General features: G+C 38.2%; 3 protein-coding genes and 1 non-coding gene across 4 annotated transcripts; 3 read left to right on the forward strand and 1 right to left on the reverse strand.

The window, feature by feature from the left end:
- The first annotated feature begins 4,605 nt into the window (after positions 1-4,605).
- LOC118488701 lies at positions 4,606-4,712 on the forward strand. The gene has a single exon (XR_004885245.1). It is a non-coding gene; the product is annotated as a small nucleolar RNA R71 (small nucleolar RNA).
- Positions 4,713-19,148: 14,436 nt separating this feature from the next.
- Positions 19,149-20,423, forward strand: LOC110896309. Its single transcript, XM_022143737.2, has 2 exons — positions 19,149-19,705; positions 19,806-20,423. The coding sequence occupies exons 1-2, from the start codon at positions 19,238-19,240 to the stop codon at positions 20,367-20,369; spliced, it is 1,032 nt and encodes a 343-aa protein (XP_021999429.1). The 5' UTR covers positions 19,149-19,237; the 3' UTR covers positions 20,370-20,423.
- A 2,937-nt stretch (positions 20,424-23,360) lies between these two features.
- LOC110893869 (VQ motif-containing protein 4) lies at positions 23,361-24,486 on the forward strand. The gene has a single exon (XM_022141017.2). It carries the CDS (start codon positions 23,510-23,512, stop codon positions 24,188-24,190), a length of 681 nt encoding a protein of 226 aa, XP_021996709.1. The 5' UTR covers positions 23,361-23,509; the 3' UTR covers positions 24,191-24,486.
- A 33,739-nt stretch (positions 24,487-58,225) lies between these two features.
- On the reverse strand, positions 58,226-59,515 carry LOC110939255 (importin subunit beta-3). Its single transcript, XM_022180991.2, has 5 exons — positions 59,415-59,515; positions 59,110-59,313; positions 58,850-58,954; positions 58,389-58,702; positions 58,226-58,290 (listed from the first exon to the last, which is right to left on the reverse strand). Exons 2-4 carry the CDS (start codon positions 59,308-59,310, stop codon positions 58,610-58,612), a joined length of 399 nt encoding a protein of 132 aa, XP_022036683.1. The 5' UTR covers positions 59,311-59,313; positions 59,415-59,515; the 3' UTR covers positions 58,226-58,290; positions 58,389-58,609.
- Positions 59,516-72,089: the final 12,574 nt, after the last annotated feature.

Genomic DNA, 72,089 nt, shown 5'->3' on the forward strand with positions numbered 1-72,089 from the left:
ATTATTGAAAGGTAATTAATTAAGTTATTAATGCAAATTATGGTAGGCCCCTCTTTTGGAGGTGACGTTACCCTCGACTAAGTAGTCTGAGTCAGCAGGGATACAGTCCTAAATAGCCGGGTTATAGTATTAATAGTAGTTTAACTTATGAGGGGGTCAAAGAGTTTGGATCCCCGCCATCCAATACCTTTGGGTATTGAAGGAGATCCTACTAAATTTGACCCAGGTCCCTTGCAGGACCTCTAAACGCTGAACAAGGGCAAGACTCTTACCAAACCGTTCCCTTAACCCCCGACCAGGTAGCCAACATACCTCCATATAGACCGTGAGAGATATGAATGGTGAAAATCTTTTATTTTATATAGACAGTAAAATAATGTCAAGACACCACGGATAAACGATAAGGAAGAATCACCTTCAACATAAGAAACTAGTTATTAAAGTCATTAATACAAAACTAAATAAAAAGTGCAAAAGATTAAAAATAAAAAGTATTACACTAGACACTTGTCTTCACCAAGTGATGTAAGAGACTTAGGCAAACATGGCCTTTGATTGTCAAGAACTCTTACGATCAATCTTGGATCCCGAGACGACTCATACACTCTATGATGGACAATGGATGATGGTGGTGGATGATGGTGTTATGGTGGTGGTGGGTGGTGGGTGAAGTGTGAAAGAGGTGGTGTGCCAAGGGATGAGTTGAAATGGCTCCAAGCACTCCTATTTATAGGCTGAACAGAAGCCTGGGCACAGCCCCGTGCCCGCTGGGCACGGCCCCGTGGCCGTTTGACACTCTCTTTCTTCATTAATTGTAATTCGCAATTACAATAAATGCAGCTACAGTACTCTGACCACGCCCCCATGTCCGCTGGGCACGGCCCCGTGGTGGGCAATAGAAGCTTCTATTAGTTTGTCTTTTCTGCTGCTTCTTTCAGTCTTCTGCCTTCTCTGTTTTGCTTGGGAGGATGCTGTCGAGGGGTCGGGCAATCCACTTTTGTCCCTTTTCTTGTATTTATGTTAGATTTTGCTGTTTTTTTGCTTCTTTTGTTAATTTGAGCTCATTTAATCCTGAAAATACAAAAGGAAGACAAAAGCATACTTTTTCCAACATTAGTACTAAAAAAGGGTTAGTTTTATGCCACAATTGATATAATTTATATGTTGCATTTTGCGCGTATCAAATACCCCCACACTTATATCTTTTCTTGTCCTCAAGCAAAACTCTTTATAATGTGGCTTTATTCACTCCCAAATGGAATGGGTAGAAGAGAAGGTTTTTGGGCTTGTTATAGAGTGTCGGGATTTTCCAAGATCGTTTAGGTTTTATTTTTATTTATTTACAATCCTATTCGTCATGATTTATTAAAAACATTTCATAAGATAAATTATTTATCAAGGCATAACATACCTTTTTAAAATACCATTTATATACAAGTTCACGTACCTCACGGGAGAAATCACTCACACTCGGCCGAAGGTGTATTTTTAGTGAATCACTCGAGAGCGGCGTGGAACTTATTTCTACCATAAGCTTGCCAAACAATCAATCATCCTCCTTTTTAACTTTATACCTTTGTAAATATCAAGAGGACTTTTTGGGTGAAGGGTTAGGCTTGGGCTAAAGGTGGGTGGTTGGGTTAGTGGTTAGTTGAAAAGGGCGAAAAGGCGTAAAAAGCGTTGGTTTTCGTAAAACATTTTGTTTTTGTGACTTTTTATTTTCAATGAAGTATTTATTCAAACAAGCTTTTGTTTGAGGAGCTTTGTCTGTTTATCTCCAACTTCATCATCATTTTTTTTTCAAGAGTCACACGAAAACCAAGCTTTGTTACTAAAATAAGGGGAAAAAAATGAAAAAGGGGTTTTGGTAGGTAAAAGGGTTTTGGGTTAAGAAATGAAAAGGTTTAGGCTCAAAGGGGTTAACTAGGAGGAAATTTTGGGTAGGTGAAAAGAAAAGTGAAAATAATGGTGTTGAAAGAAAAAGGGTTAGTCCTAATGCCTCCATCATTTACTTACTTGGGTTTAAGTTGGTAAGGACCGGGAATGAATTATCGTGGCAAGTTCTAGAATCGTAAAAACCAAGCGGCTATTCACACAAGAAACGAAAAATGAGCATTTAGTGTAAAGATATGTATTTGTATGCTCTTTAAAGGCTCAAAACTCACTTTTGTGGGAATGGGTTTTTACGTGATCAAGTATATATAATCAAATTTTAATTAAGCTTGTCATGCCGTTTCATAATTTTCTTATGTTGGTTCTTTTTATCACGACGCTGTCGGTTGTAAATTTGTAAAAATATAACCTTGTTAGAATTAGAATTCCCAACTTAAACTTAGACAAGTAAAAAAAAATTGAAAATTTTTGAAAAAATTTGGGGTGATTAGCGGTTCCAATAGAGTTTTGTGTAAGGCTTGTTATTAGGACTTGCAAAATTCAAGGTTTTAGCACCCCCCCCCCCACTTAAATTACACATTGTCCTCGATGTGTCCCAAAAAATAAGTTTTTAGGTTAATTGAATGTGTAAAATGGTGCTTAAAGCAAAATTTTATGTTACTGGAAGTCTGGACACGGCCCCGTGGTGACCGGCCACGGCCCCGTGTTCAGGTGCCAGTAACAAAAGTTAAAGAAAAGAAACAGAAGCCTGGACACGGGGGCGTGTTCAGTGAACACGGCCCGTGTCCAGTTACCTGAACTGGGCAATTTTCTGCAGGATGTTCAGCACGGGGCCGTGTTGGCTGGGCACGGCCCGTGCAGAGCTTACTGTAATGAAGAAATTGTTGTCGGATGGCCCTGTTTTCGTGCATGGGGCCATGTTTCTCGTTTCCCTTGTTATCCTTGACCATCCAGAGTGTGTTTTATTCCTGCAAATTAAAACTAAAAGATTAAACTAAACTAAGGATAGTTCCGCGGAATGCCTCTGTGGTGCGCCACGTTTATAAGTGTCCTTGGCTCGACCCAAGGCGAGGTTATATGTTTTCCGAGCGGGATGTTTTGCATCCCATGTTGCACCGTCAGAGAGCATCATCCAAACTCGAATCAATAACCTTCATGTAATTGACCGGGTCATCGTCCTCTATTCTCTTCCCAACCCCGAACTTTACTTCATTATCCCCAAATTTTAAAGTGAGTGTTCCGTCATTCATGTCCACCACTGCTTGTGCGGTGGCGAGAAATGGTCTCCCTAGTATGAGGGGGACTTTGGTGTCTTCTTCCATATCAAGTATGACAAAGTCAGCCGGGTAGACGAAATTGTCGACCTTGACTAGGAGATTTTCAATGACACCTTGCGAGAATTTGACGAATCGATCAGCAGGTTGTATGCTCATTTTTGTAGGACTCGTTTTTCCTAGGCCGAGTATTTTGAACATTGATGAGGGCATGAAGTTAATGCTAGCCCCAAGGTCGGCTAGTGCATTACGAACGGGGGAGTCCCCGATCGAGCAAGGAATTGTGAAGCTTTCGGGATCAATTTTCTTTTGGGGGAGTTTGTTGAGTACGAGGGCAGAGCATTCTTCGCCTAAGTTAACTAATTGCAATGTTTCAATTTTCCTTTTATGAGTGAGGAAGTCCCTCATGAACTTAGAGTATTTAGGCATTTGGGTTAGGACGTCAATGAAAGGAATGTTGACATGCAATTGTTTTGGTAGACTTTCGAATTTTGCGAATTGCTCATTGGTATTTTGACGGATTCACCTACCGGGGTACGGAACCGGAGGAGCCTTGGTAGGCTCTGGTGAGGAGGAGAACCCTTCTCTTGTTGGGGCGGTGTTGCGGTCTCCTCGGTAGGCGGTGGGCCTTCCGCAGAACCTATGGTACGGTTCCGTAGTGTTATGAGATGAACTTGTGCCTTTGGGTTTGTTTCGGTATTGCTTGGTAACGCGCCTTGTGGTCTCTCGGAGAAATTTTGGGCTAGTTGACTTATTTGTTTTTCGATGTTTTGAATACTAGCTTGTTGATTTCTAAAATTCGATTCTAATTGTAGAAACCTATCCGAGTTTTTCTTTTCAGTGTCGGAGATGAGGCGAGATATAGTATCTTCAAGCCTCTCTCGTCCACCTTGTTGTTGAGAAAAATTTTGTGACTCATTCCTTGGTTGTTGAAAGTTTGTTCGTTGATTTAGGTTTTGTTGGTTACAACTATTGCCGGGTTCTCTCCAACCAAGGTTAGGGTGGTTACGCCATCCTAGGTTGTAGGTGCCCGTTGGGGGACCCGACGGCCTAGGTCTATTATCAATGTAGTTTACCGACTCTGTTTGATCATTTGTTTCTTTCATACAACTCCAATTTTTATGTGGCCCACCACACCCTTCACAAGCCATAACCGAGACTGTTTTTTGTCATTTCTAGCTTTTTAATTTTTGAAGAAAGGGCCTCGATTTGGGCTTGTAAAGAAGTGCTTTCATCAACCTTATGGGCGCCCGGGGCAATAGATTTATTGCCTCGGAGAGTGTGCCATTGAAAATTGGTTTGAGCAATTTCCTCAATCTGATTATATATTTCTTGCGGGCGGCGATTACCTAAAAGTCCCCCGGAGCTAGAGTCAAGTGTTTGTCTAGTATGTGGAAACAATCCATTATAGAAGGTGGATACTTGTTGCCACACTGCAAGACCGTGATGAGGACACTTTCGTAATAGCTCCTTGAATCTTTCCCAAGTTTCATATAAGGATTCCCCCTCGTCTTGCGAGTATGTATTAATTTCAGTCATTAATTTAGCCGTTTTAGCGGGAGGGAAATACTTATATAGAAATTTTTGGGCTAGTTCATCCCAGGTGTTTACCGAACCAACTGGGAGGGTGTTAAGCCAAGCCTTTGTTAGGTCTTTTAGTGAAAAAGGAAACATTCGGAGGCGGATGGCGTCATTTGATGCTCCATTGATCCGAAAGGTATCACATATTTCTAAGAAATTAGTAATATGTAGATGGGGATCCTCGTCCGCAAGCCCATGGAAGGTTGCAGAGTTTTGAAGCATCTGTATCAAATGCGGCCGAAGTTTGAAGTTATTGGCTTCAACATTCGGTGCATTGATAGCGGCGCCGAGATTACCTATGGTGGGTCGTAGATAATCCATGAGGGTACGTTGGTCCGCCATTGGAAGTGGGTTCCCCGAAACCTTCTCTTGGTTTTTAGCCTTGAGTCTTTTTCTGAGAAAGCGTTCGGGTTCTTCTAGAGGTTCTTTTATGTCTTTATTAGAACTGGAGCTCATACACTACGTAGAGGTGGCGTCTGGTTCCAAGTCCTGCAACAAAAACAGAAAAGAATGTTGGTCAGAAGGTTCACCACGACCCCGTGCTCAGTGAACACGCCCCGTGGTCGGAGTTACAGTGATTGTTTTCCGGATCCCTGTTAGTGGAGAGTTGGACACGGCCCCGTGTTGCACCGACACTGCCCCGTTGTCAGCCTTCTGTAACTCGGAAAACTAAAAACTGCCAGTAACACTGCTGGGCACGGCCCGTGTCCGACCAGGCACGGCCCGTGCTGAGCTCTGCAGAAGCTGAAAAACTAAAAAAAAATTCTAAAAATAAAAATAAAATTAAAAAAATGATTAGGCCGTTGATTCCTAACTTTCTTAAAATCCTTGTATCCCCGGCAGCGGCGCCAAAAACTTGATGCATGCTAGTGTGTATATGTTTTAGGTATATATTTTAAGCCCTTTTTTTTACACTTTTTAGCCAAGTTTTAAATTTATAAAACACGATATTTACTAACATTACACACACATATGGGCAAGTGCACCCATCGTGGACGTAGTATAGTGTTGGTAAGATACCGAGGTCGTCCAAGGACACAAGAGCTTTTAGTACCGGTTTATCCTCAACGTCTAATCAAATCAAAATGTTAGAAAAGATTTTTAAAACTAAGAAAATAAAACTAACTAAATGCTGAAAAACAAAAATAAAAATAAAAAAAGATAGACAAGATGAATCACTTGGATCCGACTCGTGTATAGTGTAATCTTTGATTATTTTCGCACTTTTGCACTTGTTTAAGAGATTATCTTAATTATTGTAGTAGGCCCCTCTTTTGAAGGTGACGTTACCCTCAACCCAGTAGTTTGAGTCAGCAAGGATACAATCCTAAAGGGTCAGATTATTGAAAGATAATTAATTAAGTTATTAATGCAAATTATGGTAGGCCCCTCTTTTGGAGGTGACGTTACCCTCGACTAAGTAGTCTGAGTCAGCAGGAATACAGTACTAAATAGCCGGGTTATAGTATTAATAGTAGTTTAACTTATGAGGGGGTCAAAGAGTTTGGATCCCCGCCATCCAATACCTTTGAGTATTGAAGGAGATCCTACTAAATTTGACCCAGGTCCCTTGCAGGACCTCTAAACGCTGAACAAGGGCAAGACTCTTACCAAACCGTTCCCTTAACCCCTGACCAGGTAGCCAACATACCTCCATATAAACCGTGGAGATATGAATGGTGAAAATCTTTTATTTTATATAGACAGTAAAATAATGTCAACACACCACGGACAAACGATAAGGAAGAATCACCTTCAACATAAGAAACTAGTTATTAAAGTCATTAATACAAAACCAAATAAAAAGTGCAAAAGATTAAAAATAAAAAGTATTACACTAGACACTTGTCTTCACTAAGTGATGTAAGTGACTTAGGCAAACATGGCCTTTGATTGTCAAGAACTCTTACGATCAATCTTGGATCCCGAGACGACTCACACACTCTATGATGGACAATGGATGATGGTGGTGGATGATGGTGTTATGGTGGTGGTGGGTGGTGGGTGAAGTGTGAGAGAGGTGGTGTGCCAAGGGATGAGTTGAAATGGCTCCAAGCACTCCTATTTATAGGCTGAACAGAAGCCTGGGCACGGCCCCGTGCCCGCTGGGCACGGCCCCGTGGCCGTCTGACACTCTCTTTCTTCATTAATTGTAATTCTCAATTACAATAAATGCGCCTGCAGTACTCTGACCACGCCCCCGTGTCCGCTAGGCACGGCCCCGTGGTGGGCAATAGAAGCTTCTATTAGTTTGTCTTTTCTGCTGCTTCTTGGGCACGGCCCCGTGCTCGCTGAGCACGGGGCGTGTTCAGTCTTCTGCCTTCTCTGTTTTGCTTGGGAGGATGCTGTCGAGGTGTCGGCAATCCACTTTTGTCCCTTTTCTTGTATTTATGTTAGATTTTGCTGTCTTTTTGCTTCTTTTGTTAATTTGAGCTCATTTAATCCTGAAAATACAAAAGGAAGACAAAAGCATACTTTTTCCAACATTAGTACTAAAAAAGGGTTAGTTTTATGCCACAATTGATATATTTTATATGTTGCATTTTGAGCGTATCAAAATGCAACGGCTCTACCCTATATTATTTGGTACGTAATTCGGTTTCGGGGACGAAACCCTTTTTAAGGGGGGTGGACTTGTAACACCCCGAAAATATAAAACTTTATATTAAAATTATAAAGTTTAATTAAACAAGAATTAATTAACTAGGAATTTATAACCTAGTTAACTACAAGTCTAAAAATGACTTAAACAGGGTTAAAACAACCAAACTTTATGTTAAACGAAAGTGAGGGGCTAATGTTGTCCAAACTTAAACTTATATTATTAGTTTTAGTAAAAACAAAACCAAACACCCCATATTGAGGTGTCTGGTCGATCAAAGCAGGAAGGGGCGATTCCCCACTTTCAAAACCCTAAACATCACTGAACTCTCAAATTGAAGGCTCAATCCAAGCTGAAATCGAAATTAGAGCATAGATTAGTGATCCTCATTGCAAGGGGATTATCAGGTATGTAAAATTTGGTGGAAATTCCCCAACTCGAAATTCTCATAAATTCGGGAAATCTGAAATTTATGGTTGCATGTTTGTTTTATGATGGATTAAGAACAATATAGTGTCTAGGGACAAACCCTAGACAAATATAAGTTGAAATCATGTGAAATTTCAGTAAAATCCATGAACACCATTGTAGGTGATTAGTGGGTTATGTATAACTTGATAAACACTAGGAAATTGGGTATTGTTCTAGTGTAATTTGACAATTGTGAAGTGACTTCAGAATTATAGAAGCTAACAATTATGTAAAATGGTTGATTGATGTGAAATTAGGGCTAAGTGATAAGCTAGAGACTTGATATTTGATTCATGTAAAAATCTGCCCTTAAAGTGTTTGTGAAAATGCCTCAAAGAAGGCTTAAGACTGAAATTCAAAGTTGAAACTCATAATTATGATGCTTCGGTGTATTATGCGAATTATGATTTAAAGAGAGTTCTAAATATGTCATAAATGAACTCTATAGGAAAGGACGCAGGAGCGTCAAGCGGACAAGCGGGTGGCGAATCACGTTTGAAAGGCTTACTTTGAAGGTATGTAACTTGACCCATTACATTAAGCGAAATGTTGTTAAATTATGCGTAGTTGATTAAAAGTTGTGTTGATTTTAAAGTGATCATGATTATTATTTGAAAGAATAGACTTAGAGTTGTCAACGAACCGTTTGGTAGTCATCATAGTGGAGGATTCCGCAAGATGAGCCAATGGGTCGTTTAGTTGCGTAAATTGTAACTTTAGTGTTCTAGTAGTTGATAATGGCGATAATAACCACAAGAGCATTAAACCAAAAGATTGGTAAAGAAAATGCGGGTGGTAATGAGCCCCGGATATTGGGATTAAGGCGCCATAAACATACTAGTTAAATGGTAGCAAAATGGCTAAGTTGGAATAGGTCGAATAAATGCGTAAGGACATATAGTCTTTTGGTCCGTAATCAAATTTTTCGGAATGATAATTGTAATAGGCACGTTGGTAACGAATTTACAGACGTATAGGAAAAAGAATCGTATGAAACGGACTTACGAGTCAAAAGATATGCTCATTTGAAGTTAAAATCTGAGTTTTCCGGAGCTGGCAGAAAATGCAGCTCACAAAACACAACATGCTGGAAAACATGTTCCCCCGCGCCACGCGAAGGGGAACTTAAATCTGTCGCGACACGCGAGGCGTTCTCGCGGCCCGCGTAACCTAACACGATGTCTCTCGCGGGGCGCGAGAGACTCTGATTTGAATATTTTATTTGTTTTTCATGAATTTGTTATTTAAATTCTTTCATACGTGATTTAATGTTGTCAAAATTAACATTTGATATGGTTTTGACATTAGGTGACTAAGGTGAACTTACGGCTGGCGATCAAGCAAATGTCGAAGAACCGAACACGACCTTTGAAGCTTCCGCAATATTTTAACCATTAATAGACTATGTTTATGGGATGTAAACAAATTGTTAAACAACTTTTGAATGTTTAAACTTAGACGTTAATTGGCTAAGGTTTTGCTACTTTTCGGCTTTATTATGGAATCTATGTTATAACTAGACATCTTTTATCTAACATGGTATGAATTATTATTAAATTTAAGTAAAATTAGACGGGTGTTACAATTTTTTTTTTAATTTTGCTACAGTCCATGTGGATTCTTTAATGGATACATGTAGTTTTGAAAAATGAATTTGAAAACTTTGTTTTTACTAAAGTTATCACTCGCCAAAGGCATTAGTAAACATAAAATTTGTCTTAGTTTACGGATCATTATGTGGATGTTAAATATCCATGTGATTTCTAAATGGAATTGAAAACTTAGTTTTACTTTGGTCTCATATTTTATATATATAAACAGTTTTTGGTTATTGGAGTTTTCGATGGGAAAAAGAACGGGAGGATGGTTTAAAATATATGTGTTAATAATAATAATTATTTAATGTTTTGATCCAACTGTCCTCCATTACATATCAATAATAATTATTTAATATTAGTTTTGATCGAATATTTTTTAATTAGAATGGCACTTTTTAGTAAGAATATATAGAGGGATACTATTTGAATTCCAAATTTAACCCAATATAATGTTACCAGACAACCACATTACAGGATACAAAATTCATAAATGACTTTATTTTCCTTTTCTATTTTATAAACATACTTAAAGTTTAGAACCTGCAGTTCTAGCAAAAGAGAACCCGAAGTTCTCATACAATTTACATTTCATTGGAAGGCTTGTTTTTAAAATGACTTATTCTTTCCTTTGTAGATAATATGTCGAACTTGTCAAAACTTGAATTTACCGAACTTGAATCAACTTTTATTTTTTTTATTTATTTCTTAAAGAAATATGCATGCTAGCTCTAGTAGAGCTATTATTGGTGATAAATGTCTGGTAGATAGCGGTAGTACTAACACTAGATATGAAAATTTTCCTCTGAGTTGTCTCCGGCAGAGACACCGATTGGTACTATATCTAGTGTCAGTAACCTTATCGAAGGCTCCGGCAGAGCACACGTAACATTATCTTCGGGTACCAAATTAACTATTGATAATGCATTATTTTCTAGTAAATCCAGAAGAAATTTACTTAGCTTTAAAGATATTCGAAAAAACGGTTACCACCTAAAAACAATATCTGAAAATAATATTGAATATCTTCAAATTACTTCAAACAAAAATGGCAAAGAAACAGTTGTTGAACAATTAGAAGCCTTATCCTCTAGATTATATTGTACTAATATCAATCCTATCAAAGCATACATGGTGAGTAACCAAAAGTTGTTAGATAAAAACACCTTCAATATATGGCATGACCGTCTAGGTCACCCTGGTAGCATAATGATGAGACGAATAATCAAAAGTGCAACTGGGCACCCTCTCAAAAACTTAAAAGTTTTGCTACCACAAGACTTATTATGTGCAGCATGCTCTCTGGGCAAACTTATAACTCGGCCCTCACAAACTAAATTGATACATGAAACCCCATCATTTTTAGAAAGAATCCAAGGGGATATTTGTGGGCCTATTCATCCTCCGTGTGGACCATTCCGCTATTTCTTGGTCTTAATAGACGCATCCTCAAGGTGGTCACATGTGAGTATTTTAGCTACTCGAAATGTAGCATTTGCCCGACTTTTAGCTCAAATCATACAATTGAGAGCCAATTTCCCCGACAATCAAATTAGAAACATCCGGATGGATAATGTAGGAGAGTTCACATCTCAAGCTTTTAATGACTATTGTATGTCAATTGGGATCAATGTTGAACTTCAAACCTCATGTTCACACACAAAACGGTTTAGCTGAATCTCTGATTAAACGATTACAAATAATCGCTAGACCACTCTTAATGAGATGTAAATTACCATCTTCTGCATGGGGTCATGCTTGTTGGTGCATTCATCTGTCGACTTCGTCTTGTATCGAGTCTTAGATTACATTGTATAGATTAGGGCATGTTTTACGAGAAAATAGGAGAATGTATGAGTATTAGATCCTGATTTCGCTCATAGGGTCATTTTAGGTGATTTCGCCCGAAACCCTTAGTTGCTGATTTCGCTCCTGTGGTCCCTGTGTTGTTTGGAGCGAAATCTGGACACTATATATATGTGTTCTTGAGCGAAATCAGGAGATCTGTTGCCTTGTATTCCATGCCGAGGTGCTGCCGGTGTGAAGACTACTTGTAATTGTGTTCAAATCAATACAATCAGTAGTTAAAGTGAAGAATCAGTTGTTTCTAGCTTTGTTTCTTATTATTCCACACCTGAAACAGAGTAGAACACCTCTGAACGACTCATTCGGGTCAGATCGCGATCCTACAATGCTATTTTGCATGTCGTTGCACTGATTAGATTGAGACCAACTGCTGATCACGAATACTCCCCATTGCAACTGGTCTCCGGACGAGAACCAAGTCTGTCCCACCTTAGAATTTTTGGTTGTGCGGTGTATGTACCAATACCGCCACCACAACGTACTACAATGGGACCCCAAAGAAAACTAGGTATCTATATTGGTTTTAACTCCCCGTCCATAATTAAATATTTAGAACCAATGACGGGAGACATGTTTTCAGCACGATATGCTGACTGTCATTTTGATGAAACAATGTTCCCAGTCTTAGGGGGAGATAAGGACAAAGAAAGACTGGTAACACAAGAAATAACGTGAAATGCATCATCGCTATCAAATCTCGACCCCCGAAGTGGTCAATGTGAATATGAAGTCCAAAAGATCATACATTTGCAAAGAATAGCGAATGAATTACCAGATGCATTCACAGACACGAATAGAGTGACAGAGTCACATGTACCAGCATTAAATGCACCTGCTCGAATTGAAGTAATCCCAGAAGCGATTACTATACAACGAAAGCGGGGGAGACCAATCGGTTCCAAAGACAAAAACCCACGAAAACGAAAAGAGCAAAGTAACGCAGTTGGTGAAAACTCACAAAAGATTATAAGTGAAACCCCGGTAGAGGTAAATGTCCCAGAAGAGACAACTATGAATCCAGAGGAAAATGAAGTTTTAGAAGAAACATTGGTACCGAACGAAAATTAGATCTCTATTAATTATGTACAAGATAGTACAATGTGGAGCCGGAATAAAACACGTGTTGATGATATATTCGCATATGCTATAGCAATGGATGTAATCAATGAAAATGATTACGTATCTAAAACTTTAGAAAAGTGCATGCACAGAAATGATTGGCCAAGATGGCAAGAAGCCATAAATGCCGAATTAAATTCGCTCGAAAAGCGACATGTTTTCGGACATGTAGTCCGAACGCCCATAGACGTCAAACCAGTAGGTTATAAATGGGTGTTTGCAATAAAGAGAAATGAAAAGAATGAGATTATACGATATAAGGCTTGACTTGTAGCACAAGGGTTTTCCCAAATCCCAGGAGTTGATTATGTGGAAACGTATTCCCCTGTAGTGGATACGATAACCCTTAGGTTCCTAATCGGCCTCACAATCACTGAAGGACTTCATATGAGACTAATGGATGTCGTCAACGCATACTTATACGGGACACTTGAAAACGACATCTGCATGAAAATCCCTAAAGGATTAAAATTGCCTGAAGCATTAAAATCAACACCTCGAGATATGTGTTCTATAAAGCTCCAGAGATCTTTATATGGTCTCAAACAATCTGGTCGTATGTGGTACAATCGACTTAGTGAATATCTCGAAAAGGAAGGATACAAGTCTGACGTAATCAGTCCATGTGTCTTTATAAAACGATCACTCTTAGAATTCACTATAATAGCAGTCTATGTTGATGATATCAACATCATTGGATCTCCTGAAGAGATAGAGAAAGTTGCTCAGTTGTTAAAGAAAGAATTTGAAATGAAAGATCTTGGTATGACAAAGTTATGCATTGGACTACAATTTGAGTATCTGTGCAATGGCACATTTGTCCATCAATCAAACTACATCCAGAAGATGTTAGTATTTTTCAATATGGATAAAGCACATCCGTTTAGTGTACCTATGGTTGTCCGACTGCTAGATCCACTCAAGGATCCTTATCGCCCACAAGAAGAAGGCGAAAATGTACTTGGTCCAGAAGTACCGTACTTAAGCGCGATCGGTGACTTTATGTATCTCGCAAATAACACAAGACCTGACATTGCATTTGTAGTACATGTACTAGCGAGATACAGTTCGAATCCAACACGTAGACACTGGAATGGTGTAAAACATACATTTCGGTATATTTGCGGGACACAAGACTTAGGTCTTTTCTATCAGAAAGATCAAAAGTCCCAGCTTGTTGGGTATGCTGATGTCGGATATCTATCAGATCCTCACAAAGCAAAATCTCAGACAGGTTACGTATTCACATACGGTGGCACAACAATTTCTTGGAAGTCAACTAAGCAAACACTTACAGCAACATCATCAAATCATGCTAAATTAATAGCACTATATGATGCTGGTCGAGATTGTGTGTGGTTGAGATCAATGATTAAACACATACAAGAAGCATGCGGATTAGAACAGATCAATAAGGAGCCGACAATTATTTATGAAGACAATGTTGCTTGCATAGCTCAGATTAGAGAAGGTTACATCTAGGGTGATTGAACAAATCACATCTCACCAAAGTTCTTCTCAACATGCGACTTGCAGTAAGAAGGGGAAATTGATGTTCGCCAGATCAAGTCAAGTGAAAATTTAGCTGACCTGTTCACAAAATCTTTACCAAGAAGCAATTTCGAGCAACTATCACACAAGATCGGTCTCCGCAGATTGAAAGGTGTTTGTTGAATTCAGGGGGAGAATTATACACACTGTACTCTTTTTCCCTTAACTAAGTTTTGTCCCAATGGGTTTTCTTAGTAAGGTTTTTAATGAGGCAGTACAACTAATCCTGTAGTATCAGTTTATTTATTCAGGTCCTGAAGTACCTATTTAACATCATCCTGAAGTATGTTGTTAAACTGTGTATAATTCTAAATGTCTGAGGGGGAGTGTTATAAACCAGACATTTTAGGCCCAACCCATTACTTATGGGCTTTAGGGTTTATAGTTATGTTTATCTCTATATATTGTAATGTTGAATAGAATGAAGTATAAAATTCAGTTTATCTCTATTTCTTTTTGGTTTTTATCACAAATAAATTAAACGAGAAAGAAAAGGAAACCAATTCCTTTTTGTTGTTATTGCTAAACGTCATAAAATGTCAGCAAATAAACACCAAGTATTATAAAAGTTAAGGTATGTGTACTTTTTATATTAAATATTGATGATTTAATTTTTAATACTAACTAATTTTCTGTTTATCCATTATGTTTAACTGTTTTAAGTATTTTCTGTAGGGTTATCATTTATGTTTTATGTTTTGTTGACGATAAGAGAGATTCATGAACTAGTTCATGTTTTGTTGCGATGAAACGACAAGGGAGATTCGTGAACTAGTTCATGCTAGTATAATACACCAACTTTTTTTGATAGATTATTCAATTTGTTACAACGAAGAAAACTTGTATACTATACGATATTTAATGAAGAAAACTTGTATACTATACAATATGATGTGATAGTATGATACATGAATAACAGAAGAAACTAATTATGTATATATATAGTGTACACGATAAACATCATTCACTTGCGTGAATTAGAAGAACAAGTGGTTTAGTATTTTTAGAAACGATAAAGGATAGATATGATTATACCCCCCTTTAAAAGAATATCAAATATCAAATTCATAATGTATAAAAAACATATGAAATTCATAATGTATAGAGAGTAGAAATTCAATTCAAACTAGCAATAACATCCGCGCGCGTTGCAGCGCGGTACATCGCAAACATCAAATGGATTAGTCCGAACTTTATGTGATGCGTTAACCATATGAAAACACGCGTTTCGACGTATCCGATTGAACGCAACGTAACCTATATAAGCATTGTAATTGGATCAAACATAAAGTAAATCAAATATGTACCGTACAATCATAAGGTATTAAATGTGACCTGATTCATATATAGAAAATATAGCGGGTATAACAGAAAAGATGACACGTATAACCAAAAGAGATGAATTAGAGCTTTAGTAAAAATGGAAAAAAAGAAAACCACAATTTAACTCCATTCGGTTAGAAACAAAATTTACAAAACACCACCTAACTCGATTCCCAAAATAAATTACGTCGAAACATACACCAACTCAAATTAAACCGAAACGTACATAAAAATATGCACATAAAAATGTTTTTTTGAATGAAAAATCTATGACTTGTTTCCAGAAAAAGTTTATGTTGACACGTAGAGCAAATCGAATTTTATACCGGCACGTATATAATAATATGCACGTGAAAAAATAGTTTTTCTTAAGTAAAGGAGGTATAACGGTAAACTCGAAAGAAATTATTAGTACAAAACTTAATATGTTAATAACGTTCTTAAAATTGTGCCAAGTAGCACTAATGCCAAACCACTGTCAGCGAACACCAACATCAGAAGAGCTTGTAAAAATAAAATAAATAAAAAGGTAAAAAATAACACCGAACAAAAACATACGTAAAATCATTGAACCACGCACGCCCGTTGCGGCGTATTTATGCGATGAAATTAGAGAGAAACGTAAAACGTAGAAAAGAATAACTAAGTTGATCTACGATATGTGAGTTGCGACAAACTTATCAAACGGAGAAAAAGAATTGCGTTGCAACTGGCCTATCAAATGTGAAGAAATAGACAAAAAAACGTTGAACCCCACACGCACGTTGCTGCGTGTTGACTCGCAAAATTTAGAATGAAGCGTGAACTGAAAAACTTGCAAAAAAATGAAAAGTATGAGAGACTAAAATTGAAAATTAAAAAGTGTTGAGGTTAAATTGAAAAGTTAAAAAGCTTAGGGTTAAAACTAAAAAACTCAAAGATGTTAAAAATGAAAAATGCAAATTTTTTTTTGAAAAACTCCCCATCCACAAATTACAACCACATAAAGCAACTAAATGTTGCTAATTTATAAGTTGGAAATACTAATAGAACGGAAAATCATCGAAATTAGGCAACGACACTGAAAAAGCTCGGTACAATACGATATGGTATTTGAAGGTAAAAATCAATAAATACAGGTATGGTGCTAGACCGGTGTCAAACCGAAAGTAACGATTCTGAAAACGCCAAAAGGTGGGTACCAAATTGGTACCGAAAATGATTTGGTATAGTAAATTTGGTACCGATATGATACCAGTTTGATTACAGGACTTGATACGATTTGCTCATCAATAATATATATATCCAAGTTAATTTTACATGCTACAATTCATTCATTACAGAAAAAGACAAAAAAAAAAGCAAAATAAGTTGTGTATATAAAAACTCGTTCAAATGAAATACTGTTTACTTACTGTGTGTATGAAAAGTAATCTAAACGGTTCAATTACCTGCGTTTCTACGTCGCTACACGATTTAATGAGCTCAGTACCAACCAGTACCGAAAATACTGTTACCGAAATCCCCAAAAGTGGGTACCGGCACCGAATATACCTGGTACGGTACGGTTTGGTACCGGTCGAAACTGGTACGACACCGGTATTTGAGGATAAAAACCGGTGCCGAAAATACACCGAGTTTGGTAAATTTAATATCGATACCGGTACCCAATACCATTTGCTCATCCCTTAGTGTTGTTACTATTCATTCAATTGTGTTTTTAATATATATACCGGTACCCAATACCATTTGCTCATCCCTTAGTGTTGTTACTATTCATTCAATTGTGTTTTTAATATATAGGTAATTTAATTTAATAGTTAGTTATTAGTTACATCTCTTCATGGTGGCTCACATGCTAACATTATTTTATCATTTAAATTCATCAATATACCTTGAGTCGCCAAAGTACACTTATTGCCGTATTGGTACTTCCCATGGCCCATACTAAAATATTTTCTTGTTTTTGACTCAAAAATATTTCTTATATAGAATTATAACTAGACATATTCTAGTCATGACGAAGATAAAATATAAATTATTATTGATTTAGAATGCTAACTCATGTGTCACTAGATTAAAAAATATTCAAATTTAATTCATCGTTGAAGTTAATGTAGCGAATATATGTGTTTATAACGAGTTGAAACCGACTAAACCATTTATATCAAAACAAATGAGTCGGTGAGGATGTTTTAAGATCTGTATAATTCGTTCAAGGTTTATAGTTTAAGAAACAACATTGACGATTTGATTAACAGTTTGAAACTTGAAAATAAACATTGACGTTTATGATATTTTAGAATATAAGGTTATTCATATATGATATTTGTGAACAATCTTTCTCATTTTTAGAGATTCAATAAAACATAGTTATTTTATTTAAAATATGGTTTAAACGTCTAACTGATCCGTTTCAATCGATCTAACCAATCTAATCAACCCATCATTTCACTTGTTGTTTTCTGTCATTTTCATCAAAATCAGGACATAGAAAATTGGACACCCAAAATATTTCAAGGTTTGGTTAGTATGATATATCTATATAAAAAACTCTTTGAATTATTCATTTCTTTTATTTTATATATAGCAATGCAAATTGCTTATACCTATAATAATCATGACCGAATCATAAATCCCTAATTTGAGCAAAACCTTTCAAAAGGGGTTTGCCTATTCAGACACTCACACATTCTAATTAACACCCGATCATCACAGATATGTTTCGTATAGACATATACAAGACGTATAACCTAACCTTAAATCAGAAACTGCAAGTGTCAGTCCTTATTTAGCGGATGATCCTAAGCCCATACGTAATGGGGCGGCATGTGAGGGCGGTATGACCCATAGCGCCGCCATAACCCCCCCCCCTCCACACCAAAACTAGGGGCGCCATGTTTCAGAAATTTGGGGGAGGCGGTATAATTATCGCGCGGTTATGGGGGAATCTTTCAAAATTTGGACCAATCAAATTTAAGTAAGGTTTTTTATAATTAATTAATAAAATTGAAAATTAATAATTAGGTAATGATGGATAGGAGCGTTATGAGTACGGACTCAAGTGATATAACACTCCATAAAGCCTCTGTGTGACGTGGCACGACACGTGTCGCATAACGCCCCACAAGGGGCTTTATGACTACGGATGACCTAACACGTCATATAAACCTATACGAGTGGTTGGTATTTTAAAGATATAGATGTGGTCGGTTATAAAAGGGTTGTAAAATGAGAAGAATTGAACCTAGTTTGACTTTTCGTCTAACTGCCCCCGGACCCTAGTGCCTATCACTAATATTTAAGTTATGTGAACTTTCTATTTTATTTATTTCTTTTATATTGTTATCAAGTTAGGGTGTACGGGGCGCAATCGGGGAGTGGCTCGGTGAATGATTTCCCCGATCGGGAACACCGCCGCCATCCCCGCGGGGTCCCGAATCGGGGTTCAATTTGGGTGTGGGATTACCGCTTGAATTTGCACATTGATCGAGGAATATGACCGTTGAACGGTCGACTTTTTTATAAAAAAAAAAAATCACTTTTTTTAAACTATATAAATACCCAACTCATTTTCACCCTTTTTTTTATACACAACCCATCTCATTCTCACCCTTTTTTTATACACAACCCATCTCATTCTCACCCTTTTTTTATACACAACCCATCTCATTCTCTATATTTTTTTAAACTCTCCAACCACAACCATTTCACTTTTTATTTTTTATACTCTCCAACCAAACCTCCTCCACTTTTTATTTTTTATACACCGAGCAATGGAGAACCGATCCCGCGAGGCCAAGAAAAAAACTAAGGGACGGGTCTCGAAACCGTCTCGAGATGGTTCGAGCGGTGCAAATGCTCAACCACAACCCCCTTTCGGATACACTTCACAACCCCCGTTTTTTTTCCAACAACCTCCACACCCCTCGTTTTACAACACCCAACAACCCAATTTCGGCTATTTTCAAAATTTGCTATCAATGGACGCTCCTCCTCAATCCCCCGCCTTCGACCCATATGCTTATCGTTCTCCACAAGTTCCTTCTACACGAGGAAATGTCGAACGTCCTCTACCTATTGACGAGGACGACGAGGACGATGAGGTAGTGCCCGAAACTCAAAATTTGGGCGACGACGACGAGGAATATGAATATAATGTGGACGAAGACGCGGGCAACGAAGAAGACGAGGCTCGAGAAAAAAAAGGGAAAACGGTGAGCGAAAAATGGACAAAAGAACAAGAAGAGGCGTTGGCGAAGGCGTGGGTACATTGTTCTACCAACAAAAAAAAGGGCAATCAACAAAGTCGCGAAAGTTTTTGGGGTAAAATTTTAGAGCACTTTAACAAAACTATCGGTGGAAGTAACCGGACCGTTCATCAAGTACGGTCTAAATGGAACCCGATGCATGCGAAAATAAACTTTTTCAACGGCCTATACCAACAAGCGGTAAAAATTATATTTTTTTTAACATTGCATATTTTTTATTTTTTTTCTAAGTTCATACTTTTTTAACACTTTCTAATTTTTTTTATTTTATAACATGTAGGATCGCACACGAGCAAGTGGATGTCAAGATCTCGACGTGATGAAAGTCGCGTTAAAAGAATTTAAAGAAAGATTTCCAAGCGGTTTTCAACACATCGAGGCGTGGGAGGTCGTTCGAAAACACGAGAAATGGGCCCAAGTCCCATTGATGGGCGAGGAAGGTGAAGGTTCGGCACATAAAAGAAAGCCGGTTGACGTAGACTTTTCAATACCGGATATTAACGAAGATCCCTCGCCACAAAGAGCACAACGGCGAGACAAGCGTCAAGCTACATCGTCCGAGGGAAGCTCGGCCGAGTTGGCGGCACAATTCAAAGTGTACACCGCCATGAAAGAAGCGAAGCAAGCGGTAGAATTGGAGGCGATCGAATTGAGGAAAAAAAGAGAGTCGGAGGCTCGCGAGCTCATATCGGTACAAATCGAGACGATGAAAAACTACAATTACGATCGAGATATGAAAACCTTCCTTAAGCCGCACGACGATGTTCCGCCAAGTATGTTGCCGATCATCCTAGCCCGAAAGCGAGAAATCGCTAACAAGTACGGGTGGCCATGCGATTTCTAGTTTGAATGTATTTTTTTTTCTAGTTTGAATGTATTTTTTTTTCTAGTTTGAATGTGTTTTTTTTTTTTCTAGTTTGAATGTGTTTTTTTTTCTAGTTTGAATGTATTTTTTTTTAAATTTAATGAAATGTCTTTTATATAAATTTTTAAACATCCATAATTTTAACAAAAAAAAAAAAAATAATTTTGAACTCACCTAATAGGTGAGTGCCGCCATCAAAAAGGGGAATTAGGGGAGTGTATTAGGGGAGTTGACGTGGCACCATGTGATTGGTTAGGTGTAAGATGGGGGACTCACCTATTAGGTGAGCACCCCTTACACCCTTATGTGAACTTTCTATTTTATTTTTTATTTTTATCATTTGGTTAAATAGAAAAAACCCCTTGAGCCAATGCCTATCATTCCTATCGTCACTTATTCGATGATGTTGAAATCTAAAATAGATGTTTGAAAGTGTCTCTTCGAGCATACCCGTTCTCGTCTTTGACCAACTATTTTCATTTGCCATTACATGTTTTCACCTTTCGGGTATCACATACGTGTTGGGATCAAACACCTCAACATGAAGGCGACATAACAATAGTCAAACAAACATATGTATAAAACAAACCAATAGCCAACGTTTTGTGTTTTGGTCTCGTAAGTCAAATTCACAAACAAGAAACTTATTGAAACGTCTGGAAATAACAATGTAAAGATACCCAAACTCTTACCATTCTTGTTATTATCACAACGTTTTCTCTTTAGTGTTTTCCAAGCTCATTAATTTTGAAAACCCAACGTAATATCTTATATTTATATACGAGAAACATCACTACTATTATATTATAATATGATCACAAATCAACATTTAGGTATGTTTTATTTAAGAGTAAAATGCCTAGTCCTTAAGTTTAGATTATTTTTGTTCAAAAATAAAACTTTTTGTATCTGGGTCCATGAGGTTTTATTTTTGTTGTCATTTCATTCAATTGGCAAACTAGGTTAGAATTTTATGTTAACTTCTCCCTTTTTGTCATTTTCCTCGTTTAAATAAAGGGTATAATCGTCATTTTATGCCATAATATGTTTTAATTAAATGAGAAAAACGACAAAAAAAGAGAAGTTAACATAAAATTCTAACTCAGTTTATCAATTGGATGAAAATGGTAACAAAAATGAAACAATAGGGACCCAGATACAAAAAGTTTTATTTTTAGACAAAACTGACAAAAGTAGTCTAAACTCAGGGACCATTTTAACATTTTACTCATTATACGTATGATTTCAAACTTGTCATAAACAGTAGTAAACTTATACTTTAATAATATTTGATTCTTTTAATAATAATTTATTTAATTCATTTTAATCCTAATAATACTTAATTCTTTTACATCAGTATATTAATTAGTTCAATTCAAACTTAGAACAATAGTTTGATTTTCTTTTCTCAATATTGTTTTCGAAGTTTTTATTACTTTATTGTTTTGTTATTAAACTCACGTTTTCCTCGTATAACTTTTTACACACGATTAAAGTATATGTTATCAAACAGAAAAACATAAAAATAAATGCGAACCAATACCGAGGTTGTTTGGTTATATTTTTAAATTGTTTGTTTACTTTAAAAATATAATTTAAAAATATAACCATCATATTACTAATGTACGGTATCGAACAACAACGGTATCGTTACATGTATTTATTTTTTACTTTCGATAAACTCACATCGTATCGCTAATATAGGAATATCCGTATCAATACTATGACGATTTGCACCTTTAATTACCGCTCGAACAACAACGTTGCCGCTGCCGATACCGGTGTTCGTTTTTATTGTTTCGATCGATATAAAACACGAGTTGATCTCTATACCGAGTGCGTATATCGTACCGGTACTGTAACGAATCTAACCAATACCGATCAAATTCCCGCAATAGCATACCGCGGCAACGTGCGAAAAAATAACCTAGTTTAAAATTAAAAGGTTGTTGAATTCCGTCTAAATTATATCGGAGCAAATTTTACTTAATTGTTGAAGAAGTAAAAATAAAAAGTTAAAAAAAGGTTGAATATATAGATAATTGACTTTGTAAGAAGAAGAAATATGTAAGGTTCAAATAAGTGAACTATACACGGTTCTGTTTTCGTCAAGTGATTAGAAATTTAGAAGCAAGAAGAGATCATTTGATGAGCACTCTTATGACCTTTCATGATGATATTGCACTTTGTGAGTTGATTTTAAACCCAATAAGTGGTTCCTTGAATTAGAATTACATTTGACATCCATAATGAAAATTAGTTGTATTTCTGAGATTTTCAAAATGGAATGAAGTGAAGAGAAATAGAAAAATCATCGTTAAGAAGTAACAATTTAAATTGAAATAGACGTCAAACACGAGTTTGAATCACGCCCGTCATTTTTCAAGATAAAAAAATTCTTTTGGTTGCCTTGGAAGTAGATGATCTTAAACTCAACATGGAAAGCGAGTTAACCTTAACCATAATGTGCGACTAGAAATAAACGTGGGTCTATTTGCACTAGACCAAAAATTCGAGGATGTTTTCCCCTGCTACGAAAAATCCTCACAGTTGAGCTTTAGAGCTACGGTGGTGTGGGTAGGGAAAGTTTTCTAGCTTAGAGGTACTTTGATGGTTGATATGCTCACACGGTCACACTTCGTATTCTATGTCTTGTTATGAATTTCTAATGATCATGAAAAACCTTTTAAAAGGGTGACGTTGAAGAACCTTGTCAAAGTAGTGATCAACTTCTTTTTACTGTTCAGCAAAAACTCTCATAAACTATTCTTATACTTGGTCCAATTTCGAAAACCCGACTTAATCATCAACCCAAATATTTTATTTCTTTTAACATTTAATAATAAAAGCTCACCCAACCATCTAGTTGACATCAACACAACCCGGTCAACCCTTAGTGTAGTTAACTTAACCCTCCACATAATCAAAACAACTATCGAAAGTCCCACCAAGACATGTCCTACCAAACAAAACTATGTAACAAATTGAAATGCAAAATGCCAAACCATCACCTCCTTCATCTTCTACTTCTTCACACCACTTTCTCCAATTCTTATTCTCCCCCCTCTCTCTCTCTATCTAAACCCCTCACAACTCTCTTTCTCTAGACTCATTCCTCAATGGAAAACTCTCATTCACCTAGACCCCTAGATTCCAAACACCCTTCTCCAACCACCCATAGCAATAGCACCAATTCCACCACCACCACTAACCACCACCCCTCACCACCCCCCACCCCTACCCCAAGATCCGACCCGAACAACCCATACCCAACAACCTTTGTCCAAGCCGATACATCTTCCTTCAAGAAAGTAGTCCAAATGCTAACCGGATCCTCCGAAACCGCCAAGCACGCCGCCGCAACCCGACCCGACTTCCCAACCCGAAGCTCAATTCCACCAACAAAAACCGGCCTAAACAAGAAACCCTCCAAACTATACGAAAGAAGAAACACTATGAAGAATTTCAAGATCAGCCCATTGGTACCCGGGTTTGTAAACGGGTCGGTTTTCTCCGGATCGCCCCGGCGACCCGGTACGCCGGAGATTCTCTCTCCGGGAATTCTTAACTTCCCGTCGTTGGTTCTCAGCCCGGTTACACCGCTTGTTCCGGATCTTTTCAACCGGTCTCCGGCGACCGGAGATAGTCCGATCTTGAACGTTGAAGCTGAAGATCAGGCGATTGCGCAAAAGGGTTTTTATTTTCATCCGTCGCCGGCGAGTACTCCGGCGAGTTCATCGGAGCCAAGACTTTTGCCTCTGTTTCCGGTGACGTCACCTAGGGTTTCAGGTTCTTCTTGAGTTTTTTGTTTAATTTTCAATGTAACGGTTATGTTAAAGTGGAAATTTGGATAAGGAATTTGTCAAAATTTGGGGAAAATGGTGAAGAATGATGAAGAAGATGAAGAAAATGACCCACCTTGAACAAGTACAAGTTTTAATGCATAATGTACAAGTCATTATTGCAGTATTGGGCTCAAGACAGCTTACCCAGAAAATACTTTTTTTGCTGTCTTTAATCTTGGTTGTACAAGTTTGTATCTTGTTCTTGGTTTCAACTTTTAAATATTAAAATTTTTAATCTTATTTCTCATGCATTACATGCTTGTACATTGTCATTGTTATTATTGAATTAAATATATTAAATATAATGAAGTAAAAAAAGTTGATGTAATCAGCTAAAACTGGGAAGAAGTTAAAAACTTATCCTGTTGTTTGTGATTTGTTGCAACTGTTGATGTTAATGGGTACAAATCCAGTTGCAAGGTGCAAACTCCAATGCATAAGTGTACTAGTCAATGATGAGAACAATAAGACAAGGTTTTCTTTATGTGCATTAAGTGTTGTACATTTTGGTATGAGGGTTGTACATTGAGTTTGAACAGGAGGGTAAACTACAAAAGGGTTTCTGACAAAGAGAGTGAATTTTTCTTGTGGTGGTTTACTTGTTTAGAATATTTATTTTCAAATTAAAAACTAGTAAATTACGTCAAAAATGTACTAGTCAATGATGAGAAGAACAAAGACAAGATTTATTTTACATTTTTCTTTGAGGGTTGTACACTAAGTTTGAAAAGGAGGCTAAACTACACATGGGTTTTTGATAAAGAGAGTGATTTTTTCTTGTTTTGGTTTACGTGTCAAGAATATTTATTTTTCAACTTAAAAGGTAGTAAATTATGCCAAAGTTTTCAACCCAAAATTGGAGTTGCTTTTTTGAGTTGATGGGAGAAAGATATTTCAACATAAAGTGCATAAAAATGGCCATGGTTTTTCAAAATATGTGAATTAGTTGTAGATAAGCATCCAAGGCAAGAGGTAAGGTGGGTATGGAATCCAAGGGATAAGAATGCCCCAACTCAATGCCAAAGTCAAGAATGCCTTTTGAGTGGTACCTTTGAAGTTTTGCATGGAAATCATGTAGTGGGTGGTTCTTTTCTACATATCTAAACATACTCGAGTATGCTTTTTGACCTAGAACACATAAAAGAGACCAAAGCATAATGAATAAAGACATGAGAAAGTGAAATGGTAGGGGAAAGTGGGAGCTTGTGATAATGAAAGGCAAGAAAAGAAGTGGTTCAAGGCATGAGTGATTGAAATGGACCAAAAGTCTAATTTTGGTGAGATGATGGTCCTAAGGGACCTATAATTAATAAATTGTAAGTTAAAAAGCAACTTACTTTCTCAAGTTTCTTAGCATATGGGTTTAGTTTTTATAAAGAAAATTATTTGCTTGATATTTTATTTGTTTGACTGAAGATATGTTAACCACAAAGTTGTGTGGGTGTGATTTGAGGAAGATTGGACCTTTTAAGGGATTGGTGGGTCAATGGATTTGAAAACTTTCATGTGGTATGTTGGGGCCATTCTTAACTTTGCCACTCATAAGTCTCTATCTTAATTAGTGGTTGATGACTTGATGCCCATATGGTTGGAGCTCATTGTTTGACCATCAATGTCAACCTGCTAATTTATGTTGATAATGACACTATAATGTATAAATCTGTTATATCTAAGGTGTAACATATAAAAAAATAGTAATCGTTTATGTATCTTTTATCTTTATTCTTATGCGCGTGTATATAATATGTATGTTATATAGCATCTAATATTTAGAACATTATTCTTTGTGGTCGTACAAAGGAAGCGACATCTCAACTATGAGTGACCTACCTGTGAAGTAAAGTCTACATTAATGCTTTCCAGCAACTTGGGGGCATTATGCTAGTTTATGTTGATAATGCTACTATCCTGCACATCCTTTTATGCCTATAGTGTAACTTATTATCTATAAACAATCCTAGTAATTGTATTTTTTTTATCTTTATTCGTATACATGTACAGAATGTTTATGTTATATAATATTTTATTATATTAATAATAATATTGTGTGTATTTGTACAAAGTAGTGCTAGTAGGACAATTGGGGGGCTTAGCCAAATTTTTAATGGGGGCGATCGGAATTTAACATGTAGGTCTGCCACTGGTACAAAGGCGACCACATGTCAACTATTAGTCATTTATGAAGTAAAGTTTTTCATCAACTTGGAGCATTTCTACTTTACAAATCTTGTGATATGCTTTATAATCAGATTCAAGATTTTATGCCATGACTTTTTTTTTTTTTTTTTTTTTTTTTTGAAAAGCAACTTTCATTAACAAAACATCACAGGGAAAAGCTATCACCATTTCACCAAGGCGGGAATAGCTCACCCGAAAAACCAAACGTCATTACATTAAACTGAAAGATAAAATGTTAAGGCGGGCCTAATTTGAAGCCCAAGGAATCACCTCCTAATACAAAAAGAGAAAACTTTAAGGTGGGTTCAAAGAATTTTCAAATTTGTCTTTATATTATGTTAGTAATCATCTCTATCTTGATTTAACTTTATAATAACTTCAAATCTTGATAATTTCGTATTCAGAATTTTTAACCCTTCTTAATGTAAATAATTATTTATGTACTATAAACCAAATGTTATACAGATATATAAACTCCTTACATTGGCTTGTAACTTGAACATTGACCCTCAAAAGCTCTATTCTTATATCTATGCCTTGATTTGTTAGGATTATATATATGTACCAACTAAAGAAGAGTCTTAATTACATCACTTACTTTTGATGTAGACTAACCAACGTATGGCTAACTTCCGGCTAACAAGTGGTCAATTAGTAAATTCGTTTTCTATTAACTAGTCATTGACCGGTGTAAAACATTCGGACAAATTTTCTTCACAATTTAACTACTCACATGTTAAAATGTGAAAATAGTTAGCAAAATTGTTTTAGGGTGTCGGCAGCACCCTCGGGGAAATGATGCGGGGACCATGTTTGCCGTGCGGGATGGGTGCCGCCATCCATGCGGGTAGCCAAATCGGGGAGGTGGTTGGGGGACTAGTCACCGCACAAGAAGAGAGTTGATGGTGGGGCCCATAGCTTGTAACAACCAATCAATTTTTTGTTTTTTTTTGTTTTTTTTAATAAAAAAACAATTCCCCTAAGAGGGGTGCACCCCGTACGTTTTTGGACAAGAGGGAAGTTATAGAGGGGAACAGGGGCGGATGTAGCATATAGTAAGGGGTGGCGTCCGCTACGGCTTGGCGTTCCGGCGGTAGTGTAAAATCAGGGTAAATTTTGGAAAAATTTGATGTTTTTTCGATTTCGTTACCGCTTATTTCTAAAACGTTACGGCTTGGCGCGAATCCTAGATCCGCCACTGGAGGGGAAATGACATGGCAACTTATGATTGGGTTAAAAAAAGTTTCCCCTCACCTCATTAGGGGGTGCCCCTTCACCCTTAGAAATGATTGATAAATGCACTTAGCACAGTTATTTTTGAGCTAACAGATAACTAGCCACTGACCTTATAAAGGATCATGTATAGAATACTCTGACAACTTACTTTCTACATAAAATGTATTATGACACTACTTAGAATACTCTCATTCGAGTCTCTGTCTATCTATATACTTTGACTATAAAACACATTTTTATTTAAACGCTTTTATTTTTAAAAAATATTTCCGATTCTCGATCGCTATCTTACTCACAAACACTTTTTTTTATTGTTTTGTCTCAGTTTGTACACTCACAAAATTATATAAACTAGTTGATTTTCCGACCCCATGTTGCGGCGGGGATCCAATGTCTGCAAAACGCGTGCCCACAACGGCAAACGGATACTGAAGATCAAAACATTGATAAAAATGACGTAGTAACGATGGTTACTCCGTCCAAGAAAAACAATTTTAAATAATCTGATATATAATAGTAGGACCACACGTCCTACACGTTGGAAATTCGGTTGTTTTCAGTTCAGTTATGACGTTACTAACACTTTAAAATATGGATGAGCTCGGTACCGGTAATGGCACTGAAAGTACCGATCCCGAAAATAATTAAAATTAGGTACCGGCACCGAAAATGTTCGGTACTATACAGTATGGTATTTGAAGGTAAAAATAAGTAAATACATGTATGGTGCTAGACCGGTGTTGAACCTAAAGTAACGATTCTGAAAACGCCAAAAGGTGGGTACCAAATTGGTATCGAAAATGATTTGGTATAGTAAATTTGGTACCGATACTATACCAGTTTGATTACAGGATTTGATACCATTTTCTCATCAATAATTTAAATATCCAAGTTAATTTTACATGTTACAATCCATTCATTACAAAAAAAGACAAAAAAGAAAACAAAAGAAGTTGTGTATATAAATCCTCATTCAAACGAAATATAATTTACTTACCACTATTACGCCCCTAACTTTACGTTTTCAAAAGACCATAACATGTAGGAAAAATTTTTAGAAATTTTCGGCATGACCCATTCGTACATAGACCACCAACACCTGTTTTATACGGTAAAACACTTCAACATAAAAGACCCTTATCAAAGCCCAAAACGGACGTGTTTACTTTGTTTACAACAAGACTACTACTAAGAAGTTATTGTCCTAACCATCAGGACATCAAAAGACTACATAAGTTGAAGTACATAAGACCAAAAATTAAGACCACATTAAAATAACTTATGACGGAAGCGTGAAGTGGACGTAGGTCATGTGCGCTCGTTCCAAGTCGTCCAATCGCTTAAGTTGAGGATTTACCTATATTTAACAATAAACAAATAAGTTGATATTTCGTCACTAACACAATTATCTAGTAAACCGATTCATCTCTGTCATGACTTTACAACATTTAGTTGCATTTCTACCCGTTAGACGGTTCGTTACATACTCGTCTTAATGTAGAGACGAAACGTACTATTCTTAACATACCCGCTAATGACGGATACTAGTATCTTTAACATAACCTCCATTCGGTTCATTCAATACGAACGAATACATTATTTTCATTCTTACACTTACACTCCAATCCGAGAAGGACGGATCGAGATAAACTTTCATTCATTATATACTTAACTTTCCATTATCCGGTTCAACTAGAGTGAACCAGACATGATGCATTCCTCATTAAGAATCTTTCATTCCTCATAATCTGTCACAGCCCCCGATCCCAAAACCCCGGGAACGGGCGGCCGCGAGCCAGTTTCAGTGGTATCACGTTATTTATTCAGTTTGGCAGCGGAAATTTTCATCAGGATCGTAGTTAGGAAATATTTTATCAGAGTAAACCACCACATTTTATAATATTAAACACATGGGTAAAGCCCAAGTTTTCAGTACACATACTTTCATAGGGATACACCTTATTTTATTTAAGAAAAACATCTATTTCTTTTTAGGTAACTTTATTGCCACTTTTCCAAGCCTTCAGTGCTGTCCAGCTGGCTTCTATTTGGCTTTCACATTTTGTTACCTGAAACGCGTTTTAAAAACATTTTGTCAGTGGGAAATACTGGTGAGTGAATCCCAGTTTAATCAAGTTGAAATACCAGTCAGTTTACAGTAATGAGGGCACATCCGCAATTACATTTGTTTCCAAGAAATAACAATTAACATCAGTGGTACTGTCATACTCAACTTGTGGAATGTTACCACACCAGTAACAAATTTTGTATACAAAACCCCAACATACCCACTATAATTGTATTCTTTACAAATACTCAATAACTGCTTTGTAGATATTTAATTAAGTGAGGTTTTGTTAAAAACAGTAAACAAAAAGGTTTACAAAAAGTGGATCAACTCACAAAAATGAGCATATAAAAAGAAGGATCACTCACATTGCTGTTTTAGGGTTTTCAGTAAGGATTTCCTGAGAATAATAACGCCCCGCTTGCGGTATGCGCATATAATGTATATATGTGTGGGCCATAGGGGGCAAAAGTAAAAGTGCACTAATTTTAACGTTATTTTACTAATTTCGTGAAAATAACGTTAAAAGCTGAGGACGGTTAATCATGCATCATGTGGTGGCGTTGATAGCTGAAAGACAAAAGGGTGCATGCACTAATCGGTCTTTGTCCCGATTGCTGAGTGTTATGTGCCTTATGTCCAAGGCTTGATGCAAAACCGCTATCGAGTCGGGGGTCTCACTGGAAGCAGCCTCTCTATTCCTACAGGGTAGAGGTAAGGCTGTCTACATCTCACCCTCCTCAGACCCTACCTTTGCTTTGCTATTGGTGCGATTTACTGAGTATGATGATGATGATGATTTCCTGAGAATAATCTATAAATTACACAAATGCACGTGTGTTAGTATAATAACCCATTTTAACATTAGTAATACCCTCCCCGAGACGACATTCCAACGACTACGTCGGGCAGAACCACGACAGCCGTTACGGAACCCTAGATCAATCGGACAGAGTATCTAATACGTCTCCAGGGGTTATAATACTTACATCGTAGCAGAACCTCGCTATTTTAGGGGGTATAATACCCGACTATAATTGCCTCTAATTCAGAAAGTGAGATTGAGAATGAAATTGTGAACGACGGAAAGTGAAACCCGATGGCCTTCTTATATAGGGCTGAAAACTTAGCCTCTCGCGGTGTAACACCTCGAATTTTTGTGTCCAATAATGTGTTAACACGTGTCATTTGTTTACACGTGGCATTGATATTAAATAAAGGACTAATTTTGACAAACCTTGAAAGTATATAAATTCGAGGGTTATAAATGTCAACAAGGGTAAATATACTGTACAGTAACCCTAAATAATGCTTGAACCTTCAAACGAATAAAACATAGATCGTACGGAAGCGAAACGCGGAAGAAAGTGAGAGATTACGAGCTACAGGGGTAACTGTGTCAACATGTTTAATTATACCTCTGAGTGACCCTTTAACGTTCCCAAGGCTTCGTAACAGTATTATACGCTCACTAGAATATACTGTATAAATTCCGCGAAGTTCCGTCTTAAAACGAGAGAGTTATACTCAAATTCGTATGAGAAGGGTTAAAAGCGTCAACAATGAAAGTTAAGGCTTTCCAAATAATTAATAAACTAACCCGGGACTTAATAATGCGGGTAAATAACACGAGGCCCCTATCGGTAAATAACCGAGGGCCAAACCGCAAAGTTACCCCTTCAAACCCGAAAGGGCAGGTTAATAATTACGAAAGATTTCGTTATTAATTACCAGGATTTCGTAATCATTTCAAAAGATTTAAAATTTCTGAAAACCAAGCCTCTCGTGACCCGCGTGATGGTTAAGGTTAAGTTGAGGCGGGCCGCGAGCCTCCTGTTTTACGCGTCTGATATATGAATCTCAGGCGACCCGCATTAAAAATGCATGGAACTCCCATGCGGGCCGCATTAGACGCCCAGATGCAGAAAGTTGTAACATCTTGCCTTTTGGAGCCTTTGAACGACCAAACAACCAATTAATGGAGCATGGGTGCCCCCTACTCGACCCATATCACTTAGGGACACCTGCCCATGATCCATGATCAAAGGTAGACTGAGTTGTGATGATCTTGAGGTCTTGTGAACACTATAAATAAGCACATTTGGTTCATAACATTCACCACAACACAAACACTTCTATCTGATCATTCTAAGAGCTCTCTAGCATTCCCTTCTGCTCTCTAAGCAAGATATCTGTAAGTCGTTCATAACCATTTTGGTCATACATTTCCATAGTTATAGCTTATAAACACAACCGTCGTAACTAACGGTTGTCATTACAATAACTTGCAAATGGTTCAGTCTTATGACAGATCAAAAGTAGTTTTGAGTTGGTATTTATGTGGGTAATAAACCCCTAAAAGGGTTCCCCCTGATCACCACTCTAACTATGTCAAATATCGAGTCAAACGCGCACTTAAAAAGTCAACAGAAAGTCATTTTGCCGTTTTCTACATAATCTGTAATGTACACGTTATGAAACCTGTTTTGATGTTCATAAAACATGATATTAAGCATATAAACTTGTTTGCGCTCGTTTGAATCGACCATTTGCTATATTGACCCGGTTCGGAGCCGAATGTCGCAAAAGTTTGACTTTTGCTTTGACTTCAGTTCTGACCCGTTTTAGTGAGGTATAGATATACCTTAGGACTCTCTTAGGACCAGGTTACATGATGGTATAAACCTCTATGATCGGTTCATGAGTTATCCGAGTCTTTTGCGCATTTCCGTTAATCGCCTAAAAGTTGACCGTAACGCCATTTTGAAAATAAAACGAGTATTTCAGACACGTGAACGGACCAGAACCTTGCTTATTAAATTATAAGCATGTCCTTAAAGTTTCACGTCAATCCGAGGTCTAGAATGAGAGTTATGCTAAATAGCGCGATTAAAATAAACTTTTGTAATAAAAGGCGCAATTAGCATAACACCTATCTAAACCAAGATTTCGTCACCAAAACTTTTACCCACTGCTATAAAATAATATTTTGGGAATTTTAGAGATTTTTAATAATTTTTACCTTGCTCATAACCTGCGGTTATGGCTACGGTTCGGTAAATACCGAATATGCCCTTTTTGGCCAAAACATGAGTTCTACAAGGTCTTTTGACCCGATTTCAGTTGCTACTGATTTTAAATAATAAATAAAGTATTTTAAGCCTTATAAGCTGTTCGGGAAACTTAGATTTCCTGTAGAACTCGAAAAGCTCTTTAAAAGTCTTTAAAATGACCGAAAAGCCCCTACGGGGCGTAATATTAACTAAAACTCGTTACGGGCATCACGGAAGGTATCCTACTGATACCACAACCTCTTTAAGGCATATTGACTTAGGAAATAAGCGTAGGACTCTCATGGTTAACCGTTTCGCCTATTGCGCGTCCGGTTCGGCTTATGAAACTAGTTTTCATAAATTAGCCGATACGGGTCAAATTATATTATTTGAACCCCAAAATCCAGAGTGTGAACTATAAACCCATATAAAACAAGTCTCTGAACTTGTTGGGTCAGAATCACACTCCATTCTCGGTTTTCGCCTTTTCGCGCGATTAAACCATATTTATATTCCGGAACCAACCGGTCTAGGCTACGGCCACTATAAAGACCCGTTAGGATTCTAAGAGGTTAATTAAAACCTTCGTTCCAGATTAGGAGCCCCGGTAAAAGCTATCGGCGATTTAATCGAATTAAGGATATATACTTGCAAAGGTAAATACTTTAACTTATTTCCCCTATATGGGCTTGGGTTACGGTATGTTAATACCGCTTGATTGAGCATTATATTTTTCCATCGCTTAGGTGGTTAATTAAATAATATGATCGGCTCATTTAAACAGTTTTGTTTCTTAAAAGCCTTTGGGGGGTTTAATGACCGTTGTCCCGGATATCCTTGGCATCATTTTACGAAATGGCCACGACCATCGACATCCCGGTGTAGGCGTACACCCGGTATATATTGTCGACATTAAATTAAAAGACGTAGCCGTTGGTTTTTATACTACGGTTTTACGCAATGTGGTGTGTCTATAAATCTTTAACCCGGCACGATCCGGGCTACTGAACGCATAAAAGAACATGTAAAACGTTCACAAGATTTTAATAATTTTCCCAAGTTATAAAAGAGTTTGTGCCTCGTGCATTCAAATCAATTTTAATATACATTTTCAAATGTGTCAGTTGAATGTATTTACCAGTGTAAACTGACGTATTTTCCCCAAAAAGATTAAGTGCAGGTACTATACGAAATTGGCTGGTATTAGCTTCCTAAGCATCACGAATAGTCTCGCAAACTCGATGCCGTATCTGAATGAACAATATTTTATTATTTTGATCCGCTGTGGATATTCGACTTCTGTAATACATTTGATATTACAACCAGAGGTTGAATATATATTTATCTTTAAGCTTCCGCTGTGCATTTATATAATTGTGTGGTTTGACTATATTGTTGCCAACATCGTCACGGTAATCCCCCACCGGGCCCACCGGTGAGACACGTGGAAATCGGGGTGTGACAGGTTGGTATCAGAGCCAACATTGAGTGAATTAAACACTATCCTAATGTGTTTAATCTCAATGACACAATTGCACATACTTGAGTCTAGACAAGAACTTAGGACAAATTCGAATTGTTATTCCAATTTTGTCTTTTTCTTTTATTACTGGAATTTAAAGTTTTATAAAGCAGGAAAATGCCACCTGTTATATTCCGAGGAAGAGGAAGGGGAAGAAGAGGCAGAGGAGATGTCGTGACACATCACGATAACGAAGCTGGACCATCTGGTACAAGACATCCTTCAATGACAAGGAGCGAAGAACCACAACGACGAAGAGATCTTTACGAACCCGCGAGGCATTCCACCTCGCACAGCTCGACGCCATCCTACCGGCACTCCTTTGGGCCAAACTCAGAAAATGATCCCAACAACCCACAACCTTCCTTCATACCTCTACAACGTTCGGTATCGCACCGAAATTATGACGACCCTACTCCATACTACATAGGTCAGTTTAATCCGGCTGACTACATACAGGAACCTTCAGGCTTTGTTCCACTAGGGCCACAAGATCACTTCTCCGAGGATCACATGGACGAAGATACTGATCCAACAGAACCTGCTCGTGGTACGCCCACGCATCCGATAGAAGTCTCTGATGGGTCATCCTTCCATGGCACACCCTATCAGGGGCCAGACAGTTTCCAAGCGTTGTTTGACCGACATGAGTGGTACTACACGCCACCTCAACAGACATCACAACAACCGCGACATCCACAGGATCCCTCTGAGGATTCACGCTTTGAGGCAGTTACGCCACCACCTCCGCCACCGGCGCAACCAGTAATGCCTGATCCGCCGAGGCGTAGGAGGACAAATGCTCGTATGTCCACACGAGGAGGAGGGGGTATCCACTTCAGCACCCCTCGACACTCTAGTAGTAGCCACTATCCGCCACTACAAGAAGAAGGACCTTCAAGTCCTATACAGGAGGCGAACTCCGCACCAGCTGCACCAAATTCGCCACCATTTGGGTATGACCAACCCATACCTGCTTACACGGGTCCAACGGCTTACAACCCGTTCGAACCGTCACAAGCACAATACAACTACGGTTATGAGCGCGACCCATATGTGGTGTCGGCAAGATATAATGCGCGCTACCCTGACGGAGCACATGGAAACATGGGACCACCGGACTACTCAGCTCATGGGTATCCAATACCTCCCAGACCTCCAGTTCCGCATCAAGCGCCACAACCACGTTTCTCTCCTCCTGAACAGGAAGAGATACTCCATCGACTAGATCATGTGGAGAGAGAGTTCGAGGAAGAGAAGAAAAGCCACCGAGGATTTCTCAAGGGCTTGGCGAACCTACTAAAGGGCAAAAAGAAGAAACGTGACCATTAGCCCTTAATAGTGTACTAATGTAATTTCTATTTTGAAATAAGTCCCTGCGTGGACACCTATCGTATTTCAGTCCCTACGTGGACTTATCTTTTAGTCCTTACATGGACACCTATCTTGTATTAGTCCCTGCGTGGAATTATCACTTATTTTAAACCTCTATGGAGGTATGTACTATTTGAAAGACCCGTTTAGGGCAATATGTAATTGTATTTGAGATTTTGGAATGTACGTTACGAGTTTTGTTTTAATATGTAAGAAATAAATCAAAACCATTCCTTTTAAATTGATCTGCCTAGATAAAGAATCTTAAAAGGTGAAACCTAGCTTGGTGTCTTTTAAGATCCAGTCAAGATGGTACGACCTAATTGAAAAGATTCTGATTCCCTGTTAACCTCTGTACGCATGTTAACAATCATGGCAGATGTGATTCGTTAAAATCACGCACGTCATTCTTATACGATAATCCTTTAAGGATTTCAAAACCCAACTAAATGATTTATAAATCGTGGGTTAAGTCACCAATGAAGGTGATCAATCTTATTAAAAACATCCATTAGTGATGTAGTGCCTACGGGCCAATATTATTAAAAACATCCATTAGTGATGTAGTGCCTACGGGCCAGTATTATAAAAACATCCATTAGTGATGTAGTGCCTACGGGCCAACCTTATTAAAACATCCATTAAGAGATGTAGTGCCTGCGGGCCAACCATATTAAAACATCCATTAGAGATGTAGTGCCTACGGGCCAACCATATTAAAACATCCGTTTGAGATGTAGTGCCTACGGGCCAACCATATTGAAACATCCATTAGAGGTGTAGTGCCTACAGGCCATGATAATTGTCTTATAAAGACAAAAGACAGTGGTGGTCTATGACCCTCTGTCAGAAAGAGATGAAAGAACTACGGTTCAAATCTCTATGCCTTTGATTCTCTGAAATCTCGACTAATGTTATAAAACATCCTCGTAATTAGGCTTTATGCCGCCAATATTATTGTTATAGCTGAAATAGGATATATTCAAATCCTGATATTTAATAAAGTAATAAGTTAACCAAATATGGTATCGGTTACCATGGTTGACAAATTGTCATAAAAGACAATTATATAATAATCTCCTGAATAAAATTTTGTTATCTTCTGTAACAGATTCAAGTTACAATGGCGGATCCCAATGAAGAGAATAGCCATACTAACGATGATGACTACGACAATGCGCCAGTGCATCTGACAGGCGCACAGCTAAAGGCTTTGATTGACAATGCTGTTCAGGCAGCTCTTGATCGTCAATATACTGAGTCTCAAGGCAGAACTGTATCAAAACCACCCTCTAAACCAAAGACACACTCCAAACCACCCTCTCAACCCAAGAAAGATGACGACAAACACTCGTCTACTGAGAACAGCGTGCATCGCGATAGAGAATATACTGATGCATCCAATGCTAAGGGTTGCACCTACAAATACTTTGTATCTTGTAAGCCCCGGGAATTTACAGGGGAGAAAGGTGCTGTGGATTGTATCACCTGGCTAGATGAGATGGACACTATTGTGGACATCAGCGGGTGTGCAGAGAGGGATGTGGTGAAGTATGTGTCACAGTCATTTAAGGGCGAGGCCCTGGCATGGTGGAGAGCGTTGGTTCAGGCATCTGGTAAGTCTGCTTTATACAAAATGACGTGGGAGGAATTTATTGCTCTCATTAAGGAAAACTACTGCCCTCAGCATGAGGTTGAGAAGATCGAGGCTGACTTTGTGTCACTGGTAATGACGAACCTGGACTGCCAGGCATATTTGACGAGCTTCAATACGATGTCTCGCCTGGTCCCATACCTTGTGACACCAGAACCCAGAAGAATCGCCCGTTTCATTGGGGGATTAGAGCCTGCAATAAAGGCTAGTGTAAAGGCCTCCCGGCCGACGACCTTCAGGTCAGTTACTGACCTCTCCTTGTCTCTCACCTTAGACGCTGTCCGTCTGAGGACACTAAGGAACAAGGAGGCTGAGAAGAGAAAACGTGAGGATGATACCTCACGAAGATCAGGGAAGAAGCACCGTGGAAACGGTGAAGGCAAAAGAGGGTCGGAGGCGAAGAAAGATGGGCAAGCTGGTGAAAGGCCCAACTGCAAAATCTGCAAGAAACCCCACTCTGGGAAATGCAGATTTGCATCGAACTCACAGTCGCAATCAAAGACTCCTTCCTGTGGACTATGCAAGTCCAAGGATCATAAGACTGTGGAGTGCAAAAAGATCAAGGATGCAACTTGCTATGGTTGTAACGAAAAGGGGCACATCAAGAGTAACTGCCCTAAGTATGCCAAGAAGGCGGAAGAGACAAAGAAGTCAAATGCGAGAGTTTTTCGCATGGATGCAAAGGAAGCGGTCCAGAACGACAATGTGCTTACAGGTACTTTTCTCGTAAATAATATATTTGCAAGAGTACTATTCGATTCTGGCGCTGATAAATCCTTTGTAGACCAGAAATTTTGCCAACTACTAAATATGCCTATCAAGACCCTTGATGTGAAATACGAAGTAGAGTTAGCAGACTGCACGATAGAAACCGTCTCAACTGTTCTAGAAGGATGTGAAATGTCCATTAGGAACCATTCTTTTCCTTTATCTCTACTTCCCTTCAAACTAGCGGGTTTCGACATTGTCCTAGGCATGGACTGGTTATCCCGTAATCAGGCCCAAATCATTTGCGGCAAAAGGCATATAGTAGTAAGGACTCCGAGTGGTGATTCGCTTACCATTCGAGGAGATACTCAGTTCGGATTGCCCGAGGACGTGTCTATGCTCAAAGCTTCTAGGTGTTTGAACAGAGGCTGCGTAATTTATATGGCTCAGGTGATAATAGAAGAACCTAAGCCGAAGATCGAGGATCTTCCTGTCATTTCTGAATACCCCGAGGTTTTTCCTGAAGAACTACCTGGTTTGCCACCAGATAGACAAGTGGAGTTCAGAATAGACATCATTCCCGGAGCGGCTCCGATAGCAAGAGCACCTTACAGGCTAGCTCCAACGGAAATGAAAGAACTGAGGACCCAGTTGGATGAACTGCTGGCGAAAGGTTTTATCAGACCTAGTTCATCTCCCTGGGGAGCACCAGTCTTATTTGTAAAGAAGAAGGACGGATCGATGCGGTTGTGCATCGACTATCGAGAGCTAAATAAAGTTACCATAAAGAATAGATATCCTTTACCAAGGATCGATGATCTGTTCGACCAGCTGCAAGGAGCAAGCTATTTCTCAAAGATCGACTTGAGGTCGGGCTATCATCAACTAAGGGTCAGAGATGAGGATGTACATAAGACAGCATTTAGGACTCGCTATGGTCATTACGAGTTCCTAGTGATGCCTTTTGGGCTCACAAATGCACCGGTTGCGTTCATGGATCTCATGAATCGCGTCTGCAAGCCGTATTTAGACAAATTTGTCATAGTCTTCATCGATGATATCCTTATATATTCCAAGAACCAAGCTGACCACGAGAAGCACCTCCTTTGCATTCTCGAATTACTACAGCGTGAGAAACTCTACGCCAAATTCTCGAAATGTGAATTCTGGCTATGAGAGGTTCAGTTTTTAGGACACGTTGTGAGTGAGCGTGGTATCCAAGTGGATCCCGCTAAGGTAGAGGCAGTCATGAACTGGCAAGAGCCAAAGACGCCTACCGAAATCCGTAGCTTCCTAGGATTAGCAGGATACTACCGGAGGTTTATTGAAAATTTTTCAAGGATTGCTGCGCCCTTGACTTCCCTAACCAAGAAGAAAGAAAAGTTTATTTGGGGCCCAAAACAGCAAGAGTCCTTCGAAATACTGAAGCAAAAGCTAAGCAATGCACCTGTGCTGACATTACCGGAAGGTATGGATGAATTCGTAGTTTACTGCGATGCGTCACACACAGGCATGGGGTGCGTGCTTATGCAGAAGGGCAAGGTGATTGCCTATGCTTCAAGGCAATTAAAGGTGCACGAAAAGAATTACACCACCCATGATTTGGAGTTGGGTGCCGTTGTATTTGCACTGAAATTGTGGAGGCATTACCTTTATGGTATTAAATTTGTGATTTATTCTGATCACAAAAGCCTCCAGCACCTGTTCAATCAGAAAGAGTTGAACATGAGGCAGCGTCGTTGGATGGAAACCTTGAATGACTATGATTGCGAGATCAGGTACCATCCCGGCAAGTCGAATGTAGTCGCTGATGCCCTGAGCAGAAAAGAAAGGGTAAAACCTATTCGAATCAATGCCAAGAGCATTGAAGTCAAGAACAATTTGATTGAAAGGATTTTAGCTGCACAGCGAGAGGCTGTGTTGGAAGCTAATTATCCTAATGAAAAGTTAGGAGTAACTGAGGAGCAGTTGACTCTTAGCAAGGATGGAATCCTTAGACTGAACGGACGTATATGGGTTCCGATTTATGGAGGACTACGAGATGTTATCCTCCAGGAAGCCCATAGTTCCAAATACTCAGTCCATCCTGGAGCTGACAAGATGTATCAAGATTTAAAGGCAAATTATTGGTGGATAGGCTTGAAAAAGTATGTGGCCGCCCACGTAGCAAAGTGCTTGACTTGTGCTCAGGTCAAAGCCGAGCACCAAAAGCCGTCTGGCTTGCTACAACAGCCTGAGCTTCCCGAGTGGAAGTGGGAATGCGTAACTATGGACTTCATAACCAAGTTACCCAAGACCAGGAAAGGAAACGATACAATATGGGTCATAGTCGATAGGCTGACTAAATCAGCTCATTTTCTACCCATCAAGGAGACATATAGCTCCGATATGTTAGCCCAACTTTATGTGGATAAGATTGTAGCCTTACACGGCATACCTGTGTCTATTATCTCCGACAGGGATACTAGGTACACGTCTCATTTCTGGAAGAGTTTCCAGCAATCTTTGGGCACGCGTTTAAACTTTAGTACGGCTTACCATCCACAGACGGACGGTCAGAGTGAGCGTACCATTCAAACATTGGAAGACATGCTTCGTGCATGTGCGATCGATTTAGGTGGTAACTGGGATAAGAACCTACCCCTAATCGAATTCTCCTTCAATAATAGCTACCACAACAGCATAAAGGCTGCGCCTTTCGAGGCATTATACGGTAGGAAATGTAGATCGCCTGTTTGTTGGGCGGAAGTAGGAGAGGTCCAATTATCAGGACCAGAGATTGTTTTCCAGACAACGGACAAGATTGTCCAGATCCGGGAACGTCTCAAGGCTGCCCGCGATAGGCAGAAAAGCTACGCCGATCCAAAACGTAAGAATCTTCACTTCGAGGTAGGTGAGAAGGTGTTGCTTAAAGTATCGCCCTGGAAGGGGGTGATGCGTTTCGGCAAGAAGGGCAAACTGAGTCCGAGATACATAGGACCTTTTGAGGTCATTGAACGAGTCGGGTCAGTCGCCTATAAGTTGAACTTGCCTGAAGAGCTCAATGGAATTCACAATGTGTTCCACATCTGCAATCTCAAAAAGTGCTTCGCCGATGACTCATTGGTGATTCCACACACAGATGTGCACATAGATGAGAGCTTAAAATTTGTAGAAAAACCTTTGTCGATTGAGGATCGACAGGTGAAGAAACTTCGAAGAAAGCACGTACCGATTGTAAAAGTCAAATGGGATGCTCATAGAGGTCCCGAATATACGTGGGAAGTCGAAGACACAATGAAAGAAAAATACCCCTATTTATTTGAGTAAATCTCGGGTCGAGATTTATTTTAAGGGGGTGAGGATGTAACACCTCGAATTTTTGTGTCCAATAATGTGTTAACACGTGTCATTTGTTTACACGTGGCATTGATATTAAATAAAGGACTAATTTTGACAAACCTTGAAAGTATATAAATTCGAGGGTTATAAATGTCAACAAGGGTAAATATACTGTACAGTAACCCTAAATAATGCTTGAACCTTCAAACGAATAAAACATAGATCGTACGGAAGCGAAACGCGGAAGAAAGTGAGAGATTATGAGCTACAGGGGTAACTGTGTCAACATGTTTAATTATACCTCTGAGTGACCCTTTAACATTCCCAAGGCTTCGTAACAGTATTATACGCTCACTAGAATATACTGTATAAATTCCGCGAAGTTCCGTCTTAAAACGAGAGAGTTATACTCAAATTCGTATGAGAAGGGTTAAAAGCGTCAACAGTGAAAGTTAAGGCTTTCCAAATAATTAATAAACTAACCGGGGACTTAATAATGCGGGTAAATAACACGAGGCCCCTATCGGTAAATAACCGAGGGCCAAACCGCAAAGTTACCCCTTCAAACCCGAAAGGGCAGGTTAATAATTACGAAAGATTTCGTTATTCATTACTAGGATTTCGTAATCATTTCAAAAGATTTAAAATTTCTGAAAACCAAGCCTCTCGCGACCCGCGTGATGGTTAAGGTTAAGTTGAGGCGGGCCGCGAGCCTCCTGTTTTACGCGTCTGATATATGAATCTCAGGCGACCTGCATTAAAAATGCATGGAACTCCCATGCGGGCCGCATTAGACGCCCAGATGCAGAAAGTTGTAACATCTTGCCTTTTAGAGCCTTTGAACGACCAAACAACCAATTAATGGAGCATGGGTGCCCCCTACTCGACCCATATCACTTAGGGACACCTGCCCATGATCCATGATCAAAGGTAGACTGAGTTGTGATGATCTTGAGGTCTTGTGAACACTATAAATAAGCACATTTGGTTCATAACATTCACCACAACACAAACACTTCTATCTGATCATTCTAAGAGCTCTCTAGCATTCCCTTCTGCTCTCTAAGCAAGATACTACTTCTGTAAGTCGTTCATAACCATTTTGGTCATACATTTCCATAGTTATAGCTTATAAACACAACCGTCGTAACTAACGGTTGTCATTACAATAACTTGCAAATGGTTCAGCCTTATGACGGATCAAAAGTAGTTTTGAGTTGGTATTTATGTGGGTAATAAACCCCTAAAAGGGTTCCCCCTGATCACCACTCTAACTATGTCAAATATCGAGTCAAACGCGCACTTAAAAAGTCAACAGAAAGTCATTTTGCTGTTTTCTACATAATCTGTAATGTACACGTAATGAAACCTGTTTTGATGTTCATAAAACATGATATTAAGCATATAAACTTGTTTGCGCTCGTTTGAATCGACCATTTGCTATATTGACCCGGTTCGACGCCGAATGTCGCAAAAGTTTGACTTTTGCTTTGACTTCAGTTCTGACCCATTTTAGTGAGGTATAGATATACCTTAGGACTCTCTTAGGACCAGGTTACATGATGGTATAAACCTCTGTGATCGGTTCATGAGTTATCCGAGTCTTTTGCGCATTTCCGTTAATCGCCTAAAAGTTGACCGTAACGCCATTTTGAAAATAAAACGAGTATTTCGGACACGTGAACGGACCAGAACCTTGCTTATTAAATTATAAGCATGTCCTTAAAGTTTCACGTCAATCCGAGGTCTAGAATGAGAGTTATGCTAAATAGCGCGATTAAAATAAACTTTTGTAATAAAAGGCGCAATTAGCATAACACCTATCTAAACCAAGATTTCGTCACCAAAACTTTTACCCACTGCTATAAAATAATATTTTGGGAATTTTAGAGATTTTTAATAATTTTTACCTTGCTCATAACCTGCGGTTATGGCTACGGTTCGGTAAATACCGAATATGCCCTTTTTGGCCAAAACATGAGTTCTACAAGGTCTTTTGACCCGATTTCAGTTGCTACTGATTTTAAATAATAAATAAAGTATTTTAAGCCTTATAAGCTGTTCGGGAAACTCAGATTTCCTGTAGAACTCGAAAAGCTCTTTAAAAGTCTTTAAAATGACCGAAAAGCCCCTACGGGGCGTAATATTAACTAAAACTCGTTACGGGCATCACGGAAGGTATCCTACTGATACCACAACCTCTTTAAGGCATATTGACTTAGGAAATAAGCGTAGGACTCTCATGGTTGACCATTTCGCCTATTGCGCGTCCGGTTCGGCTTATGAAACTAGTTTTCATAAATTAGCCGATACGGGTCAAATTATATTATTTGAACCCCAAAATCCAGAGTGTGAACTATAAACCCATATAAAACAAGTCTCTGAACTTGTTGGGTCAGAATCACACTCCATTCTCGGTTTTCGCCTTTTCGCGCGATTAAACCATATTTATATTCCGGAACCAACCGGTCTAGGCCACGGCCACTATAAAGACCCGTTAGGATTCTAAGAGGTTAATTAAAACCTTCGTTCCAGATTAGGAGCCCCGGTAAAAGCTATCGGCGATTTAATCGAATTAAGGATATATACTTGCAAAGGTAAATACTTTAACTTATTTCCCCTATATGGGCTTGGGTTACGGTATGTTAATACCGCTTGATTGAGCATTATATTTTTCCATCGCTTAGGTGGTTAATTAAATAATATGATCGGCTCATTTAAACAGTTTTGTTTCTTAAAAGCCTTTGGGGGGTTTAATGACCGTTGTCCCGGATATCCTTGGCATCATTTTACGAAATGGCCACGACCATCGACATCCCGGTGTAGGCGTACACCCGGTATATATTGTCGACATTAAATTAAAAGACGTAGCCGTTGGTTTTTATACTACGGTTTTACGCAATGTGGTGTGTCTATAAATCTTTAACCCGGCACGATCCGGGCTACTGAACGCATAAAAGAACATGTAAAACGTTCACAAGATTTTAATAATTTTCCCAAGTTATAAAAGAGTTTGTGCCTCGTGCATTCAAATCAATTTTAATAAATATTTTCAAATGTGTCAGTTGAATGTATTTACCAGTGTAAACTGACGTATTTTCCCCAAAAAGATTAAGTGCAGGTACTATACGAAATTGGCTGGTATTAGCTTCCTAAGCATCACGAATAGTCTCGCAAACTCGATGCCGTATCTGAATGAACAATATTTTATTATTTTGATCCGCTGTGGATATTCGACTTCTGTAATACATTTGATATTACAACCAGAGGTTGAATATATATTTATCTTTAAGCTTCCGCTGTGCATTTATATAATTGTGTGGTTTGACTATATTGTTGCCAACATCGTCACGGTAATCCCCCACCGGGCCCACCGGTGAGACACGTGGAAATCGGGGTGTGACACGCGGCCTGCGTAAAACACAGCAGGGGCTTACGCGGCCCGCGTGATAGGGGTCTAGGGCTGTAGCTGATCCGGGTCATTGAATAGGTTCAACACGTTGCTCGACACGTGTCAACACCGGGCTGCGCCACTATCTTGATCTTACGCGGCCCGCGTAAGAGTTAAGATGAGCTAACGCGGCCCGCCTGAACTTAAAATTCAACGAATTCAGGTTCCAGCCTTGAAACCGCCCGCGTAAGGTTGAGGTGGGGTCCTACGCGCCCGCCTCAACTTGATTTTTCTTGTTTTTAATTATTTTTAAATGTTATATTATATTTCGGGCTCGGTTTTCACATACGGGGTATATTTAAAGACATTTTGAGATATTTTAAATATTTTTAGGGTATCGGAAAAATTATCAAGGGTGTCGGTTCAGGGTTGTTATATCCTCCCCACCTTGTTTTAGAGCTCGTCCTCGAGATCTATTGAAACAAATGCGGATATTTCTTTTGCATCTCTGACTCAAGCTCCCATGTGTATTCAGGTCCTCTTTTGGAGTCCCACTTCACTTTGACCAGAACTAATCTCTTGTGTTTGAGATTCTTGATTTTCCTGTCTTCAATTTGCAGAGGCCTTTCTACAAACTTAAGTTGTTCATTTACCTTTATATCCTTAAGAGGTACTATCAGTGTTCGTCGGATAAGCATTTCTTGAGATTAGATACATGAAATACATCATGTATTCCTGCCATTTCCTCTGGCAGTTGTAACTGATAGGCTACAGGTCCTATTCTTCTAATAATCTTAAAAGGTCCAATATACCTGGGACTTAGCTTTTCTCTTTTGATGAATCTTACCACTCCTTTCCAAGGAGAGACTTTTGACAATACCTTGTCACCTACCTGGAATTCTAACGGCTTACGTCTGTTGTCAGCGTAGCTCTTTTGTCGATCACGTGCTGCTTTCAGTCGTTCCTTGACTTGAATGATTTTATCGGTTGTTTCCTGTATTATCTCAGGGCCAGATAGTTGCTTTTCCCCAATTTCTGCCCAACAGACTGGGGTTCTGAACTTTCGTCCATAAAGTGCTTCGAATGGTGCAGCATTGATACTTGTGTGACTGTTATTATAAGAAAATTCTATTAAAGGTAAGTGATCGTCCCAATTACCTCCGAAATTAATTACACAAGCTCTAAGCATGTCCTCCATTGTTTGAATTGTCCTTTCGCTTTGCCCGTCCGTTTGAGGATGATAAGATGTGCTTAGATTCAGCTTGGTTCCCATTGCTTTTTGGAAACTTGACCAAAAATGAGAGGTAAAACGGCTATCTCTATCAGAAACAATTGATAAAGGTATTCCATGTAATGAAACAATTTCATTTACATACAATTTGGCTAATTGTTCCATACTGAAAGTTTCCTTCATTGGTAAGAAATGAGCTGACTTAGTTAGCCTATCTACAATCACCCAGATTGTATTATTACCTTTTCTTGTTTTGGGTAACTTGGTAACAAAATCCATTGTTATCAATTCCTATTTCCACACTGGCATGTCTAACTGTTGCAATAATCCTGAGGGTTTCTGGTGTTCAGCTTTAACTTGTGAACAAGTTAAACATTTAAAAACATAAGCTGCTATATCCTTTTTCATTCCTATCCACCAGAAATTTTTCCTTAAATCTTGATACATTTTATCACTTCCTGGATGCATTGTATATTTAGACTTATGGGCTTCTTCTAATATACGGTGACGTAAATTTCCTAATTTAGGTATCCACACTCTCTTTTTATGGAATCTCCAAATTCCATCTGTTCCTCGTTCTAATTCCTTAATCATTCCTTTTAATTTTTCAGTATCTTCCTTGATTACTGATTCTTGTGCTTTTCTAATCAGATCGTTTAGATTTACTTGTAGATTTAATTTAAGAGAACGTACCCTTTTTGGCTTTTCGTGATACTTTTGACTTAAAGCATCAGCCACTACATTAGCTTTCCCTGCATAATACTGGATATCACAATCATAATCACTAAGCATTTCCATCCAGCGTCTTTGTCTCATATTTAACTCTTTTTGTCCAAAAACATACCTTAAACTCTTATGGTCTGTGAATACGGTAAACTTACTACCATAAAGATAATGTCTCCAAATCTTAAGGGCAAAAATTATGGCTCCTAATTCCAGATCATGGGTTGAATAATTTTCTTTATGATTCTTAAGCTGTCTAGATGCGTAAGCTATAACTTTTTGACGTTGCATCAATACACATCCATAACCTAACTTAGAAGCGTCACAATAGACTACAAAGTCTTCAGTTCCTTCTGGTAACGCTAATATAGGTGCATGGGTTAACATTTGCTTAAGGATTCTAAAGGCTTCTTCTTGTTTTGGTCCCCATTCAAACTTAATGGATTTACAGGTTAACTTGGTTAAGGGAATGGCTATTCTAGAAAAATCTCGAATAAATCTTCTATAATAACCGGCCAATCCTAAGAAACTTCTAACCTCAGTTGGCGACTCAGGGGTTTTCCATTTGGTAATTGCCTCGATCTTTGTCGGGTCCACATGAATTCCTTCATGGTTAACTAAATGTCCAAGAAATTGTACCTGTTCTAACCAAAACTCGCATTTGGAAAATTTAGCATAAAGCTTTTCCTTTCTCAATAAACTTAAAAGTAAGTGCAAATGCTTTGCATGCTCCTCTTTACTTTTCGAGTAAATTAGAATATCATCTATGAAGACAATTATGAATTTATCCAAATATGGCTTACATATTCGGTTCATCATGTCCATAAATGCGGCTGGGGCATTGGTTAAACCAAATGGCATGACAGTAAATTCAGAATGACCATACCTTGTTCTGAATGCGGTTTTAGGAATGTCCTCTTCCTGTACCTTTAATTGATGATATCCTGATCTTAAATCAATTTTAGAGAAAAATCGAGCTCCTTGAAGTTGATCGAACAGATCATCGATTCTCGGTAATGGATAACGATTCTTAATCGTGACCTTGTTCAATTCACGGTAGTCAATGCACATACGTATTGATCCGTCCTTCTTTTTGACAAACAAAATAGGTGCTCCCCATGGTGATGAGCTTGGCTGTATGAATCCTTTCTTTAACAATTCGTCTAATTGGTTCTTTAATTCCTGCATTTCGGCGGGTGCCAAACAGTAAGGTGTTTTAGCAATTGGTGCTGTCCCTGATAGTAAGTGGATTCTGAATTCAACTTCCCTGTCTGGCGGTAGTCCTGGCAATTCTTCTGGAAAGACATCTGAAAACTGGGACACTACTGGAATGTCTTTTAATTCTTTTCCTTTAGTGTTAGTGATTATATAAATCAAATACACTATAGATCCTTTTCTTATATAACTTGCAGTTTTCATCACAGAGATGAATTTAGTGGATCTAGATGGCTTATCTCTTTTAATTGTGATCTTTTCACCCCTTGGTGATTTTACTTGAATTGACTTTTGATCACATAAAATACTGGCTTTATTGGCTATTAACCAATCCATTCCTAATACTACATCAAATCCTACCAGATTCATTGGGTAAAGGTTTGCAATAAATTTTTGATTAAAAATTTCTATTCTTGCACACTGCAAGATTTCAGAAATCCTAACGGTTTCTCCATTTGCTGTCTCTGCTAGACATTCTTGTGGTAGTTTAGTTAATGATTGATTAGGAGTTCGCAAAACGAAGTATTAATAAAACTTTGGTTTGCACCAGAGTCAAATAATACTTTAGCAAAAATATCATTAACTAAAAACGTACCAGCTATGCCGTCCGGAATCATCCTGGCTTCATCTGCAGTTAGAACGAATGCTCTAGCATTTTTAGGATTCTTGTTGTTTGCAGCTGGAGCCAATTTCGGACAATTTTTCCTGATGTGACCTTTTTCCCCACAATTAAAACACATTCCATCACTGGATTTCTTCTTGCAATTCTCTTCCTTGTGTCATGGGACCTTGCAAAAATTGCAGTAGATGGAGCATTTTCCTAAATGCTTCTTTCTGCAGGTTTTGCAGTACGGTGCAGAGGTAGAACCTACATTCCTACGGTTAAAATTCCCAGAACGGAATTCTTGAGTAAGCCTTTGGGTTAGGTTTCTCATCTGGTCTTCTTCTCTAGTACGTACCAGTTCATCAGTCAAGGTATTGGCTAGTTCTACAGCTTCTTCTATGGTTTGGGGTCTAGCTGCCTTGACTACATGTCTAATCTCTCCAATTAATCCCCAGATATAACGGGAAATTAATACCGGTTCAGGTGATGCAAGGGTTGGTACTATTCTAGCATATTCAAAGAATGTAGTAGTGTACCCCTTACTATCTACCCCGGTCATTCTAAGATCCAAAAACTTATTTGCTATCTATTCCTTTTTATTGGGAGGGCAGAACTTCCTTTCCACCATATTTTTAAACTCCTCCCATTCCATGTTGTAAATCCTATCACTTCCTCTTGACTGGAGGATAGTGTTCCACCATTCTAGGGCTGAATTCTTAAACAAATTAGAAGCAAACATTATCTTATCTTCTTCAGCACATTTACTTATTTTCAGAACAGCTTCAGTTTTCTCTATCCAGCGTAGAGCTGCAATGGGTCCTTCATTGCCCGAGAATTCTATTGGTTTACAGGACCAGAATTCTTTGTAAGAACAACCATATGGCATGGTTCTTCTTCTTTTGTGAATGGGCATTTGAAGTACTGGTCCACTGTTCACGCTGTGTTCTGGTTCACTTGGTCGCTTACTGCTATGCTTACTTTTATTATTCACTTCTTGAACTGTTTGAATAATAAATGGCATTGCATCTATAATTCCTTGTGCCACTATGTGTTGAACGACACTATTATCCATTTGGTTTCCATTGTTATTGTTGTTCGGATTCTCGTTATTTAGATTATTGTTATTCGAGTGGTTGTCGTTCTGGATATTATCGTTCTGGTTTTCCTGATTCACTTCGTTGTCCATCTGAATTTTAAAAATTTACCAAATATTAATATCACAAATAATATTTGAATGTAGCCAATCACATGATACGCACTTTTGGTCAAAAGCGTCGATCATTGCGACTTTTACTCTATTCATATATTATGCATCTATTACACACTAGTACTGAAGTTAAAATTACAATACCGACTGAAATGTAAAGCTACAATACTAATAGTATGCATCCGTAGTTTTTTTTTTCTAACACATACACACATATATTATTATATTATATTATATTATATTATTTTACTACCGTTTCCATCATCACATTCATGGATATGGATTCATCCAAAAATCTATATTGCGCTCGTCGTATTTCCATACGAGATGCTCTCCCACCTGTCGCATTCTCTCACTGCTTTCTAAAATTTCCTCACCAAAAGTCCTAAGTTCTTGTACGTTTTCTGCACTCATTGGGGGTGCAGGTTCTAGGACTGGGTTTGGAATCTGGGGTGCGGGTTCCTGGTACGGGGCCTGGTATGGGTAGGGATTCTCTAAGATCTCCCTAATGTATGCATCACTAACGTTATAGGGATCTTGAGGATCTAACCCTGGGTAGGCTCCTATGTTGGGTATTGGCACATTTTCCTGTATCGGGTTTTGTTGCACATAGTCCCTAACATCGTCCCACCAAGGGTCGTAATCGTTTGGGTCTAGGGGATTTGGTGCAGGTACCCTAGGTATCTCCTCCGGGTTGAAATCATGCATTTCTACTTGATTTCCAAGGTTTTCTATTTCCATGGGTTGATCAGGAATTGGTGGTTGTGGTTGGGGTGCTAGCATTTGTTCCAGGTTTGGGTCAGCGGCAATGGTTGCTAAAATATGGAGGTTGGCTATACCCCTATTAAGCATATCCTGGGTATAGGCATCAGTTTCTCTTTTAGCTGCGGCTAACACTCGCTGTTCCTGCAACTTTTTCATACGCTTTCTACGCTCATGTGCTCCCCTACTGAACCATCCCCCCTTTTTCTGAGGAAATGGCTCTTCAGATTGAGCCTTAAACACAAAGATTCCTTCTTCCGTATCAGCAGAGTACCCTGAGAGGGTAGGTTGAGAAGAGGAGGTGCCTTCGCTCCTAGGCGAACCAGACAATTGACGATACGTGTCAGATGGTCCTTGGTCGCTCATACTGTAAACTAACAGATAGTCAGATAACACATAACAAGAAAATACAATTATACACGTATTTCTGTTATTTATTTCCTAACACTTTGAATTTTGATGTCAGCAGAACACTTCTGTGGCTGAATCAGTGGCATAGCTCTGATACCACCTTCTGTCACAGCCCTCGATCCCAAAACCTCGGGAACGGGCGGCCGCGAGCCAGTTTCGGTGGTATCACGTTATTTATTCAGTTTGGCAGCGGAAATTTTCATCACGATCGTAGTTAGGAAATATTTTATCAGAGTAAACCACCACATTTTATAATATTAAACACATGGGTAAAGCCCAAGTTTTCAGTACACTTAATTTCATAGGGATACACCCTATTTTATTTAAGAAACACATCTATTTCTTTTTAGGTAACTTTATTGCCACTTTTCCAAGCCTTCAGTGCTGTCCAGCTGGCTTCTATTTGGCTTTCACATTTTGTTACCTGAAACGCGGTTTAAAAACATTTTGTCAGTGGGAAATACTGGTGAGTGAATCCCAGTTTAATCAAGTTGAAATACCAATCATTTTACAGTATTGAGGGCACATACGCAATTACATTCCAAGAAATAACAATTAACATCAGTGGTACTGTCATACTCAACTTGTGGAATGTTACCACACTAGTAACAAATTTTGTATACAAAACCCCAACATACCCACTATAATTGTATTCTTTACAAATACTCAATAACTGCTTTGTAGATATTTAATTAAGTGAGGTTTTGTTAAAAACAGTAAACAAAAAGGTTTACAAAAAGTGGATCAACTCACAAAAATGAGCATATAAAAAGAAGGATCACTCACATTGCTGTTTTAGGGTTTTCAGTAAGGATTTCCTGAGAATAATCTATAAATTACACAAATGCACGTGTGTTAGTATAATAACCCATTTTAACATTAGTAATACCCTCCCCGAGACGGCATTCCAACGACTACGTCGGGCAGAACCACGACAGCCGTTACGGAACCCTAGATCAATCGGACAGAGTATCTAATACGTCTCCAGGGGTTATAATACTTACATCGTAGCAGAACCTCGCTATTTTAGGGGGTATAATACCCGACTATAATTGCCTCTAATTCAGAAAGTGAGATTGAGAATGAAATTGTGAACGACGGAAAGTAAAACTCGATGGCCTTCTTATATAGGGCTGAAAACTGGGCCTCTCGCGGCCCGCGTAAAACACAACAGGGGCTTACGCGGCCCGCGTGATAGGGGTCTAGGGCTGTAGCTGATTCGGGTCATTGAATAGGTTCAACACGTTGCTCGACACGTGTCAACACCGGGCTGCGCCACTATCTTGATCTTACGCGGCCCGCGTAAGAGTTAAGATGAGCTAACGCGGCCCGCCTGAACTTAAAATTCAACGAATTCAGGTTCCAGCCTTGAAACCGCCCGCGTAAGGTTGAGGTGGGGTCCTACGCGGCCCGCCTCAACTTGATTTTTCTTGTTTTTAATTATTTTTAAATGTTATATTATATTTCGGGTTCGGTTTTCACATACGGGGTATATTTAAAGACATTTTGAGATATTTTAAATATTTTTAGGGTATCGGAAAAATTATCAAGGGTGTCAGTTCAGGGTTGTTATATAATCTGTTTACGACGGATCTTACTTTTACTTCCAAACATCCATAGACACCAATATCAAAATTTTAACATACGACGCGATACGAATGGAATTTAGTATACATAAGACAACATAATAGAAATGTAATGTACACTAACGTACCTCGATCTTGTGAGCCTTCTGATTTCCTAGTGTTGGAACTTTCTTCTTTCACGCCACTCTATTGAGTATGATATGTTAATCGAAATTTTGATGACATGCAACTGATTGACCTTGAATTCCCTTGTTAATTTGTTGAATCTTGCAAGAACAGGGGTTAACCCTTGTCTTCTTGCTCTGGTCGATCCCAAAACACGCACCAGGTGTGTGTTTTTGGGTTTACACATTATAAATGCCCATTTGATTAAAACTTTACACATTACCCTCTTCCAAGTTTGATAAGTGTCTAATTCAAACATTTTTCCAACATTTAACTTATCTTTTATCATAACCCATCAACTAAGTTAGTTTTTATTTACTTTACTTATTTTAATATTAACCAGTTTTTGGGATGTTACAACCACGTGTATGAAAAACAATCTAAATGGTGCAATTACTTGCGTTGCTACGTGGCATGAGCTCGAAGGTGATGTTAGGAATGAGCTCGGTACCGAAAACCCCCAAAACCGGTACCGAAAATGTAAAAAGTCGGTACCGAAAATGTACCCGATTTGGTAAATTTGGTACCGGTACCGGTACCGATACCATTGGCTTATCCCTTTGTAGTATTACTGTTCATTTGGTTTTGTTTTTAATGTATAGGTAATAATTGATGAGTAGCCAAGCTCTAAATGTAGAGGATAACTATTTTTTATATAAGTTTTTCTATATATTAGAGCATTTACATTGGAGTTTCTACTCTATATTATATAGATTATATAGAGAAAATAATAGAGGAAACAACAAAAATACCATCACATTGTAATCTCTATAATCGAGAAAAATTGAAAGTAAAGCACACTTCTATATTTAGAGGGTCATATTCAACCCTCTATATTGTTATTGTGAGTGTGTAGGAAAGAGAAAAAATAATAAAATAAGTTTTTATGAGTAAGAAATAAATATGATAGAGAGTTAAATGTAAGATGTTTTTGAAAAAGTAACAAAATTCTAAGAAAGATGTGTTTTTATATAAATGAAGGTGGATGCTCTAATGTGAATCCTCTTAGAGAGATTTCAATAAATGGGTATTTTAGTTATTTGCTGTGTTTTTATCTTCTTAAAAAAGAGAAGGGTAAAATGTTAAAATAGTCTCTGAGTTTAAGCCACTTTTGTCACTTCATTCCAAAAAATGAAACTTTTTGTATATAGGTCCCTAAGGTTTCATTTTTATTGTCATTTTCATCCAATTTACAAACTCGGTTAGAATTTTCTGTTAACTTATCCCCCTTTTTGTCATTTTCCTCATTTTATTGTAATATATCATGGCATAAAATTTCGATTATACCCTTCATTAAATGAGGAAAACAAGAATTAAAATATATCATGGCGGCATAAAATGACGATTATACCCTTCATTTAAATTAGGAAAACGAGAAAAAGGAGAGAAGTTAACAAAAAATTATAACTCAGTTTGCCAAGTTGATAAAAATGACAACAAAAATAAAACCTTAGGGACACAAATACAAAAAGTTTTATTTTTGAACTGAAGTGACAAAAATACAAAAATAATCTAAACTCAGGGAACATTTTAGCATTTTAATCAAAAGAGAAAGTGAATCTTGGAGGCTCTAATGTGAGTATTCTTACTAGTTTACTAATAAAATGTATAATGACACAAAGTACTAGTAAATAAAACAAATTAACAAAAAGATAATGCTGATCAAAAGAACATTTGAATAAAAAGATGTCTAATCTTTTAAATAGTTGGTGCATGAGGATTTCTAATACGTTTGTCTTTGTTCCGTTTTTGTATCACATGCAGGGGCGGATTTAGAGGGGTTTACCGGGTTCCCAGGAACCCAGTCGATTTGGAAAAAAACGTTTTTTGTAGTGTAAACCTTGTATGATTTGAAAAAAAAAACGTTTTTTTGTAGTGTAAACCTTGTATGATTTGAAAAAAGGAACCCAGTTAAAAAACTGGCTGGATCCGCCACTGATCACATGCACGATAAAGTTGTACCATATGACGTACTTATAGGTGTCAATCGTGTTGGTTTAGTGATTTGATTTGTTGAATAAAGAATACCTTATATCTTATTTTTACATTCTTTATTGTATACATGCCGTATACAGTTATACGTATAGAATGTTTTTTAATAGGAAAATGCACAGGGAATGTTTTTTTTGAATTTACCATATACGACCCGTATATAGTTATACGAGACGTATACATGTGTATACGATTTGTAAAATGTACACGTCGCAATGGATTTATTTTGTGAGGTTTTTGAAGTTACCAAATATATACGGGTCGTATAACTGTATACGGGCCGTATATAAGGATGTTTTTTCAAGTATCACGTTTTTTCCAGTAAAAACACAATCATTCTAGGGTTTCTAAACTCTTCATCACCTTTAACAATGTCGATAAACGTTGATCGGAACATGCCGCTTAAATCAGAGCACAATTAGAGTAACGTTACCGATCAGTCCGTTGATGGAAACCTTAGCGATCGCAGAGATCTTCGTGTTGGTTATTTATCGATTCTGCTAGTTATCGGCGGGGATGGGTATCGAAACCACCAAGGGTGATAATGGATTGGTTACAGAAACCACTAGCAGAAGAACCCGACACGTCTTCTATGATGATCCGAAACATTCCGAATAACTAGCAGAAGAACCCGACACAAACAAGTTATCCACAGTTTGTTATTCAGATCTCTATTCGGTCATCTTTCCAAACTACAGCACACGATAACTTTAAACTTTATATTGTGTGATTTGACCAGGAAATGATTGGAGGTGATTTCTACTTTTAATAAGCTATCATAGTTGTCAAATTCATTGCGTGCATTCATATTGTTTAGACAATAACAGATAATAAACGGATTGTTGGACTTCTTGTTCTAAATGCACGCCTCAATTCATCTTTTTTACTCTTTTCTTCGATTTCAACAAATCTTTTCCTTTCCCTTCAATTTCAACAAATAAACTGACAAAGTCTGCTGGCACAGACTTTGTTAGTTTTTTAAATTCTATACGAGTCGTATAACATTATACGGCCCGTATACACCATGTGAAAATAAGTTTTTTCCATGTGTTAATATTAGGATCCTAAAATAAACTTAAACACAATATATATTTACTAGGTTAGAACCCCATGTATTACGAATAAATATAATTTTATATATTAAATAATTAAAAGTTATATCTTTATGAACCCCGTATATTGTACGGGTTAAATAAATGTAATTTTATATATCAAATAATAAAAAAGTTATATCTTTGAAAACCATGTGTATTACACAGACTAAATAAATGTAATTTTGTATACTAAATACTAAAAACTTCGTATCTTTAAAAAACCCGTGTATAATTGGGTTGAATAAATCTACCAAATAATAAAAAATTACATCCTTAAAACCCCGTATATTACACGTGTTAAATAGATCTAAAAAAGAGTTATAACGTTAAAAACCATGTCTATACACAGATTAAATAAATGTAATTTTGTATATTAAATACTAAAAACGTCATATCTTTAAAAAACTCATGTATAGTCGGGTTGAAAAATCTACCAAATAATAAAAAAAATATATCCTTAAAAAACCCTGTATATTACACGTGTTGAATAAATCTAATTTTACATAGCAAATGATAAAAAAGTTATATCCTTAAAAACTTCGTGTATTACACGGGTTATGTAAATGTAACTTTGTATAGTAAATAATAAAAAAAATATATTTATAGTAAATAATAAAAAATTATATTTTTAAAAACCTCGCATTTACATGAGTTAAATAAATATAATTTTGTATACCAAATGATAAAAAAATATTTTTAATAAATTAGGATAACATTTAGGTAATATTAATTTTTTAATTATATATTTAATATAAGATAAGTAGGAAAGATAGGTATTTGTTTTAAAAATATATTAAATTAACAATTTAGACTTGAGGATAATATTTTATTAAAGTACGATAAGATTTACTATTAATTTATTATTTATTTATTTAATTAATATAAGATAGGTATAGATTTGAGGATACCTTCAATGAATGATACGTGTCCAAAACTTGATTTCTTTTATTATAGTAGACTAAGTGGACACCCGTCCGATGGACGCGGGTACATCGTAAATATTGAATGTAAGCCTACGTTTATATGTAAAATACGATGTGAAATTATTTAATGAATTCACATTCCCATTATACTTAAGAATACATTAAACTTGTCGACTGATTAAGTTTAGACACAAGAGAAGCATAACGAACCCACAAAACATGTTTAATTTCACTAAATGATTTAATTTCACTAAAAGAAACTATACGCTTGCAGTCAATAAATCTTTGTTATGCCACTTTATAGTCGTTCGATGCGCACATCAAACACATCATATATGACCAAGGTTAATAAGAAACTATACGCTTGCAGTCAATACGTTTCACTTTCGTTAGATATGCATCCATACCAACCTCTAGGAATTTAGCTTCATCTGATGGCATGGCATGGCATGCACTGTCTGTGCAACAACTGGAATATGCAAACCAATTCCTATTTCTGCCCTTTGAATTGCTTCAGTTGCTTCATAACCATCCATCTTTGGCATATGATATCTCAAAAATATTAGTTGGATATTATTTTTCAAGTTCACCATATAATAAAATTCTAAGATATTACATATGATGCCACAACCCTGACATATCACAGAATAGGACCACCAAGAGCACCATTTCATGCAAACACCATTTGAAATACCTTTTGAAAAAAAAAACTTGTTCTGACAACAGTCAACATTCTAACCCATGCCAAAATCTAGCCTATTAAAAATTCTCTCCTAAAACTACAAATGTGTTCATTTTGATATATTTGAAGCTTGATTGGACCAATCACTCAATTAGAGAGCACATTTGTACAAATTTCAAGAGCTTAAAACACACAGTCATAAATCTTTGTTATGCCGCTTTATCCTCAACAAAACTTTTTCCCTCTAAAAAATTACATAATTCCCATAACAGCTTATCATCATATATACAGCTCTTGTATTGGAGAAGTATTTGTTTGTTAATCTTTGAACACAACTCTACTTGCTTTAAAAGCCTTAACAATTCTATTCGGCGCTATCCCATCATACAATCTCCAATTACAATCCAAAAGCATATACAATCTACAGTTACAATCATGCTAATGTCGATCACACGAAACCATATTAAGTGACTATACTAATTTATCAACCATAATAACAACTTGGTATGATAAACATAAAACTTAATAGAATGAATATAGCTAACCAAAACAATACACCAAAACCTCGTAAACCTAATAAAAAATCATAAAGTAAAAAAAATTGCAGTCGGGTTCCTCTTACTCTCTTAGTTCGTACAAAAAAAGTTAATCGAAATGAAATATCAGTTAGTTACCATTTTGCTGTCTTGAAGAAGGATTCCTTCAGAAAACATGTCATAGAGTTGTAGATCTCTACAGCTTTTGACATGTGAATGAACTCCTTGTAGTCTATTGGCAACTTAGGCTCCAACATTTCATAACTCAATGAAGGTCAATTATAAAATATAAATACAAAAAAGTTCTGTATTATATGAAAAGCTATTACAAAATAAAAACATACTTGCAACATATAGCTTGTTGTAGGGTCATCTGTCTCAAGTTGGGAACCTTGCAGTGACATAAGGACATCCATAACCTTGAGCCACATAATAAAATGTTAGTCTTTAAAAGAGAGGGTGCGTGTGTGTATGTAGAACAAATGTATAAAAATTATAAAGAAGTGATGAACTATACCTGCTTGGCATCATCCTTAAACTTGTCTTTTCCAACAGCCATTCCAACCAAACTAATACACTCCATAGATTTGGCACGAAGCATGCGATTAGTTTTGTCGGTTGCATTCACAAGTATGGTTTTCAAGTAAGGCATAACTGCATCATAGTACTTTTGAAAACGCTCCTGCCAAACAGATACTGTGTGAGAAGCAATACTACAGAAAAATAAGCAAATTAAAGTTAAAAAGAAATGAATATGGACAATATCTGAGATGAGTCAGCAACTGATGCCAATGCAGTCAAAGCCCCCTCTTGTACCATTTGCTTAGGATTCTGGATATACAATTAAAGTTCAATAGTTAGTTTCTTTTCTATTAAAAACTGCTGGTGTGTCAGTTCAATTAATAAACAAATATTAAAACTATTTGGTTAATGTAAACTGTTTGTAGAAATTTTAACAACCAAGACACAATGACATACCTGCAACAATACAAGTAATTTTCCGACAAGCCCATCCAAATACGGCTTTAGAAGTTCCGATGTACAATTTTCACTGAAGTTGAGCACTACTGACGCCGCATGTGCCTGCAAAACATACATAAGACAATACATACAGCAAGTCATTCTCTTGTGTTTCTTCCAAACCTCAAACAGATTAAAAAACTACCTTAATGGTTCATGACACAATAACAGTTTAACAAAATCAACATATACATACTGAATGATAAAAGTCATATCACCTGCACCCGTGGATTATTAAAATCATCCATTGCTGAAGCTAATGCCGGAAGCACAAGATGATGATATTTGTTTTGCAAGTCTGGTCCCAAGTCTGTAGATAGCTGACCAATTGCATTGATAGCTGCCCATCTAGCCCGAGGGTGAGGATCATGAAATGAGTTCAAAACCATAGTGACAACTTGCTCTAAGTTCTTTGTCATAACCTATATCAATACAAAAGTAACAAAACAATAAAACAGTTGACATATACCTTTGAATTCAGGTTCCAATACATCTTTTTTAAGAAAACATTAAAAAATAATACCTTCGAGCAGCCTTCTGCAATTTGAGCTAACGCAATGAGTGCAGCATGATGCTTTTGCTACCGCCTTCTGCAATTTCGAAGAGATCTGATCCTGTTTATCTCAAATAGTCAAAATCACGGTTGAATTGAGGGTTCTCTTCATCATACCCCTAGAACAAATATATACTTAAACACGAAAACATCTGATAAATAAATCATACCAAAATCATCTTTAAGAAATCAACTAACCAACAGATCTGGATGTGCCCGATTAAACCGGTAAAGGATAAAAGTCGTGAAAAATACTCTAGGTAGCCAGATCTGCAAGGGCCCAAATCTCATTTCACTGTTTGCACATCGGAAACTGGAACTGGTTTGGACACGGGTTAGTAGGTGATGTCGTCCCATATTCTCCTCTATCTGCATCTCCATCCCCAGATCTAGAATCAGGTTTGAGAGGGAGACTTTAAAAAACCTTAATTCAACCTGTAAAATCAAATTTTATGTAAAATCAAGACTTTAAAATCAAGACTTTAGCATACCCATGAGGCTCAGAGAATGAAAAAGGATCAAGCCACCATGGCTGCAACAGGGTTGCAGGCAATAACCTGCCATCCTCCGCAGCCGCGACGCCATGGCGACATGTTGACTTGATTTTGATACTCATCATAGCCACCTGTGTACCAATGAGAAATTTATGGTTTATCATTTTGAACCCTAAATTAAAAGAGACGAATAACATATGCCCCAAAACGAACGATTTAGGGCCTAGTATCAAAAAACCTAAAAGGTCTTCCTTCCGACTACCACAGCACTAAATCTGGCGATTTAGGGTTTAGCAACGTAAAGCTCAAAGACGCTCCAACATGGCCATCATCGGAGCACTTCCCACAACCAAGCACGTAAGGTTTACCGTCGTACACCAAAACAGGCCTCCATCATCACCATCATCAGCCTGTTTTCAGCACAAGATAAACTGAGAAATCCATCACCTGACACAACGAAGTAATATACAGACAAAGAGATGAGATGATGAGATAAGCCAGACAAATAACACCCACAAGATAGGTGTCAACCCCTTTCACAAACGTGGCAGGCCGAAGGAGACCAAGAGGGTGAAGTAGAAAGGGATAGTGAAAGCAAATATTAATATCTGGAAAAGGAGATGAATGAGGCGGTTAAGGGAGAGAGAGCAGAGATTTAGGTTTGAATTTCAATTTTAAAAGTGACATATGGAGCCAAATTGTAACACCTCGAATTTTTGCGTCCAATGATGTGTTAACACGTGTCATTTGATTACACGTGGCATCTATAATAAATAGAGGACTAATTTTGACAAACCTTGAAAGTATATAAATTCGAGGGTTATGAATGTCAACAAGGGTAAATGTACTGTATAATAACCCTAAATAAATGCTTGAACCTTCAAACGAATAAATCATAGATCATACGGAAGCGAACTGATGCGTGTCAGTGTGTATATGTTTTTAATATATAATTAAGCCCTTTTTACACTTTTAGCCAAGTTTTAAATTTATAAAACACGATATTCACTAACACTAAACACACATATGGGCAAGTGCACCCATCGTGGACGTAGTATAGTGTTGGTAAGATACCGAGGTCGTCCAAGGACACAAGAGCTTTTAATACCGGTTTATCCTCAACGTCTAACCAAATCAAAAAGTTAGAAAAATGTTTTAAGCTAAGAGAAATAAAAACTAACTAAATGCTGAAAATAAAATAAAAATAAAAACAGATAGACAAGATGAATCACTTGGATCCGACACGTGTATTAGTATAACCTTTGATTATTTTCGCACTTTTGCACTTGTTTAAGAGATTATCTTAGTTATTGTAGTAGGCCCCTCTTTTGAAGGCGACGTTACCCTCAACCCAGTAGTTTGAGTCAGCAAGGATACAATCCTAAAGGGTCGGATTATTGAAAGATAATGAATTAAGTTATTAATGCAAATTATGGTAGGCCCCGCTTTTGGCGGTGACGTTACCCTCGGCTAAGTAGTCTGAGTCAGCAGGGATACAGTCCTAAATAGCCGGGTTATAGTATTAATAGTAGTTAACTTATGAGGGGGTCAAAGAGTTTGGATCCCCGCCATCCAATACCTATGGGCATTGAAGGAGATCCTACTAAATTTGACCCAGGTCCCAAGCAGGACCTCTAAACGCTGAACAAGGGCAAGACCCTTACCAAACCGTTCCCTTAACCCCCGACCAGGTAGCCAACATACCTCCATATAGACCGTGGAGATATGAATGGTGAAAATCTTTTATTTTATATAGACAGTAAAATAATGCCAAGACACCACGGACAAACGATAAGGAAAGATCACCTTCAACATAAGTAACTAGTTATTAAAGTCATTAATACAAAACCAAATAAAAAGTGCAAAAGATTAAAAATAAAAAGTATTATACTAAACACTTGTCTTCACCAAGTGATGTAAGAGACTTAGGCAAACATGGCCTTGATTGTCAAGAACTCTTACGATCAATCTTGGATCCCGAGACGACTCACACACTCTACGATGGACAATGGATGATGGTGGTGGATGATGGTGTTATGGTGGTGGTGGGTGGTGGATGAAGTGTGAGAGAGGTGGTGTGCCAAGGGATGAGATGGAATGAAACCAAGCACCCCTATTTATAGGCTGAACAGAAGGCTGGGCACGGCCCCGTGTCCGCTGGACACGCCCCCGTGCCCGTCTGACACTCTCTCTCATCATTAATTGTAATTCGCAATTACAATTAATGCACCTGCAGCACTCTGACCACGCCCCCGTGTCCGCTGGGCACGGCCCCGTGGTGGGCAATAGAAGCTTCTACCACTTTGTCTTTTGTGCCAGGGCTGACCATTCTGGACACTGCCCCGTGCTCAGCGAGCACGGCCCCGTGTTGAGCTGGACACGCCCCGTGTCCGCTGGACACAGCCCCGTGTTCAGCTGGGCACAGCCCCATGCTCAGCTGGGCACAACCCCATGCTCAGCTTTCTTCTTGTTTTTGCTTTGGGAGATGCTGTCGAGGAGTCGGGCATGCCACGTTTCTTCCTTTTCTTTGTATTTATGTTGGATTTGGCTGCATTTTTGCTTCTTTTGTTCATTTAAGCTCTTTTAACCCTGAAAATACAAAAGGAAGACAAAAGCACACTTTTTCCAACATTAGTACTTAAAAAGGGTTAGTTTTATGCCACATTTGATGTAATTTATATGTTGCATTTTACTCACATCAAATACCCCCACACTTGAATCTTTGCTTGTCCTCAAGCAAAACTCTTTAATATGTGGCTTACACTCCCAAATAGAATTGGTAGAAAAGAAGGTTTTGGGCTTGTCTTGAGTGTCGGGAATCCAAGATCTTTATTGGGTTTTATTTTTATACTATTTACAATCCTATTCGTTATGATTTATTTAGAACGTTTCATAAGAGAAATTACTTATTTGGGCATAACATGCCTTTTTAAAATTTCATTTATATACAAGTTCACATACCTCACGGGGGATCACTCAACACTCGGCCGAAGGTATATTTTTAGTGAATCACTCGAGAGCAGCATGGAACTTATTCCTACCATAAGCTTGCCAAGCAATCAATCCTCCTCCTTTTTAACTTTATACCTTTGTAAATATCAAGAGGACTTTTTGGGTGAAGGGTTAGGCTTGGGCTAAAGGTGGGTGGTTGGGTTAGTGGTTAGTAAAAGGGCGAAAAGCGTAAAAAGCGTCGGTTTTCGTAAAACACTTTGTTTTTTTTTTCTTCTTTTTTTTTCTTCACTTTTTTTTATTCTAATGAAGCATTTTTCAAACAAGGTTTCTTTTGATGAGCTTGTTTGTTTATTGCTAACTTCATCTCTTTTTTTTTCTTTTTTTTTTGTGTCACAAGAAAACCGAGCTTTGTTACTAAAATAAAGGGTTTAAAATGAAAAAGGTTTTGGTGGGTAAAGGGTGTTTGTTTTGGGGAAAGAAACGAAAAGGTTTAGGCTCAAAGGGGTTAACTAGGGGGATTTTTGGGTAGGTGGTAAAAAAAAAAAAAGGAAAATAATGGTGTAGAAATAAAAAGGGGTTAGTCCTAATGCCTCCATCATTTATTTACTTGGGTTTAAGTTGGTAAGGACCGGGAATGTACCGTCATGGCAAGTTCTAGAGTCGTAAGAAACCAAGCGGCTATTCACACAAGAAACGAAAAATGAGCATTTAGTTTAAAGATATGTATTTGTATGCTCAATAAAGGCTCAAAACTCACTTTTGTGAGAATGGGTTTTTAATGTGATCAAGTATATATAATCAAATTTTAATTAGACTTGTCATGCCTTTTCATAATTTTCTTATGTTGGTTCTTTTTATCACGACGCTATCGGTTGTAAATTTGTAAAAATATAACCTTTTTAGAACTTGTTATTCCCAAATTAAACCAAGACAAGTAAAAAAAAAAATGAAAAGTTTTTGAAAAAAATTTGGGGTGATTAGCGGTTCCAATAGAGTTTTGTGTAAGGCTTGTAATTAGGACTTGCAAAATTCAAGGTTTTAGCATCCCCCCACACTTAAATTACACATTGTCCTCAATGTGTTCCAAAAATAAGTTTTTCGGTTGATTAAAATGTGTAAAAGTGGGTTAAAAACAAGATTTTATGTTACTGGGTAGCTGAACACGGGGTGGTGTTGGCTGAGCACGGCCCCGTGTCCAGACTGCCAGTACCAAAAGTAAACAGAAGGCTGGGCACGGGGGCGTGTTCAGTGAGCACGGCCCCGTGTCCAGGTACCTGAACTGGGCATTTCTGCAGATGTTTGGGCACGGGGGCGTGTTGGGTGAGCACGACCCCGTGCTGAACTTGCAGTAATGAAGAAAAATTGTCGAGAGGCTCTGTTTTTGTGCATGGGGTGTTGGTTCAAGCTTCCCTTAGTATCCTTCACCATCCCGAGTGTGTTTTATTCCTGAAAATTAAAACTAAATTAGAAATCATAAAAGTTAAACTAATCTAAAACTAAGGATAGTTCCGCGGAATGCCTCCGTGGTGCGCCACGTTTATAAGGGTCCTTGGCTAGACCCACCTTATCAGGTGGCTCTGGCTCATCTTCAATTAGGGGGTCGTCATTGCCAAAAGGATATTTCATTGAGCGCTCAAGATCTATGCTCCTTTTGAATGCCCCTAATTGAAGAGGTAGATTGTTGTACTTCCGGTTTTTCAAAGCTTCATGAGTTTTTACAAAAGGTCGTCCCAACACTAGAGGAGCTTCATCAAGGATGACAAAGTCGGTTGGGATTACCATTTGATTTGTTTGAACCAAGATATCCTCAACTACACCGATTGATTTTATGATTTTCCGATTAGATAGAAAAATGGGTATTTGAAGTGGAGCAAAATCACTAATACTTAATTTTTCGAAAATGTAGTTAGGCATTATGTTAACACAAAGATCTTTATCAATGGTGATATTACTAATAAAGGAATTTTGAAAGAAACATGGAACCGGTGTAATGTTAATTTCAAAAGGATCTTCTTTTATTAGCGAGGTTTGATCATTAGTTAACTTAACACTTACCATTTCTTTGATTTTAGCACTAGTGTTTAGCTCTTTTAAAAACTTAGCATGAGGGGTTACTAAACAATGATTTTCGAAAGAAGGTGACAAGAGATTAATTTCTTCTAAATTAGACTCTTCTTGAATTTTAACATTATCGGACTCACCTTTTTCGTTGTTTAACTCATGTGTCGGTTTTTCACTTTCTTGTTCTTCCATTTTTGCATTTTCAACTATCTCTACGTTATTATCATTTTTTAATTCTTCTCTTGCGCGGGATTCCTCTTCCCTTGCGCGAGATTCTTTTATGCAACGTTCGATAGTTTTAAGTTGTTCTATTATCCTATTAGTTACTTCGGTGAGATTGAAAGAATTCGGATCCTCAAAGCTTGAATCCGGTTGTTCGATCCTTGGTTCCTCATAATACTCATATGAAGTAGATGGTTCACACCATTGTTCTTCATTGTAAGTATATGATGGATAAGGGTCGAAACTTTGTTCTTCATAGTACTCATATGAGGTGGGTTGTTCACGCCATGGTTCCTCATAATAAGAATATGAAGGTGGTGGCTCATATGTTGAATCTTCAAAGTATGAGTATGAGGGAGGAGGTTCATACCTTTGGTCTTCATAGGATGTGTATGAAGTTGATGGCTCGTACCTGGGCTCCTCATAATGGTTGTATGAATTGGATGGTTGATATGAAGTATCATATTGAACCGAGCGTGCATTACGACAATTAGTGCAATAATTACCTCTATAATCATCCTCATCATAGGTGTAGTTGTAACCTCTTGAGTATTGATCCATAAGAATCACTCAACAGACCACAACTGAGTCTCGGGACCAGAAAACAAAAATAAGACGGAAACAGAAGCTGGACACGGCCCCGTGTTGAGTGAACACGGCCCCGTGTTCAGGGACTGTATCTGGGCGTTTTAATTAAATTTACTGGTCTCGTTGAGCACGGGGGCGTGTTCAGTGAGCACGGCCCCGTGTTCAGACTCTGTATCTGGGTATCTACTCTAAAAATATGCAGCACGGGGGCGTGTTCAGCGAGCACGACCCCGTGTTCAGGCTACTGTAAATGCAAAACTAAACTAAAATGCAGAAAAATGCGCGCGTTTTGAAAAGGTTTTGAAAAACTGATTAGGCCGTTGATTTTAAGCTTTCTTAAAATCCTTGTGTCCCCGGCAGCGGCGCCAAAGACTTGATGCGTGTCAGTGTGTATATGTTTTTAATATATAATTAAGCCCTTTTTACACTTTTAGCCAAGTTTTAAATTTATAAAACACGATATTCACTAACACTAAACACACATATGGGCAAGTGCACCCATCGTGGACGTAGTATAGTGTTGGTAAGATACCGAGGTCGTCCAAGGACACAAGAGCTTTTAATACCGGTTTATCCTCGACGTCTAACCAAATCAAAAAGTTAGAAAAATGTTTTAAGCTAAGAGAAATAAAAACTAACTAAATGCTGAAAATAAAATAAAAATAAAAACAGATAGACAAGATGAATCACTTGGATCCGACACGTGTATTAGTATAACCTTTGATTATTTTCGCACTTTTGCACTTGTTTAAGAGATTATCTTAGTTATTGTAGTAGGCCCCTCTTTTGAAGGCGACGTTACCCTCAACCCAGTAGTTTGAGTCAGCAAGGATACAATCCTAAAGGGTCGGATTATTGAAAGATAATGAATTAAGTTATTAATGCAAATTATGGTAGGCCCCGCTTTTGGCGGTGACGTTACCCTCGGCTAAGTAGTCTGAGTCAGCAGGGATACAGTCCTAAATAGCCGGGTTATAGTATTAATAGTAGTTAACTTATGAGGGGGTCAAAGAGTTTGGATCCCCGCCATCCAATACCTATGGGCATTGAAGGAGATCCTACTAAATTTGACCCAGGTCCCAAGCAGGACCTCTAAACGCTGAACAAGGGCAAGACCCTTACCAAACCGTTCCCTTAACCCCCGACCAGGTAGCCAACATACCTCCATATAGACCGTGGAGATATGAATGGTGAAAATCTTTTATTTTATATAGACAGTAAAATAATGCCAAGACACCACGGACAAACGATAAGGAAAGATCACCTTCAACATAAGTAACTAGTTATTAAAGTCATTAATACAAAACCAAATAAAAAGTGCAAAAGATTAAAAATAAAAAGTATTATACTAAACACTTGTCTTCACCAAGTGATGTAAGAGACTTAGGCAAACATGGCCTTGATTGTCAAGAACTCTTACGATCAATCTTGGATCCCGAGACGACTCACACACTCTACGATGGACAATGGATGATGGTGGTGGATGATGGTGTTATGGTGGTGGTGGGTGGTGGATGAAGTGTGAGAGAGGTGGTGTGCCAAGGGATGAGATGGAATGAAACCAAGCACCCCTATTTATAGGCTGAACAGAAGGCTGGGCACGGCCCCGTGTCCGCTGGACACGCCCCCGTGCCCGTCTGACACTCTCTCTCATCATTAATTGTAATTCGCAATTACAATTAATGCACCTGCAGCACTCTGACCACGCCCCCGTGTCCGCTGGGCACGGCCCCGTGGTGGGCAATAGAAGCTTCTACCACTTTGTCTTTTGTGCCAGGGCTGACCATTCTGGACACTGCCCCGTGCTCAGCGAGCACGGCCCCGTGTTGAGCTGGACACGCCCCGTGTCCGCTGGACACAGCCCCGTGTTCAGCTGGGCACAGCCCCATGCTCAGCTGGGCACAACCCCATGCTCAGCTTTCTTCTTGTTTTTGCTTTGGGAGATGCTGTCGAGGAGTCGGGCATGCCACGTTTCTTCCTTTTCTTTGTATTTATGTTGGATTTGGCTGCATTTTTGCTTCTTTTGTTCATTTAAGCTCTTTTAACCCTGAAAATACAAAAGGAAGACAAAAGCACACTTTTTCCAACATTAGTACTTAAAAAGGGTTAGTTTTATGCCACATTTGATGTAATTTATATGTTGCATTTTACTCACATCACGAACCGCGGAAGAAAGTGAGAGATTACGAGCTACAGGGGTTAACTGTGTCAACATGTTTAATTATACCTCTGAGTGACCCTTTAACGTTCCCAGGGCTTCGTAACAGTATTATACGCTCACAAGAATATACAGTATAAATTCCGCGAAGTTCCATTTTAAAACGAAAGAGTTATACTCGCATTCGTATAAGAAGGGTTAAAAGCGTCAACAGTGAAAGTTAAGGCTTTCCAAATAATTAATAAACTAACCGGGGACTTTATAATGCGGGTAAATAACACGAGGCCCCTATCGGTAAATAATCGAGGGCCAAACCGCAAAGTTACCCCTTCAGACCCGAAAGGTTAGGTAAATCATTACGAAAGATTTCGTTATTAATTGCAAGATTCAGGTAATCATTTCAAAAGATTTAAAATTTCAGGGAAATGAGCCTCTCGCGACCCGCGTTAAGTAACCGGTTAAGTGTAGGCGGGCCGCGAGCCTCCTGTAATTACGTTTCTGACATTTAGATTTAGGCGACCCGCGTTAAAGGGAGCCTGAATCTCCATGCGGGCCGCGTGGGACGCCCAGATGCAGAAACTTTGTAACTACATGCCTTTTGGAGCTTTTGAACGACCAAACATCAATCAATGAGGCATGGGTGACCCCTACTCGACCCATATCACTCAGGGGACATCTACCCATCATCATGACCAGTATAGGTTGTTGTGTAGTGATCTAGAGAGCTTTCTTTGGCTATAAATAGCCACATTATGTGCATAACATTCACACAACACAAAACACATTCATCTGATCATTCCCAGAGCTCTCTAGCATCCATCTCTGCTCTATAAGCAAGAACACACTTCTGTAAGTCGTTCACAACCATTTTGGTCATACATTTCCATAGTTTTAGCCTATAAACACAACCGTCGTAACTAACGGTTGTCATTGCAATAACTTGCAAATGGTTCAGTCTTATGACGAATCAAAAGTGGTTATGAGATGGTATTTATGTGGGTAATAAACCTCTAAAAAGGTTCCCCCTGATCACCACTCTAACTATGTCAAATATCGAGTCAAACGTGCGGTTAAAAAGTCAACAGAAATCTATTTTAGCGATTTATGCATAATCTGTAATGTATATGTTATGAAACCTGTTTTGACACTTATAAAACATGATAATAAGTATATAAACTTGTTTGCGCTCGTTTGAATCGATCACTTGCTATATTGAACCGGTTCGGAGCCGAATGTCGCAAAAGTTTGACTTTTGCTTTGACTTTAGTTCTGACCCGTTTTAGTGAGGTATAAATATACCTTAGGACTCTCTTAGGACCAGGTCACATGTTGGTATAAACCTCTGTGATCGGTTCACGAGTTATCCGAGTCTTTTGCGCATTTCCGTCATTCGCCTAAAAGTTGACCGTAACGGCCTTTTGAAATAAAAACGAATATTTCGGACATGTGAACGGACCAGAACCTTGCTTACTAAATTATAAGCATGTCCTTAAAGTTTCACGTCAATCCGAGGTCTAGAATGAGAGTTATGCTAATTAGCGCAATTTAAATAAACTTTTGTAATAAACGGCGCAATTAGCATAACACCTATCTAAACCAATATTTCGTCACCAAAACTTTTACCCACTATATTAAAATAATATTTTGGGAATTTTAAAGATTTTTAATAATTTTTACCTCGCTCATAACCTGCGGTTATGGCTACGGTTCGGTAAATACCGAATATGCCCTTTTCGGCCAAAACATGAGTTCTACAAGGTCTTTTGACCCGATTCCAGTTGCTATTGATTTTAAATAATAAATAAAGTATTTTAAGCTTTATAAGCAGTTCGGGAAACTCAGATTTCCTGTAGAACTCGAAAAGCCCTTTTAAAGTCTTTAAAGTGACCGAAAAGCCCCTACGGGGCATAATATTAACTTAAACTCGTTACGGGCATCACGGAGGGTATCCTACTGATACCACAACCCATTTAAGGCATATTGACTTAGGAAATAAGCGTACGACTCTCATGGTTAACCGTTTCGCCTATTGCGCGCACGGTTCGGCTTATGAAGCTAGTTTTCATAATTTAGCCGATACGGGTCAAATAATATCATTTGAACCCCAAAATCCAGAGTGTGAACCATTAACCCATATAAAACAAGTCTCTAAACTTGTTGGGATAGAATCACACTCCATTCTCGGTTTTCGCCTTTTCGCGCGATTTAACCATATCTATATATATCGGAACCAACCGGTCTAGGCTACGGCCATTATAACGACCCGTTAGGATTCTAAGAGGTTAATTAAAACCTTCGTTCCAGATTAGGAGCCACAGTAAAAGCTATCGGTGATTTAATCCAAATTAAGGAAATATACTTGCAAAGGTAAATACTTTAACTTATTTCCCCTATATGGGCTAGGGTTACGGTATATTAATACCGCTTGATTGAGCATTATATTCTTCCATCGCTTAGGTGGTTAATTAAATAATATGATCGGCTCATTTAAACAGTTTTGTTGCTTATAAGCCTTTGGGGGGTTTAATGACCGTTGTCCCGGATATCCTTGGCATCATTTTACGAAATGGCCACGACCATCGACATCCCGGTGTAGGCGTACACCCGGTATAAAGTGTCGACATTAAATTAAAAGACGTAGCCGTTGGTTTTTATACTACGGTTTTACGCAAACGTGGTGTGTCTATAAATCTTTAACCCGGCACGACCCGGGCTACTGAACGCATAAAAGAACATGTAAAACGTTCACAAGATTTTATTATAATTTTCCCAAGTTATAAAAGAGTTTGTGCCTTGTGCATTCAAATCAATTTTAATAAACATTTTCAAATGTGTCAGTTGAATGTATTTACCAGTGTAAACTGACGTATCTTCCCCAAAAAGATTAAGTGCAGGTACCTAAACGTAAATTGGCTGGTATTAGCTCCCTAGCGTCGTGATAAGTCTCGCAAGCTTGATTGCAGCATCTGATGGAACAATACTTTATGTTTATTTACGATCCACTGTGGATATATTCAACTATGTAATACATTTGATATTACAATCAGAGGTTGAAATATATTTATTTATCTTTAAGCTTCCGCTGTGCATTATATAATTGTGTGGTTTGACTATATTGTTGCCAACATCGTCACGGTAATCCCCCACCGGGCCCACCGGTGAGACACGTGGAAATCGGGGTGTGACAGGTTGGTATCAGAGCCAACATTGAGTGAATTAAACACTATCCTATTGTGTTTAATCTCAATAACACAATTACACATACTTGAGTCTAGACAATAACTTAGGACAAATTCGGATTTATACTCCTTTTTGTCTTTATTTTCAATTCGATTTTTAATAAGTTTTGGAGCAGGAAAATGCCACCTGTTATATTCCGAGGAAGAGGAAGGGGAAGAAGAGGTAGAGGAGATATCGTGACACATCACGATAACGAAGCTGGACCATCTGGTACAAGACATCCTTCGATGACACGGAGCGAAGAACCACAACGACGAAGAGATCTCTACGAACCCGCGAGGCATTCCACCTCACACAGCTCGACGCCATCTTATCGGCACTCCTTTGGACCAAACTCAGAGAATGATCCCAACAACCCACAACCTTCCTTCATACCTCTACAACGTTCGGTATCGACCCGGAATTATGACGACCCTACTCCATACTACATAGGTCAGTTTAATCCGGCTGATTACATACAGGAACCTTCAGGTTTTGTTCCACTAGGGCCACAAGACCACTTTTCTGAAGATCCCATGGAGGAAGATGAGGATCCTACTGAACCAGCTCGTGGTACGCCCACGCATCCGATAGAAGTTTCTGATGGGTCATCCTTCCATGGAACGCCCTATCAGGGACCAGACAGTTTCCAAGCGTTGTTTGACCGACATGAGTGGTACTACACGCCACCTCAACAGACATCTCAACAACCGCGACATCCACAGGATCCCTCTGAGGATTCACGCTTTGAGGCAGTTACGCCACCACCTCCGCCACCGGCGCAACCAGTAATACCTGATCCGCCAAGGCGTAGGAGGACAAATGCTCGTATGTCTACACGAGGAGGAGGGGGTATTCACTTCAGCACTCCTCGACATTCTAGTAGTAGCCACTATCCGCCACTACGAGAAGAAGGACCTTCAAGTCCTATACAGGAGGCGAACTCCGCAC

Source organism: Helianthus annuus, chromosome 16 (assembly GCF_002127325.2).
Source record: "Helianthus annuus cultivar XRQ/B chromosome 16, HanXRQr2.0-SUNRISE, whole genome shotgun sequence".
In the NCBI taxonomy this organism is placed as follows: Eukaryota; Viridiplantae; Streptophyta; class Magnoliopsida; order Asterales; family Asteraceae; genus Helianthus; species Helianthus annuus.

Excerpts from the sequence above, each read along its gene's own strand:
- LOC110896309 (XM_022143737.2), top strand. The coding sequence starts at position 19,238 with ATGGACGCTCCTCCTCAATCCCCCGCCTTCGACCCATATGCTTATCGT. Across the intron at positions 19,706-19,805 it reads ACGGCCTATACCAACAAGCG|GATCGCACACGAGCAAGTGG; the intron begins GTAAAAATTATA and ends TATAACATGTAG.
- LOC110893869 (XM_022141017.2), top strand. The coding sequence starts at position 23,510 with ATGGAAAACTCTCATTCACCTAGACCCCTAGATTCCAAACACCCTTCT.
- LOC110939255 (XM_022180991.2), bottom strand. The coding sequence starts at position 59,310 with ATGACAAAGAACTTAGAGCAAGTTGTCACTATGGTTTTGAACTCATTT. Across the intron at positions 58,955-59,109 it reads TTAATAATCCACGGGTGCAG|GCACATGCGGCGTCAGTAGT; the intron begins GTGATATGACTT and ends TATGTTTTGCAG. Across the intron at positions 58,703-58,849 it reads AATTACTTGTATTGTTGCAG|AATCCTAAGCAAATGGTACA; the intron begins GTATGTCATTGT and ends TTGTATATCCAG.